We start from the raw sequence: 63326 nt of genomic DNA, 5'->3' as shown, positions 1-63326 counted from the left end.
TTCATTGATAAAGGTCGAGTTGCATTCACACTATCTATTGCAAAGCTTATTTATATAAAGCATTTCGAGCTAGGCTCGTAACGTGTGACGCTAAGTAGAAAACAATGACGTTTGTTTTGCCTAAAGCAGCATCGACACTTGCAGGAATTAGAGGACATAAAATGCAGGCGAGGGTCAAATAGCAGTGATGAACCAAGAAATTCGAGGTGCGGTAACAAAATACATTTCTCAATTTTTGTCTTCTCAAAAAATGGTTACAAGAAGTTTGAAACTGCATAAGACGGAGAAAGTTACGTAAAAGAAAAGTAATACCTAGCATCTTGAAAGCAAGATTCAAGCAAATACGAACGCGTTGACATAAGGAAAAACCAACGTCATCATTAATAATTATTCAGCATAAATTCTAAAAAGTTCTTAAGCACGATATTTATAACAACAGTGAGAGCGCTATCATCGTTGCACTGAGCCACGATCTCATTTACAATATCTAGCTTCTTTTACAATCCTAAATGATTGGACGGCATGGAATTGTATTTCGTCCTGTTTGAATATGAGGACACGAATAGCTCTCCATTCTACTAGAGTACTAAAGTAGAGGTAAACAATGCAAAAAAACAGGCAGAAGTTCTAGATATTTCCTAAATATGCTCGGTTGCAAAACAGTACTCCCTCCCGAAAACACTAGTCTTTAAAATAAATTCAAGTTCTCGTCAAAACTTGTTTAAAACCTACGGGATATTTGAAACAGAAATTACACAAACTTCTCACAATTTTACGTAACACATAATCGGTCATGAAGGAATTATTTGTGCTGTACTTGAAAAAAATAAAAATAAAAAATATACAACGAGAAGTTCAACACAGCCCGGACGTCGTGCGATAGTAAATGCTTTGCTTGCGCTCATAAATGAAGAGGCACATTTTCGACTCGCATATATATAGGAAAACAAACTTGATAATTTTACGAAGTTTTTTTCATGGGCAAAACGATATTATATTGACGATGGAATAGATAAACGTTCATCGAATGACAGGCATAATCGGATGATAATATCGATGGTATTAAAAACTTATTCGTTCCGTCACAGTAAAAGGTTTAAATTTCAAGCGAGAATTATCAACTGACTTCATACTTTGCACAATGAAACGATACACTATAAAAAGTGAGGAATAAGATTTCTTACTGTAAAGGGGGTATCATTAGATTAGTCAAGAGAAAAACAACAAAGAAAGTGAGAAACAAGCCGAACGCATTGCCCCGTACTGATAGCGGAGCTGTCATCTTCGACATTTCAGAGTTTCAAAAAATGAACATAAATATTCTCTTATTTGAATATTGATCGATGATCTCTTCATAACACGGATGTTATTGATGATCTCTACATAAGACTGATGTTATCACAACACAGAATGATGACGTACACGATACAATCTACTGATGAGGTTCTTACTGAAGAATCTTATCTCGGAGTCATGAAGATAAATTTGTTTTTGACGTAGAAGAGTTGACGTATAACTTCTAGCGGGATCATAGTAAAATGTTACGTGAATATTCATGAAAAAGTCTTGAAAAAATCAACAGTGAAGATAAAATTTGAGAGACTAATTAATAGTCATTCAGCGTCGCATGAGGTTCAGTTCTCGGAAAAGAATTTTCGCTCACAATTGTGCGTCATGATTATTTAATTCTCTGTCTCATTAAATGAAAATTCAAAATAGCTTCACCTAAATGCAAAAAGTCTACAGACATTAAAGCAACACAACCTTCACAGAAAATGCACAGTTTCTCATGGCTAATCTAAATTCCGCAGAGCTGCGTGAGTTTGGTCGAGTATCAGGATAGGTTACAGGGTACATGTTAGTTTTCTCTGTCACTGTACATTAGGGAAGTAAGTCAACGGTGGGTAGGTAGTCTTGTGTTAGCAAAATAATGAGTTAGGTGTTTGCAAAACTACTCATTTAACGCAAGTCAAAGTTTGAGCGGCAGCAAAATCAAGTATTATAGTCGCGCAGTATGTTGCAAATGCCCGTGAGTGCAACCTTTTATGCGATAAAACTCAGCAATAAACACAGCAGATTTAAAAAGCATGGAAATGCATCAGTAGCCACGCTCCATAACACCATATACCTACTAAAAGCAAAAACGGATGGTCAGTTTAGCAGCCAATATCTTTTCACCATTAAAAGGAAGCCAGCCAATGGCAACAGCGAGAAGAGAATATAAAAGAATCGTAACTTCGTAGAATTTTCCTCATTACAAAGAAAATTCATGCCACAATGGACGGGCGCACGTGGCAAAGCTGAAGTTTTTACCACGAGCAATTTTTTTGAAATTTAATTGGACGGATTGAAAATAACTCTAGAGCAGGTAATTTAAGTGTAGCGATTTCCTGCACGGAAAATGCTACGAGTAATGAAAGATAAACATTGTGCATGACGATTCAAGCGATTTTTAAACGATTTTTTGTTATCTAAATATAAATAAGGGCAAAGACCGAGCTTAGCTGAGTGATGGAGTCAAGAGATTCCCCAAAAAATTAAATCTGGAGAATATGAAAGGATCAGCAGACCTATCAGGTAGATTGGTAAAATAACAATGAATTTGAGAGCGAGTTGTGAAGTCATAAAATGAGAAGTTAAATTCTTATGTACACCAACATTAACTTCTGGAGATATCTAGACTGAAGTGAGTAGATCAGAGTCGTTTCTAGTTTTGCAATTAAACTTACTAAATTTATCCCATGTAGGAAAATAAATTAGGATTTTAAAATGACTATAACGTACTCAGAACACTAGCGACCACCGTAACTGCTTCATCATTGTCAGGAAGACCAAGTGGGACGCACAGCGGTTTGCAATGCAATAAAATCGACAATGGTAACAATTGTTTAAAAGTTTTCAAGATGTAATTCACTGTCTTCCCTCATCTGCAACCACGAATAAAACAATCTTGATTAATTAACTGCGCAACAGACTATACCAGGAATGTCAGCCAAATACTTAGAACTATAAAAATAATAATACTCTAAAACCTTCATTCAACAAACTCCAACTATCACCAACAATCTAGACCTAATTATCATTTCATAAATCTAACTTGGAATGTGTAGCAAGGAATTGTATGAATCTCTTCATAGTTGACCCTCAAGAGACATTTCTATTGATATCACCACATATATTCAGTAAAACTTCGATGTAGCAAAAGAAAAAAAAGTGAAAATTTGTTGAATTCCCTTGTGGAAGAAGGAGCCAGTGAAAATTTACAGAAGTCAGCTTCTGATTTGAATTACCAGAAGCTGGGGCGACTCTAAATTTTGTTAGGGGAGGTAAATTCAGCATCTAAAACTAATCAATTTGTCCTGTTCAGCTTTCTATTTGATATGTTCGCCAGCAGCGAATGATTCACTTGAAGGAATAACAATGGAATGTGATGAATTCAGCTAAGTAAACCCTATTTCAACATGGCTACGATGCTCTTTACTTGCAGCGTCATCCTGATCAACACACCAGGCGAGCAGACTCCTAAATGGTACAAGTATTAAAATATGAATACTCTATTTTTACGCAGCGTAACCACTAGCTAGCAAAAATATTCCCGAGTCTACTTCATCATTAACAGCCCATGTAGGAAAATATCCAAATGTTACGCTTTCATATCTAATTAACATTCAGAATTGTCATCTTCAGTAACTAAAGATTGTGTATCTTTTCCCGTGTCTCTTGAGGAAGGACTGAGTTCCTTTGGCCTCAAGTTGAGACTTGGCGCCGTTTTCTGCAAGATGGCCGACGGCGACAAAATGGCCAGTTTAGACGGCGTCGGCTTGAGGGGTTTCGTCCCGGCGCCTCCGGAAGTGACCACCCCCAGAGGCTCGCCAGTCAGAGTAGCTGGTCGCTCGGGCGTCGAGTCTAAAGGAACCTCGTACAGGCCTTTGACTCCCGCGGCATCCTTTTCAGAAACAGCGGTGCCAACAGCAGAAGTTGTGTCGGATGACGCACCCATGGCTTCGTACATGGGGTTACTAAAGTTGTGGTTCTCACCTCCACTCAAGTTTATGTCACTTTCTAAGGGAATCTGTAGGAATGATTCAGACATGAGACAGTACAACGTGAAGGAAGATGGCCGCAGTACTGGAACTCGGTCGTTGCCGTTATGTTCAATGTACCTGGTATAACCATTAATCACAATTGGGATTTCTCAAATTTAAAACCGAAATAAAAACCCAACGACGTAATATTTGTCTTTGAGGATAGCTTGAATGAATTAACGACGCAAAGAATCATCTAACTAAAAATAATCGTATATAAAAATGTTTAGAGGCCAATTCACTACCAAAATATTTACGAGTGCGTTTAAGATATCAAGTATAGGATCCTCGAATAATAACGATCGATCTATTGAGAACGGAGAGTAAAGGTTTGAGGTAAATAATAACGATCGAAATATAACAAACGGAGAGTAAAGGTTCGAGGTAAATTTGAATGCCGTACCCCGTTGCCAGTGTCGCCAGCTCCCCCGAAGGAGGTGGGGCCGATTTCCACGTTTGTGCCCTGGCGGAAAACGACGCTCGAGCCCGGCAAGCCTCGGCCCTTCAGAGTACTGCAGTAAAGACAGTCAAATCTACAAGCAAATCAAAGAAATATCGATTACTAAAACATTAATTTTTATTCAAATGAATTATGTGCCTAAGAGATTCTATTCCGTACAATGAAAAAGGAGGCAATTATCACAAATTTGGCTAGTATATGAATGATTTCCACCCAGCCTCCCCGCAATAGCTCATCTGGAGCTAGTAATAGCTCAATAGCCAGTGCAACTCTTAGGTTCTCACATGTGTCGCCTGCTTAGGAACACATATAGCGCAGCTACAACGCCAAGGACGAAGAGACACAGGACGGTGGGCACGACGACCGACGTGGGCGTCCAGTTGGGGGGCGAGACGAGGCTCCTGGCGACGTATTCCTCGCAGCGCTCGCCGCTGTAACCGTCCCGACAAATGCAGCTCAAGTGATCGTCGTTGCCTTCAACGGCTTCACACACGCCGTTCAGGCAGCCGCATTCCTTGGGGTTGGCTTTGACTGCCTCGTGGGCTACAAGTACAAATCGAGATTAGGTTATTTAGCAGAAACTAAATCAGTTTTAGGCCTATAAATATTATATAGAAAGTGTTGATGAAGAATTTTCAAATGAGTTGTAGTGCTTATTCCTTTTTATGCACTGGACGAAACGGGGTGATTTCAATTCCCCAACTAAAAACAACATGCATGCTAAAGTTCTGAAACGTTAAACGATGAAATATTCTGAAAAGAATGGAAATGTGGCCAGAAATAATTATTCAGTTCACAAACTAAAACTTACGAGCATCGCAAACGACGCTGCTTGTCTTCTTCGTTTTGCCATCAGGACATGCGCACTTATATCCTTTGGGTACGATGAGACAAAGATGACTGCATGGGTTGTCCGTACGGCACACGCTTTCGATGGAAGTGTTATACCTCTTGTCGGCGAACACTTTAATGCTCGAAGGGTTTACATAAGCACCAGGTAATTTCACAGGAACGCCACGTCCAAACTTATCCAGATGATACAGCTCTCCGGAGTCCCGTGTAACCCAGTACAAGGTTGACTCGAACACATCCAGAGCCACTGGATGCATCAAATGCTTGCCACTCGCTACAAGACGTCGTCTTGTACCATCCTCTCGCATCATTTCAATCTTGTTAAGTTTCGTATCAACCCAATATATTGTGTGATACATACTGTAGTCGAGGGCTAGACCCGTTGGCTGACTGATCGCATCCGACACGATAATACGCCGCTTCGTTCCGTCCATCCAAGCGGATTCAATCTTTGGAATGGAACCAATATCTGTCCAGAACATGACGCCATGCTCGGGATCTACTAATATCGATGTCGGGTCTTCCAGACCAGTGGCAACAAGAGCATTTCGGTATCTGCCATCGAGTGTTGCCACAAGGACGGCACCTCGAGGTTTGTTGCCACTCCTGTCAGTTTCAGTCCAGTAAAGATTCATTGCTGCCCAATCAACAGCGACGCCACTTGGCTTAGCGCGGCTCTTTATGTCCAAATCTTGTGCGTAGCCTACCGTAACATTTGCTCTTTCTGGGGAGCCCGGCATGTACGATCTCTTAATGGACTTTTCGTAGGAGTCCGTCCAGTAAACAATTCCAGACCGTGGCTCGTAATCCAGGGATTCGATGCTGTCACCCCGTATGACATCGAAGCTTCTTTCGGCGGTCATGTTGAAGGCCCTAATTTCAGGTCCATTGGAATATACCAGCGTGATAGATCCTTGCGATAAGCGGCATACGCCTGTTACTTCCACATCAAAACCGTGATGGCAGTAACATCCGTAGGTTCCGTTGATGTTGATACAAAGATGAGAACAGTTGTGAGAAAACTCGGCGCACTCATCTATGTCAGCGCACACCTTTGGATTGTTTGGAACAGTTCGGAAGCCTCGAGCGCAATGACAGACGTAACCGCCATCTTTGAGGTTCGTGCAGCTCTGTTCGCAGCCTCCTGTGGTGCAATTTTGACCAGTGTGGCAACCCAGTTCATCGGACATGTCACCACAATCGTCTTTGTGATCGCAGATATTATGGTGTGGGACACACTTTTGGTTTGCACATCGATACTCGGTAAATATGCAAGGCCGGGGAGTATGAGAACAAATTGTCATGTTGTTTTCGTCTGACCCGTCACCGCAGTTATCCACGCCATCACACTTTTGATAGAGAGGAATACACTTGTGGTTGTTGCATTGGAAGCGTCGTAGTGTATTGCAGGTGTAATTGCTGCAGAGCTGTTCCCGTTCATCAGAGTTGTCGTAGCAATCATTGCTGCCATCGCATAGATCGCGCATTTCCACGCAAAGGTGATTGTCGCACTCGAATTTATCTGGTGAGCAATAACGACCATCTGGGAACCGAGGAGGACAATCCAGTTCGTCACTGAGGTCTCGACAGTCGCGATCTCCGTCGCACCTGAAATGATCTTTGATGCAATGTCCAGATGAGCATTGGAAGTGACCAGATTTACATTCGTGGTCACGGCAATCTTGTTCGTCAGACTCATCGCTGCAATCATTATCGTGATCACAGCGCCATCTGCTTGGAATACACTTCTTGTTCTTGCATTGAAACTCTGATTCTGAACATTTACGGTACTGATTTTGGCACATTTCATCTCGTTCATCTGAGTTATCCCCACAGTCGTTCTCAAAGTCGCACAGCCACCTCTTTGGGATGCATCGCTTGTTGTTGCACTGGAAGTCCCCTTTCTCGTTGCATTTCGGGCAGTTTTCAGGAAGTTCATCGCTGCCATCGCGACAATCGTCCTTGCCGTCACAATAAAGCCAGTGAGGAATACAACGGTAGTTAGCTCTCCCAGGACACCGTCTCCAGCCCTCGGTACAGTTCTTTTGACGGCACAAAAAGGCCGGCTCGTCCGAGTGATCACCACAGTCGTTATCGACATCGCAGTACCACTGCTTGCTAATGCAGTTGCCATTCTTGCAGCTGAATTCAGTTTCTTTATCGCAAGGTCTGTTTTGGCAGACGGTTGGATTTTCATCTGAACCATCGGCACAGTCAACGTCACCATCACACTTCCAGGACTTGTTAATACATTTGCCTGATGTAAGGCATTTGAACTCTAGGCTATTGCACTCTATATGGCAGTTCTTTTCATCAGAACCATCAGGACAGTCGCGATGTCCATCACAGAGTTGGGTGGACGCCGTACAACCCTCGCCACTCTCGCACTGGAACTGTCCGGCACGACACTTACGCTCGGGACAAACATCTCCGCCTGGTTCGTCGGTTCCGTCACCGCAGTCCTTTTGTCCATCGCATTTCCAGTACGATGGGATACATTTTTCATCATCACCTCCACACCGGAACTGGCCTTGCGTGCAATTGGCGGTACATGATTTCATGTTCTTGTCCAGAACGAAATGATTTGGGCAAGCGCATTTGTAGCCAACAGTCTTGTCTTTCCGTGGCGACAAGAGACACAGATGGGAACAACCGCCATTGTTATTGCCACATGGATTGTCGTAGGGCAGCTGACGCAAGGGATGGTACACATGCAGATCGTAGGGTCGATGTGTCGTGTTCCGCAGATACTCAAAGTCTTCTCCGGTATATTTGTTCGCCTTCAAGATGGCTTTGAGGTTCCAGTCAGTCCAATAGACGTAATCATCAAAAACTGTTATAGCGAAGACATGAGGAACTTTCTCGCCTCGGAGAATTTCGTGTCTGTTCATTCCATCCAAATCAGCAAACGCGATGTAATCAAGATGAGCGTCCGCCCAGAAAATTCTATCCGTAAAGTAATCTATAGTTAGGGCGTTAGGCCAGATGATCTTTTGATCAAACGTCAAGATTCTTGAGAAGTCGGAGCCATCCATGCCTACCCTGCCGATGTAGGACTGCAAGTGCCAGTCCGTGAAGTAAACATACCCAATTCCAGGATGAACTGCAATAGCCCTGGGATCATTGATACCGTCATTCTTGATCGTGAGACGGTTTCTGCCATCCATTTCAGCAACATCCAAATGTTTAGTGTGACGATCAAGCCAATAAATTTTTCGACCAATCCAATCCACAGCGAGGCCTTCTAGACCATGACTATCATGCTTGATCACTTCTTCCTTATCTGTGCTATTAATCTTGGCCTTGTATATAACTTTCGCTGAGACGTCAGCGAAGAAAATCTCTTCGTTTTTCACATCAAAATCTAAAGCTACGACGTTCCTGAGATCTTGTTGCATGAGCATGTATTGCGACCCGTCTGTTGTCAGACGTCTCACGTAATATTTATTTGAGAAGAATATCCAGGGGACCGTGTCGTCGATGCGTTTACAGCTCTTGTTATCGATCTCCCTGACGTAGTAACGGTCATCACACTTGCAACTGTACGAGCCTGGCGTGTTGAAACACTCTTGCGAACACACGCCCGGCTGTTCCGTGCACTCGTTTACATCCTCGCACGCTTTCTTATCATCCATCAGTCTAGAAATTAAAAGAGATAGTAACAAAATTACTTTAAAAATTTTCAAAACTCGGAGTCTTCATAAAAAGTTAGTGACGAGAAAGCTAATGATAGAAATGCAATATTTCAGAATCTATTACATTTAGCATTAATATTTGCTATTAATGATGCATGCATATTTGAAATAAATACTTCAAAACCCACAAAAAAGAAAGCAAGTTTGCGTTTGATTTTTTACAGTTCAAAAGTGTCGTACATTGCGAGGCAGTTTGCTTCCACATCGGATATAAAGATACCCAGAGTGTTAATGTCAACGAAAGGTGAACACCACGCGAAAAGTTGCTTACTTGTAGCCAGTGTTGCAAGCACACTCGTAGCCGATGATGGTGTTGATGCACTTGTGGCCGCACTGGTTTATCTCGACCTTGGCACACTCATCCACATTGCAGTGTAAGGGCTCGTCCGAGTCGTCCTTGCAATCGGAAACTTTATTGCACACAAGCTTCAGGTCGATGCAGTCGCCGTTCTTACATTGGAACTCTCCAGCAGCGCATTTATTCTTTGGTTCTGATGGGAGGAAGCGTACATGAAAACATCATTGATAATTTGAGCAAAATAGCTTTTTAAATAGTTTTTTTATTACATTCAACAGCCGAGCTAAATGTTGCAGTAATTGTGGATGGTTTTCAGGGGACGCTGAGATGCAATTGTCATAAAGGAAGTTTAAATTATTCAGATTTAACGATAACTGAAAAGATATGTGTTACAAGTTAGTGACTTATACCGTGATTTTGCTAAAAAAATGAATCATAACGTACCGCAATTAGTTTCATCGGAATTGTCGCCGCAGTCGTTCTCGCCATCGCAGCGGTAGGTCTTCCTGACACACTTAACATTGGCACACTCGAACTCTTCTTCAGTGCAGGTGCGGTATTTCTTGCTGCACTCGATACCCTCGTCAGAACCGTCCCCGCAGTCGTTGTCGAAGTCACACACCCAATCCTGCACGCAAACAGCAAGTTTGCTGAATAGGAAACATTTTTGGTATCCTAACACATGTTCCATTCCAAAGGCTCGGCTGACTGAGAGTTTCCCATGATGATCCTGAAGGTCTACGCAATCAATCAGCGATGTAAATACTACTAAATGTACTGTAATACTGTAAAATATACTGTAAATGTATGTAAAATACTGTAAATTCAAATTGATGTGTAATTCAGTTGAAAAGTAACGAATATATCCGACTGATCTATGCAGTTGATCAGCAGACACATTCGGAAGTAGGTATCAATAATGCTGATCAATGATCAGAAGAAGATCCAGATGCTTTGCCATAGTTAGATCCCACAATTAGGATGCATGGAAGTAAAAATTAATAAAAATACGAAAAAATGATACATAACTTGAACAACAACAATTTTGAAACCTGGTTCTGGTTAATCGGACTACTTTGTGACAAAATTATTTTGGTTCTTATATAAACAGTTGGTTCTCATGCTGTTGTTCGCCGCGTTTACATCCCTCAGACCATGAGTGGGGGCTTATTAACCGTCGAGCGGGAGAGGGCGATCAGAAGCAGAAGAAGGTGTTGTGTCAAGTGGAGGGGATTTTCACATTTTTGACAGCGCGAACGTTCCATCCTTGGATGCAAGGTGGTTACACGAGCCCTAGGGCAGCTGTGCTAGCGCATAGGGCGGTAGGGGGCGAAGGAGCTAGTGGGGGAGTCACTACACTGGCGTCCTCGGCAGTCTACTCGGTATGGGAGGAGTTCATCCTAAGTAGGGTGAAGGAGTTCACCCAAAGTAGGGTGAACTCCAGGCAAGATACCAACCACTAGGAAGGGGCAATGTGACGGCCAAAACTATATCACCGGGAGGGCTTCATATGACGGTCACCAGAACGAGTAGAAACGAGCAGGAAACAAATTGGTCCTTATAATCCGACACGATTTTCTAAATAATATAGTTTCGGTGATTTAGTATTTGCCCTAAACAAGCGGGTGGTCCGATTAATCAGAATTAATTCTACAAAAAAAATCTTTGTAATTCTTTACATAAATCTTTACAGTAAATCTTTACATACAAAAAAATTTGAAGAGTAAGATATGAACGCATTTCCCACCTTGTTGATGCAGCGGTTGTTCTTGCACTGATACTCGTTCTCGCCGCACTCTTTGGGTGGAGGGCAGTGGTTGATGGTGCTGTTCTCGTCAGCTCCATCAATACAGTCGGGGTCACCGTCACACACCCAACGCTTGGGGATGCACATCGCTCTCCCCCACTGCTTGTTCGCCGAGCAGTGGAACTCTTCCTTCTCATTGCACTCGCGGCTGTCTGCTTATGAGGTGACAATTAAGATCAATATAAGACATCAAAATCGTAAGCCTGAATCTGGTATTAAATAAAATCTTATAAAAATAGTTCCTCATTTCAAAATTTAAGGATATACGAATAAAATTAAAAATAAATTGCGGACCTTGATTAACTTAGATATATCTCTTTCTTAACGACGAAGGTTTAAGGTCCAAAATGTCCAATAAGGTCTAGCTTACACCGACTAAGACACAGGCAAAGTGCACAGGCTATTCGTGTGATCCGTAATACGCATTGTATTATACTTTTTCGGTCCATGGGATTATTGTATTATGTATGTATCAAATATTACACTATTTTAGCGTCATCATTGTTATATAGTTGTATATGTCAACGAGTATATTATATGCATTAAACGAGTATATATACATTATACTCGTTTGATGTCTTGATACGCATGACATGTTCATGTGATGGAATATTTCAGAAGAATGGACAGCTACTCACTGCACTGATGGCGGTCGTCTTCATCAGAGCCATCAAGACAGTCGTTGTCGCCATCACAGAGGTAGATGTTGGGGATGCAGTTGCCGTTGTCGCAGGTGAAGAGGTCACCGAAGCAGGTGCGTCCCTCCTGACCACAATATTCCTCAGGCTCGTCAGCGCCGTCACCGCAATCGTCGTCCCCATCACAGTGCCACGTCCCAGGGATACAACGATGGTTCGTACATCTGCAAACCACAGGGATACAACGATGGTTCGTACATCTGCAAACCACAGGGATACAACGATGGTTCGTACATCTGCAAACCTTCTGCAAACCACGCGCAATTTGTGTTAGTGATTAATGATAAAGTCTTTTTTTTAATTTAATAATAATTTTAATGATAAAGTCCCCGTCACAGTGCCACGTCCCGGGGATACAACGATGGTTCGTACATCTGCAAACCATGCGCAATTTGCGTTACATCCGACGACGACTCGGAGACGGAGGACGACGAAGGCGGCGCATCAGCGTGACCGGGGACTAGGAAGTCCCGAACTCATCATAAGGTCATAAGGTTAGTGGTTAATGATGAAGCGGTTTTCGATATTTGTTAAATGAATAATTTCGATACTTGTTAATGAATAACGATGTTGTAAATAAAAAAAAACTTTAATAACTTTGGATGCAAATTAATTCTACGCGCAGATGCGTTTAAGATAAACGACTGCAATAAGTGGAAATAGACTTGAATGAAACAATTTCCATTTTTAACAGGTAACACCGACAGAAATTTTGGACGATCAACAAACATGACTGCATGACTGCTTTACAAACATGATCAATATAAGACAGAATTTTCAGGCAAATAAGAATAATAGCATATTACGTGAATAAGAATACTAATTTTGTCATAAATATTTCAAGTAACAACAAATTTCGCGTGGGTGCTATCAGTACCATTATTTAAAACGGATTATTCTTTTGTCATAATAGTTTTCCTGTCAATAGATTGCACGCTGCATAAATAGCTTTTGCATCAATAGATTGCATGCTGCCTAAATAGCTTTCGCATCAATAGATTGCACGCTGCATAAATAGCTTTTCATCAATAGATTGCACGCTGCATAAATAGCTTTTGCATCAATAGATTGCACGCTGCATAAATAGCTTTTGCATCAATAGATTGCACACGCATAAATAGCTTGTCGCGTCAATAGATTACACGATGCGTAAATAGCTTTCGCATGAATAAATTGCACGCGGGTACAGACCTGAAGCTGTTGGGGGGACAGGATCGGTTGGAACAATGCAGTACGTCTTCGTCAGAGTTGTCACCACAGTCGTTGTCACCATCACAGAGCCAGTAGGGCTCAACACAGATGGTGGTGTTCTGGCACTTGAGGTGGTGCGTGGGACACGTCACTTCAGGGCAGCGCTCAGGCGACTCGTCCGTCGTGTTCTTATCCTTGCAGTTGTTCACGCCGTTACACACCTGGATGGGTGGTTAATTACATGATAATAATTGTTCAGGTTGATACATATGACTGATTGTTGACGAAAGGTTATTAGAAAATTAAGGTAATGGTAATTAAGGTAATTAAGGCAAAGTAATGTATATAAAATAGAAGTGGTTAATTATATAATAATCATCTGTTCAGGTTTATAAATATGACTGATTGTTGACGAAAGGTTATAAGAAATTTTAAGAAGTAAGATAATGTATACAAAATACAAGTGGTTAATTACATAATAATAATGTGTTCAGGTTGATAAATATGACTTATTGTTGATGATAGGTTATTAAAACATTCAAGAAGTAAGATAATGTATACAAAATACAAATGGTTAATTACATGATAATAATGTGTTCAGTTTGATACATATGCTGATTGTTGACGAAAGGTTATTAGAAAATTCAGGAAGTAAGATAATGTATACAAAATACAATAGAAATAACGGAACATGAGCTCCCGCACATACAAATTGAAACTTCTCAACCATAGTCCACGGATACATATACTATCATTAATTCTATTCGTAGCTAAAGGTCAAGCAACGAGAGTCAAAATACAATGAGCTTTAATAACTGAACTGATGATTGTCAATTTATATATTCAATAAAGTATACCTGGCTGATGATTATACCAATAAGGTATACCTGATGATTCCCATTTTATATAAAAGCAATAAAGTATACCTGGCTCTGAGGAATGCAGCGATGGTTGGCGCAGGTAAACTCGCCCTCAGCGCAGTCCGGGTACTCGCATCCCTCCTCGTCGCTGCGGTCGCCGCAGTCGTCTTCGTGGTCGCACTTCCACGTCGAGAAAATGCAGCGGCCGTTCGAGCACCGGAACTCGTTAGGCTTGCACGTGTGGTAAGCTACGAGATCAAGAACCATGGCAAATATGGTAAAACTTATAGACATTGGAAAAAAAACAAGGAAAGAGCTTTGTGAAATCCAGTCATTAATTTTTTCGTATCAGTTTCAATGGAGCTTAAGTAAAATAATAAAATAAGAAGATTCAACTCAACGTTATCAGTGAAATTAAGGTACAAAAAATGTTCAAACTGAACAAAAATGTAATAAAAACAACTGACAAAAGACGGGCGTTACTGACTGCAGTAGTTCTTATCCTCGTCGCTGTTGTCGCCGCAGTCGTCGGAGCCATCGCAGGCCCAGAGTCTGGAGATGCACTTGCCGTTGCCGCAGTAGAACTTGTTGCTCTGGCACGTGTGGTTAGACGGACCACACATCTTGCCTTCGTTGACCAACTTCAGGGTGTTGTTGCACTTGCACTCCACCTGCAACAACAACAACGGTTAACATCACCTGCACTCTACCTGCAGCAACAACAACGGTTAACATCACTTGCACTCTACCTGCAGCAACAACAACGGTTAACGTCACTTGCACTCCACCTGCAGCAACAACAACGGTTAACATCACGTGCACTCCACCTGCAGCAACAACAACGGTTAACATCACTTGCACTCCACCTGCAGCAACAATAACGGTTAACATTACCTGCACTCCACCTGCAACAACAATAACGGTTAACATTACCTGCACTCCACCTGCATACAACGGTTAACATCACCTGCACTCCATCTGCAGCAACAACAACGGTTAACATCACCTGCACTCCACCTGCAGCAACAACAACGGTTAACATCACTTGCACTCCACCTGTAGCAACAACAACGGTTGATACTGCATCTTTAAATACAAAAAATTGAATTTGAAGCAAGACTGAAGAATTACCCTCACAGTAACTAACCTTGTTATCAGTGCTAGGGTGACAGGACTGGGCGCAGCCGCCGTTGTTCACTTGGCAGGGGTTGAGGTTGCACTTTTGTCTTGTGCTCGAAAAGACGTGGATGTCGCGGGGAGATTCCTCCAGCCTGCGTACCATCTCTACCATGTTGCTGCCAGTATACTTGTCTGCCCTGTAGACGCCCCGTAACTGCAGGTCCGTCCAGTAGATGTAGGATCCGTGCACCGTTATGGCGAATGGGTAGATTGTTGCCGCTACCAGCAACTGCCAGTGAAATAGGTTCAGGCAATTAAAAATCCCGGTAAGTTCGCATGGGCAGTCTGGTGGCACAATATATTAGGAAGCAAGGATATCTCCTGTGTCTAAAACATTTCTCACCGTATATTCAGAAATACTAAACCTAATACCTCTATCGTTGCACGAGTAATACGGTCAAGTATGCGCAGAGCACACTTTTTTTGAAGATTTAGATGTATACATTTTCCCGTTTACATTTGTAGCGTAAAATTGGGTAGAACAACTATCTAGCGTACAACTACAACTGTAGCTTATTAACTGGGCGGCTTTAGTGACAAAATTTCAGATCATTTAATCATAACCGTAAATTTTCTTCGCCACTTTCAATTACAGAATATATTTGGAATATTTTAAGATTATGAGACAGAAGATAGCATGCTGCATAAATAGCTTTGGTCGATCTGTAGCTTTGGTCGATCGTAAAGTAAATCGTAACATGTATATATATATATATACATGTTTAATCACCTCTCGCCTGGTTCCGTTCAAGAAGCTCCGCTCAATTTTCTCCTTGACGGCATCAGTCCAGTAGAGCATCTCGTCATCGTAATCGATGGCCAGGCCGCTGGGCTGCGACAGATCCGTCGACACGATCTCTTCACGATACGATCCTGCCATCGTGGATCTGTAGATCTTGCCCGACGTGCCGAAACGACCCCAGTCCGTGAAGTACATGTGACTGTAATGACAGGTAAGGTTATTAGTTAAGCAATGAGATTATTACTTAAGCAATGTATTACTTACGTTGAATTGGGTCATGCCGTTGTAGGTAATGCTCCCTCATTGCACCGCAAATGTTAGAGCAGAATAAATGCAGTTATTTCTTCAAACTTGAAAAATATTCAATAGTTTTTATGCATAGGAACGATATGCTGGCACTTAAAATTCTCGGAATACACTATTTAACACTACATTACATTTATAAAAGTGTTACATTTTATTTTTTATTTATATTACATTAGATCATTATATTTTATAGAAGCATAGATTAACTTATTATTCGATCAGGACTAGATACAGGATCATCACCCCAAGCATGAGATCCTGAATGATTGATTTAAATTTCAGATTTCTGATTTCAGATCCTGATTTAAATAGCCACTGACTCAAAGACTCATTATAGAATAGCAAAATATGTGATCCTGGCTCCATGACGTAAACAATCCATACGTGAATTAAAGAAAAAAGCATTATGCAGATGGCGCTGGCCGGACTCACCCTCTGCACGGATCTAAGACGATGGCTCGGGGCCTGCCGACTTGTATGATCATCACGACGTCGGTGCCGTCCATGTTCATGGCGTAAATGCTGTTGTTCGCTGAGTCTGTCCAATAAATTTTCTGTGACACCCAATCGAATGCCACGCCATCAGGATTGATGCCGTGTTCAATGATGGTCTCTGCGTTCTCAATGTTCGGAGACTCACTCGACAAGATCGATATTTTGGTCTCAGGGCGAATCTGCGTGTAGACGAGTTTTTTGTCTTCGAAGTCGTAATCGATGCCCACGACGTTCATGAGACCCTCGATGGTCTTGAATGGCACAGTGGTACTCTTAGGTGTCAATGAAAGACTCCTAATTTCCGTTCTTGTTGTGAAGATGATGAATTCATCAGAGTCTTCACAATTGCGTTGATTCTCGGCGAGGACGCCTGATGCGCAGGCGCATTTAAGACGCGTGATGTTAGGCGCGTCGATGGGGAAGCTGAAGCAGAGCTGCTCGCAGCCGCCATTGCCGAGACGAGCGCAGGGACTTTCAGCCTGCACATCAATAATTATTGTAGAAAACTCATGGGAAACATGGGAAGTTTGGGGGAAAAGGACTGCAAGCAGATCTAAAACTTTCGCCTAACATGTCGCTTTGGTTTTGAAACGTACAGAACTAACTAGTGAATATAAGTAAGAAGGAATGGGAGCATGGCTGATGAGGAAAATACATAACGCCAACTTGAGATTTGTTCTTAATTAATGACAAACGACAGCCAGAGTTCACCGTAAGTAAGAGCTAGAGCAATATTTATACTCATTCAATGTCATTCGTCAAACTTGAAAAGCCGATCTCGACTTATGAAATAATTTCCATAAGAGTACTCACTTTGGAAGGCTGGTTTCCAGCGTCGTATATGGCGATGTCTCTGAGACTTCTGAGGTTGCTCTTGAAGCGCTCGGCCTGCGTGGTGTTGCCCACGTACTTGGATGCCTTGAAGATGGTGCCCAGGTTGCGGTCCAGCCAGAACACCGAGCCGTTGAAGAGCGCCAGGCCCATGGGGCTCGGCAGGTCTCGACGGATCACCTGGCGGTTACCGCCACTGAAGCTCACCTGTGCAAGAGAAGTGGATCGTCAGAAAATATTTGAGAATTCAACTGCCAAGAAGGCAGTTGAATGCCAATGTGGCAGTTGAATGCCAACTGCCAATGTATGACACGTAACGGGCGAATGAGGGTTGGTTTGTCTTTGCAGAGCAAAATATTCTACAGCGTTCTATTGTACATTTAGTGGCACAAAAACTACCGTTCCCAGGATCATTGATGAATGTAAACTGAGATAGAAGATAAAGCCATATAAATGTGAATAATTTGAAGTAATCTAAATAGATATAAATAATTTTCAAGCCTTAATCCTGTTGGGAAGAAATGATATCAAGATTGTCTCGGCACTGAAATTACAAAAACAATAAAATAAAATTATACAACCGTGAAACACTACTAGGATAGGAAACAGTACTTAGATAAGACGATCGAAAAAGGTTCAGAATGTTGGGCCAAACATAAGCATATATGCTAAAAAATAAATGCTGAAGTTGGGGCACAGAACAATGATGCAAGAGGGGTACAACGAGGTACGCTAAAGCTACCTTATTGATGGTGTCCAGTCTAGAGTCGACCCAGTAGACGTCGTGGGTGAACATGTCCACGGTAATGTCACGGGGGTTGCTCACGCCCGACGTCACGATGGGCTGCCACTTGGACCCGTCCAGATAAGCCTTTCCGATCACGGGGAACTGACCGTAGTCTATCCAGTACAGGTATCTGCGCGTCATGGTATGTATCAATTTACTTATGGAAATTGCTCAAGTAAATAATTATTGGAGTATTAGTGGAACCAGATATCAGAGTATCTGCGCGTCATGGTATCAATTTATTACTGGAAATTACTCAACTAAAATATTATTGGAGTATTAATGAAACCAGATATCAGAGAAACAGCAATGGTTAACGACTATAATAAAAAAGGAATACATGGAGCTCAGACCGTAGCATATCCATTCATGTTATCCTTACACAACTCAGGACGAAGGAAAGGAAAGAAGCAAAAGTTAGTGGATAAGAACGAATTTATAAACTCTTCAGTGCAGCAAAACATCTTTAGAATTTCCAACTATTATTATTATTATTAAAATATTGTGATGAAATACATCCCGTATAAAAATATTTATTCTTACTATTACTTCAAGCGTACGTAGCTATTAGTGGCTGAAAATATTATTAGAGGTTTGTTTTAAACGAACCAAAACATAAAAAATATTCATCATATATGAAGAAATATAACAAGCAATAAGATAAACAATTGAGTGGCATGTGCCGTTGGTGATCACAAGTCTATGTCGCGTTGCAAACCTAAGAAGGAAGAAATGAAATTAAACGCTCAAATATGCAAGCGCAACTAATTCCTTCTTAGCGCACATAAGATATAATCTGACTTTTCAAAACCAAAACAAAGTGTAAACTAAACTTTATCAAACAAGAATATGATGAAATCAAACAAAAGTCAATTTGATGAAGTCAAACTCAATTTGTCAAAGAAAAAGTCAATTTGATGAAGTCAAACTCAATTTGTCAAAGAAAAAGTCAATTTGATGAAGTCAAACCCAAAGAAAGTGTAAACTAAACTTTATCAAACAAGAATATGATGAAATCAAACAAAAGTCAATTTGATGAAGTCAAACAAAATTCAATTTGATGAAGTCAAACTCAATTTGTCAAAAAAAAAAGTCAATTTGATGAAGTCGACTCACCTCTTGACAGGGTTGACAGCGAGCTCCCTAGGGGCGTCTTTAGTGAGCCGTTGCAGGACCTTCCTATGGGTGCCGTCGAGCCAGGAGACCTCGACATGAGTCTCGTGAGGGAACACGTTCGTGAAGTACATGTTATTCGCGATCCAGTCGATGGCAAGGCCCCTGATGCCGTTGGACCCGATCCCGCTCGAAATTATGGGTTCTAGGCTAGACCCGTTCGGGTTAGAGCGATAAATGCCGTTCAAGCCGATCAGGTTAAACTCGATCCAGTAGATGAAGTTCTTGAGGTAGTGGAAGTCGACGTGTAGAACGTTATGGCCTGAGGAGAGTTATGATGAGAATCTTATAATAGTTGAGCTATACATCAAAAAATGTATAATGATTAATTTAATATTATTAATAAGAGAATACTTTAGGGGAACTTTCTTGGTTTGAGTTTCAGAAAACAAATACTAAAAAAACATAAGAAACACGGCTTTGTATATCAAATGAGAAGCTCGCTATCTTTGATAGAATCTATGGACCCTGCAACTGGATAATCTTCTTACCTGGTCCAGAAATGGGCGTCATGGCTTCAGCGGCTTCATCGAGACTGTATCCTCTGACGATGTCGAGCTGCGAGACGATGGCAAAGCTCTTGTAAGGCTTGCATCTCGTTTCATCGTCGGGCTTGTATCCAGTTGAGCATTTACACACTCGCTGGTTGCTGATCTTAGGTATGCAGATGTGTTCGCAGCCTCCGTTGCCCACGGTGCAGGGGTGAGAGGAGATCATCGGGCGCTTCTGGAATATCTTCAGGGTGCTCAGATCCTGGATGTTGTCCATGAGCTTCACAGGGTTCTTGCCGTCAGGAAGGTCGACGCGAACCACCTTCTCATACACCGAGTCCAGGTAGTAAAGTCCTGATGTAAGAAGAAACGACAGGGAATAAATTAAAACTGATCAAAAGAGGGTAGGCCTGAGGCTAGGATGATGATATCTTACTGAGTTATTGATCACCATAACCATAATTTTTATGATATCATAACAATCCCACGTCGGTGCAAGCAAGTTCACCTCTCGCGTTCTTACCCTTATTTGCTCAGCTACGGTCTAGAAACGGCATCACCTATATATCCCAGCAGGCAACTGACGTTGGAATAACTTTAATTGAACGTACTTCAACGAAATAAACTCGTAATCAACTTTGTTTTGTCCTACACGACCATATGCATGGCGAGGCGCTCCGTAGCCTATATGCATGGACCAATGCTACAAGTGCATAGACCCCTTCGCTTCAATAAACAACTGTTTTCCTCATTTTTTTTCTTTTAGAAGTCATCCTGTTACAATATTTCACTTCAAAGCTTGATGCCCTGATAAAGCGTTTGTCTCCTAGGCCTGCTCCTTATTTTCCCTTCAAGCTTCCTCCTCTTTCGGCTGCCCTCACAGTTAAATTGCAGATAAATTTATAAACCCCAAGATAAACTGTTTTCTGACTGAAGATGAAAATAGTAAATTATGAAGATTTTGGCCAACCATAAGTACGATTTAATAGTATTGAATGTGTCATTCTATATTTAAATAGTTAGGACATTGGAAGAGAAGTCGAGGCGCGGTTACTCATGCAAGAGGTCCTTATTGATTAATGATATCTATGTAAAAAATCAATATATAATATAAGAGATTAAGTTGTCAAAGTGCAGAAAAAATTTTGTTCTGCACAAACAATATCATTCTACACACTGCAGTGTTTTCCTACGCTGGAGCAGTTCGCAGAAAAATTTGGTTCTGCACAAAAAATTTAATTCTACACACTGCAGTATTTTTCTACGCTGGAGCAGTTCGCGATGCTCATTTGTTTGTGTACTGACGTGAGGTGTAGACGGCGAGGGCCCCAGGCTTGGCGATGTTGTCGGCCTCAGTCAGGATCTTGCGTAGGAAGTTACCGCTCAGATCGCTCGTCATGATCTGTGACATGAGAATATTGCTCATTTCAATAGGTGTTTTGCGCCATGTTCATATGTGATGCGGTTTATGTTCATAGGGGATTCGGTTGATGTTCATAGCGAATTTGATTTACGTTCATGGATTTGTTTCGGGGGATTTGTTTACTGTTCATAGGTTATTCGGTTGATATTTATGGTAGTTTCATATTCATAATCAACATCATAATCTATGTTTACAACAGGAGCGGGTAACAGGCAGCGTGTGATCCAAGATTGGACCACGACGCAGTTTAGTTTACATCCTGAATTGGCGCCAAGTGGCACACACAACGTAACTGACAAAATGATCATTAGGGCACTATATCAAAAACATCTTTTCTAAATGGGCCTCTCTAAAATTGAGTGGAAGTCTCCTGATCTAAAATACCAATACAATAAAAATGTTTTGAAGCTGTACAGAACCTTGAAAAAGATTTGAGGTAAAAAATGTAACGATTAACGGATCAAAGTAAAAAATAATTTCACAGCCATCGTCAGCGAATCGTTTACGTTGACTACTAAACTCTTTGCCAACCCATTTTTGTGGTTATTTCGTTACGAATGATAGTGTAACAAGTGATCCAGGTAGTGTTTTTTGGTCGTGAAGATGGTACCGGGATGTTGGAGGTCAGTTTTTAGTTAATTATAAAAGTTACTTAGTTAACCCACCTCAGAGCGAACATTTTCCAGCAGCTTGAAATGAGATAACGAATAGGAAGTCAATATTTATTCATCAGTACATTATCAGCTTAATAATTACCATAAAACCATACAAGATGAAAAAATGATAATATAAGTTCATATTGCAGCTTCAATCCTATAAATAATTTGCTTACAATTTTTTTTGAGGTTATTTGAGCTGAATCCAATCATTTCTATGGTTAATTTGAAACGTAAAAAAATGTGTTTTTCGATTCTTTTATTTGCTCAAGTAAAGTAAAATCAAAAAGCTTGGACCAGCTCTGTCACGTACATAGCAATAGAGTCGTGGAATATATCAAGGCATACCGAGTCCAATTATTCGTTTGGTCCAACAGACGAAACACGAAGAGATTGGAAACATTTGCATGACCGCAAATCTTGAGCCTGGATGCCTCAAATCGTGTTCGATTTTTGCCATAGGATGAAGATTTGAATGCACTTAAAATTTTGTTGTTAAATGTTAACGGTTACGTTCAGAACTAATTATGAGATAAAATAAGAATTGGGAAGAGATTTGTACATACGGAAGCCTCATTGCTGGTGGACCAGTAGAGCTGCTGCGACTCGACGTCGATGGTGATGGCTTGTGGCCGCAGCACGGACGTGAAGTTGTGCAGGATGAGGCTCTCCGTGCCGTCCATGTTGACGCGACCAACCTTTGCTGGTACACCAACTCCTCCTTCGTCAAGCCAGTACAGCCGACTGTAAGGGAATCAATATTAATACAAATTATATTATAATAAATCAATATAAATTTAATATCAATATAAATTCTTTTCACCTCCATCAGCATGACGTAGTCACTTGCCTCTACGCTCATGTCTTGCATAAACAATTAAGTATTAGGTGCCTTTATATCTAATTTTTTATCGCTGGCAGACATGGTAGGATAGGACTCACCCCATGAGGGGGTCTAGGCACAGGATGAGACTCACCCCATGAGGGGGTCTAGGTGCAGGATAAGACTCACCCCATGAGGGGGTCTAGGCACAAGATAAGACTCACCCCATGAGAGGGTCTAGGCACAGGATAAGACTCACCCCATGAGTGGGTCTAGGCACAGACTCTTCGGTCTGCTGACGCCGAGCGCCGTGCCGTCGTTGGCTAGGATGACGCTCTGGTAGCGCGTGTCTTCATCCTTCACTTTGATCACCTGAGATTAATTATAAATGAGATTAATTAAATGAGAATAATTATGCTTTATCACACAAAATTAAGCTAAAACTAATAGGTCTGCATATATAAAATTTGTATAAAAAATTTGTCACTTTGCTAAAATGCAGTGAAACTAAGACAGAAATTATGCGAGATTCTCAAACGAGTTAAAACTGTTTTTTGATGCATTGTGATAAAATATATAAATAGAACACTTGATGATAAATGAACAACTGAGCACTTGACGACAAACAATCACAATTTGTGTAGAACTAAGCATCTCCCGACAGGACTGTAAGCAAACATGTTAATGGCGCGGTTGCCGACGTACATGTTACCAAACATGCGCTAAGTGCAAGACTCGCCTGGATGTTGTTGGCAGCGCGGTTGCCGACGTACATGTTACGAAACATGCGCTAAATGCGAGACTCGCCTGGATGTTGTTGGCAGCGCGGTTGCCGACGTACATGTTCCGCGCGACCCAGTCGAAGGCGATGGCGTACGCGCGCCCCACGATGCCCGACGGACCGAGGTACTCGGTCTTGTTGCCTCCCGACAGCTTCATCGAGTAAATTGTGCCCTGCAATGACGCACCTAATTAGTCACCATGCACAAAACGCTCCACTTTACAACTGTAAAGCATCAGATATCTTGCTACTTCAAGATATTTATGTATCTGTAGACAAAGTTCCAACACATTTCTCTACAATTAATACCAAAAAATAGACCGTAAGACAACGTAACTGACATTGTCACTGTCAGGCTCGTCGAGCTCGACCCAGAAGACAGTGTCGTCCTTCCTGTCGTAGTCGAGCTGCACGCCGTTCTTGACGCCGATCACGGGCGTGAAGTAACCGATGGTTCCTTGTGCCTCGCCAGGCATGAGCTCCAGGTCCACAATCTGCTCCCCCTTGATCACCATCAGGTACGGGGTCTCCTCTGTACCAGGAAAAAAGTAGTGTCATGGTAGGGTAATTATATTGCAGAATGAGCAGAAGGGCTTCAATCTGCTCCCCCTTGATCACCATCAGGTACGGGGTCTCCTCTGTACCAGGGAACAAGTAGTGTCATGGTACGCTAATTATATTGCAGATATACTTGCTGTCGTCTTGGTATGCACGAATGATACGGGGATTACGCTCTCAAAATGATCATCGTAAATTATTTATTAATTTACTTTATGGAGCGAAGGCTATTTGATGATCTTGAAAAGGAAAAGCGACTTATTAATTCACTATAGAAGCAGTGAAAATAAAATTGCGAAATCCATTAGGACTTTGTCGTGCCTTAATTTTAATCATTATAATTAGGGTTAGTCGTAGAAATTCCAGTCACTCACCAGACTGTAAAATTATATGAGCGGACCTCTGTTTAAATTAAATTTTAACGGGCCTCTGTTGAATTTACTGTTCATTATTAATGATCAGACTCAACCTAATTGCATTAAATTCGCTCAGTCTCACACGACAGTAAACTAAATTGTCAGTAGGACCAACGGACCGGTCACTACTGCATTTGCCAGTCATTGCTATTGATCAAATTAATCAAGATTTCATTAAATTCACTCAGACCAACAACAAGCAGAACAATGAATGATGATGTCAATGAATTAGGAAAGTCCATCGAACCTCTGTTGCATTTCCCGGTTGAGGAGAGCTTGTATCCTGGCCTGCAGAGGCAGGAGTATCCTGAGGGATGCTTCAGGACGCACATGTGGCCACAGGACGCCGCCTCGCACGGGTTCTTCTCCATCGGCTGAGAAAAATTGATGACACCGCAATTAAAATGACGTCGATTTAAATAAAACACTCTGGCATACATCAAGAAATTAAATATTAGTTTAAACTCGTGTGATTATTAGCACTCATGGTTATTCTTAGATGACGGCAGAAAACTTTTTCTTACGCCATGCACACTTCATCTCAGTCGAAAGAAAATTATAAATTTGACTGGGGCCATACTTTCAAAACTCGCTGATTGAACGTAAGTACTTACGCTCTATTTTCTTGTCTATGATTGGTGGATTTTGCTTGAAAGGCCGTCAATGATTGGCTGATGAATTTACGATCTTTTAACTTTTTTTGAAAGTATAGGCCCTGGTGGCTAAAATACTTGCAATTTAAGTTCAAGACTCATAAGAAAAATTACGTACTATTTCAATTGCTACGCACCTGCAGCACGGGATGCTTGACGTGTATGCTGAGTGTCTGCTACCTGCACGTGTATGCTATGAGTGTATGCTATGACATGTATGCTACCTGCAGCACGGGATGCTTGACATGTATGCTACCTGCAGCACGGGATGCTTGACATGTATGCTACCTGCAGCACGGGATGCTTGACATGTATGCTGAGAGGCTGCGAGATGAGGTGCGACACGACGGTCTCGTTGTCGCCGCGGAACTTGTGTGCTGACAGCACGCGGTTGAGCTGACGATCTGTCCAGTACAGCACGTCCTCGAACACCGTCAGTGAGTGCGGGTGTAGCAGGTAGTGGCTCTGTGCCAGCACCTGTCAGCAGCACTTCAGTTACCTCAGTGTAACTCTAGTTACCTCATGGTAAATTTTAGTTACGTTAGTGTAACTCTAGTTACCTCAGTGCAACTCTAGTTACGTCAGTGTAACTCTAGTTACGTCAGTGTAACTCTAGTTACCTCATGGTAACTCTAACTACATCATGGTAGCTCTAGTTACATCATGGTAATTCTAGTTACCTCATGGTAACTCTAGTTACCTAATGGTAACTCTGGTTACCTCAGTGTAACTCCGAGTGGCTAATATCACCATTATTGTGCAAAGCGAGTAGTTAGGTGTGAAATTTTAAATTGAAATCGGCATTTAGTGATCCAGTACACAACGAGTTCAAAATTACGAGTAAATGGGTGCTTTGAGCACAAATGCTAAATAACAGGTAATTCCCATTCTTGAAATTACTTCATAATACAAGCATTTTGATCAGCGAATTCGCTTATCGCTACAATACAAAACATGCACACGCTGGAACCTAATTTTTCCCCTTGAAAATAAAAATGCCTCCTTCTACAACATAAAGAAAACTTCTCGTGTGTTCTTGTGAGCCAAGATAAGGCCATAGCATTCTTACGGGTCACAATAGTTATGTCTCACGATTTCTCATGAATTATCGAAGTAAACAAGACTAGTTTAAACTGACCTGCTGCCTGCCACTGCCATCGTAGTTGCAGAAGTCGAAGTAGACAAGACAAGTTTAGACTAACCTGCTGCCTGCCACTGCCATCGTAGTTGCAGAAGTCGAAGTAAACAAGAAAAGTTTAAACTAACCTGTTGCCTGCCACTGCCATCGTAGTTGCAGAAGTCGATGTAGTCGAGTTAAGAGTCATAAACAACCCGAGTTTAAACTAACCTGCTGCCTGCCACTGCCATCGTAGTTGCAGAAGTCGATGTAGTCGAGTTAAGAGTCATAAACAACCCGAGTTTAAACTAACCTGCTGCCTGCCACTGCCATCGTAGTTGCAGAAGTCGATGTAGTCGAGTTAAGAGTCATAAACAACCCGAGTTTAAACTAACCTGCTGCCTGCCACTGCCATCGTAGTTGCAGAAGTCGATGTAGTCGAGTTTAGAGTCAGCGAAGTAGATGCGTTTGGTTGGCATGTCGATGGCGAGGCCGTTGGGCCAGAAGATCTTCGAGTTGATGATCACCGAGCGGTTGCTGCCGTCCATACTGGCGCGCTCAATGCGAGGGTTGTCGCCCCAGTCCGTCCAGAACAACCAGCGCGAACTTCACACAAAGAAAGCCATAGTTTAACGGCAAATAAAATCAATCGACAGTTATGGAAAGTTCAGGTTCAAAAGGCCGGATCCCTTGTGGAATCAAGTCAAGAAAGTACGAGAATCGGCCGCAGGCCATGGGCCTATTTCTTCAGTGCCGACAATTCTATGTTATTCTAAATATGTCGAAGTTCTAAACAAAAAGATGAGGAGGTGGCTTGACGATATACATATCAGCAAATTAGCAAGATGTGCACGTACTTGATATTTTATAAACAAACACGTACGGTAGGATCTATAAGATGTTGCAGCGATATAATATAGGTGCGACTTGTAGTTCATAAGTCCCACTGTTATAACTCATGACTACCCAGAAGATTACTGTAATCGAAAGTTCTGACCAACATTTCGTCATTTCTCATTAGCTATTAAGTCGCCGTTGCCACTATTGATCTCAATATCAATATTATCATGTAATGCAACATCATAATAACATGATAATCACCACCTCTGATAAGCCTACTCACTCCTCGGTGGGATAGCATATGAACTGTGACAGCATGTAATAACCCTATTACAGTAATAACCCCATTATTAGTTAGACCACCCACCCCGCCCCCACATCGCAACTCACCCCTCGGTGGGGTCGACGTTGAGGCCCCTGGGTTGCGTGATGTTCTTGTTGAGGAGAACAATTCTGTTACGACCGTCCCGAGACGCGGTCTCGATGGTATTCAGGCGCGAGTCCAGCCAGTAAATGTTGCCCGTGATCCAGTCGTACGCCAAGCCCTCTACCAGGTCCAGGCCGTTCGTGATCAACTGAGAATATAACAAAAGATATCACTAAATAATAACCCAATACAGCAAAAAGTAACACTAAATATTCTAACTTTATCTATACTTTTATTGCATTCAAAATACAAAAGGAAAGCTTTCAACTTGCAGAAAGCCTCATTCAGCGTATACGCCTAACGTAGACGTTATTTATTGATTTAAGCTGCTGCATGAATAATATATCAAGTTTTTCTCTATTTATTGATACAAAAATGCAAACCATTGCAGCATAAATGAACCAAGTTCATTTCAACAGCAGTTTGCATTTATACAGAGAATCAGTAAATAAAATCATGAACTGATCCACCTCATCCAGCGCCATCAACTGTTCAGCAACAGCGAGCGTCCATACCACTTGGTAATAAAAGGGTAAATCGGTCATACTATCTCCACATTAAAATTGAAAGCTTTTAAAACTGACCAACTTATTTCAATTAATTCTTATAAACACCAATTAATCACCATAATGACCATACAAATACCATGATAATGCATTAATTTCCTTAAAAATACCACAACATTGCAGCAATTACCTTATAAACACCTTAATATTGTCTTATTCACATTATACAAACACCATTCTATCACCATAACGACTCTAAAAAATACAATCAAAATAACTTAATAACCATCCGAATATTTCGACAATAACGCAATTAACACAACTCCACTAGGACTCACATCAACGGGATCCTGTCCCTCATCGATCATCATGATCTTCTTAAGCTTCATGTCGGACCAGAAGAGCGTGTTAACACAACAACGCTACTACAACGCAATTAACACAACAACGCTGCTACAACGCTACTACAACGCAATTAACACAACAACGCTATTAACACAACAACGCTACTAGGACTCACGTCAACAGGATCCTGTCCCTCGTCGATCATCATGATCTTCTTGAGCTTCATGTCGGACCAGAAGAGCGTGTTAACACAACAACGCTACTACAAAGCTATTGATACAACAACGCTACTACAACGCTATTGATACAACAACGCTACTACAACGCTATTAACACAACAAGGCTACTAGGACCCACATCAACGGGATCCTGTCCCTCGTCGATCATCATGATCTTCTTGAGCTTCATGTCGGACCAGAAGAGCGTGTTAACGCAACCACGCTACTACAACGCTACTAACACAACAACGCTACTACAACGCTACTACAACGCTACTACAACGCTATTAACACAACAACGCTACTACAACGCTATTAACACAACAACGCTACTACAACGCTACTAGGACTCACGTCAACGGGGTCCTGTCCCTCGTCGATCATCATGATCTTCTTGAGCTTCATGTCGGACCAGAAGAGCGTGTTGTTGTGCATGTCTGACGCCGTAGCCACGACGTTCTCGAAGCTCACGGGCACGCGCTCCAGGCTGCGCTGCTGCAGGTCTGCCAGCAGGATACTGCGACGGTTGCTGATAACCAGTTTAGCTTCAGAGTGATCTGTAATGATGGGGTTGATATAGAGTGACCTGCAATGATAGGGTTAATACAGAGTGATTGTAATGATGGGGTTAATACGGAGTGATTGTAATGATGGGGTTGATTCAGAGTGATTTTATTGATAAGGCTACTTCAGAGTGATCTGCAATGATAGGGTTTATACAGAGTTATCTGCAATGAGGGTTAATACAGACTAATCTGGAAACAACAGGCTACTTCAGAACGATCTGCTATACGATCAGTGAACTTGTCCTGGGTTCAAAACACGCGGGACCAATTAACGCGTCTGCAATAAACAATAGTAACGTAACCTTGAATGATATGACGAATCGAGACGATTAGCGAGCTTTATTATTTCGATCAAACCTGGACGTAACATCTGCTTCTTGATTCACGGATTTTAGTAGAGGCTAAGCGAGATAAGGGAGCAAGTGTTGCGCATCTTATGTGATCTTACCTTCTCCAATAATCATATGAGTTGATATGCGGACACCGTGCTCTTAGCGAAGCAACGAATGAACTAACGAAAAAAATAGTGATAATAAAATAAAATATTTACAAAGTTCGGGAATGAATTTAAAAAATATTAAACCTAAGACTAAAGTGGAGTAATTTAAATTCCGTACACACCTTAAAGGAAGGAGGTAAATAAATCAAAATGTATCAATTATTAGCATCAAAATTACTTATTTTCATTGATGACAACATCAAAATCAATAGTGAGAGTTAGTCACCGAAGTAGACAAAATCATATAATTCGCTGGTAACTCATGGTAACTCTAATTATTTATCTAATGGTAACTCATGGTAAAATTATTTATCTAATGGTAACTCATGGTAACTCCAATTATTTATCTAATGGTAACTCATGGTAATTCGCTGATTAATTAGATTACATCACCGTAAAGCGTTATTAAAACAAGCAAGGAACTGACTGAATGTCTTGCATGTTGTCTTGTCGGCGTCGAGCAGGTATCCTTCAACGCAGGAGCAGACGAAGGATCCCTTGTTGTTGGTGCAGGACTGTGAGCAGGAGCCTGGGGGCTCGCACTCGTTGATGTCTTCACACACGTGCTCGCTGCCCTCCATCAGGCGCTCCCCTAGAGCACATGTGCACACGGCGCCCTGCCGACACATCATATGTCCGTGTTATCAGTATCAACGTATGAAACAAGCACATCAACACATCATATGTCCGTGTTATCAGTATTAACGTATAAAAATAAGCTTATTAATACATCATATGTCCGTGTTATCAGTATTAACGTATAAAAACAAGCTTATTAATACATCATATGTCCGTGTTATCAGTATCAACATATATCAACATGTCCGTGTCATCAATGTCAACGTAAAAAACAAGCGCATTAACACATCATATGTCCGTGTTATCAATATCAACGTATGAAACAAGCGCATTAACACATCATATGTCCGTGTTATCAATATCAACATACAAAAACAATCGTACTAACACTTCATATGCCCGTCTTATCAATCTTAATCAATATCAACGTATAAAAACAAGCGCATTAACATTCTGAGAATACACGCAGTCGCATTAGCAGGAAACATATCAAGATTCGTGCGCCTCGCACTCTAAGACCTGCAAACTTTGATTTGAATCTTGATAAGGCGATCGTGACTTTCCCTTGAGACTTGAATGGAGGCCACTGCTACCATCAATATCCTTATCACAATAATCAAGTGGTAGAGGAAGGTACTCAAATTACTAATGTCGTTTATAACATTCATATACAAATTTAAAGGTAGTAGAGGAAGGGCCAATGCGGCACTCAAAGTACTAATGTCATAAAAAAAACATTCACAACATGTACAAATAAAGGTAGTAGAGGAAGGGCTAATGCATCATCAACATTCATACAAAAATCAACATCACACTGGAAAATAACTAAATATGGGAGAAGCACTTCATAAACATCATAAATCCTAACCGACAAAATGAGAATGTATGCGAATTCCTGAATTAAAATTAGTAATATTTATAATTGTTCGCGACACTAACATTTGGGGTCTGGATGCATCCAACAGAGCAGATGTTGCCCTTGCAGTCATCCACGTTACATCCGAGCCCCTCATCCATGCCGTTGGGGCAGTCCTTTTTGCCGTCGCACACGGACGTCTCGTTCACGCACGACCGGTCCAAGTTCGGGCACTTCCATTGACCGCTGGGGCAACTGCATGCGTGAAGAAAATAAATTATGTTATTTTCTTGGCGTGAGAGACGTCTTTTGTTGATGGAATTGGAGCACTTGCATTGCTTGGGTATTTGGTGTAACAGGATCAGAGATTAAGTAGTTCGAAACCTGACGGAAAAATGGGCCAAAGTAGACAGAAGGGGGCAACAATATGAAATGAAATTAAGCTACGTTCATTACAAACTTATCTTGAAAGAAATATCACGATTTGCGCCTTTTTTCATTTCCATAGAGTGCTTAGCCCTTCGTTACTTTTGTTACGACAATAAAAACAGTTAATATAGAGAACAGTTATGAATTTTCAGTGCTATATATCTCGTAATTTGATGAAATCAACGTATTATCGAGAACATATTTGCCATAAGTCATAATCCTTTCATGCATCGGCGATTATTCCAACGGACATGAAAACGACTCCACGGAACGCAGTATATTGTAATACTATTACTAATACTAATACTATACTATACTATTACGTATACTATACTAATACTATACTATACTAATACGTATACTATAATACTATACTAATACGTATAGTATACTAATACTATACTATACTAATACGCGGCTCACCGGAACGCAGGTTTGCCGCAGATCTCAGCGTTGGATTCATCAGAGCCATCGCCGCAGTCGTCTTCTCCATCGCACAGCCACGAGTGGAAGACGCAGCGCGAGTTGTTGCAGCGGTAGTCAGAGCTCGGACACTTCACCTATTTAATGTAACATATTTAATATATCATACTTGAAAGAACCTATTTTATTTAACATTAAATTAACATTCAGCGAACACCTATTCAATGTGGCACACTTAATATATCATACTTGAAAGACTCTATTATGTTTTACATTAAATTAACATTCGACGAATTGATGATGCCTCTGTTACATGTGATGAAAATGTAACAGCCGAGCACTCATCGGAGCACAATCCGAGTGTTACATTGCTGTCCGTGAGGTGCGATTTTTGACAAATTTAGAGGGCTAAGAAAATCAATTTAGGAAAAGATTATCCGATGAAATCACATTGCGCACGCCACAGCTAATGGGATACCATGATTTGAAAAATTAAATTAAAGTAAAAAATGTATAAAAAGTTTACAGTTCGCATGAATAACTCAATAAATCGTTCGTACTGTAACTAAAACTTTGAAATTAGGTTCAATACATTTTATTTTAGATATTTCCATGATGATGATTAGACTACTGACCTCACCACAGGCCTCTGACTCATTAGACCCGTCTACTCATCAGACCCGTCCACTGTCAGACCCGTCTACTGTCAGACCCGTCTACTGTCAGACCCGTCTACTCACCAGACCCGTCTACTGTCAGACCCGTCTACTGTCAGACCCGTCCACTCATCAGACCCGTCTACTCATCAGACCCGTCCACTCATCAGACCCGTCTACTCACCAGACCCGTCTACTGTCAGACCCGTCTACTGTCAGACCCGTCCACTCATCAGACCCGTCTACTCATCAGACCCGTCCACTCATCAGACCCGTCTACTCATCAGACCCGTCTAAGCATCAGACCCGTCCACTCATCAGACCCGTCCACTCATCAGACCCGTCTACTGTCAGACCCGTCTACTGTCAGACCCGTCTACTGTCACACCCGTCTACTGTCAGACCCGTCTACTCATCAGACCCGTCTACTACTGACCTCGCCACAGGCCTCCGACTCATCAGACCCGTCTACTACTGACCTCGCCACAGGCCTCCGACTCATCGGACCCGTCTTCGCAGTCCTGAGTGCCGTCGCAGCGCCAGTTGATGGGCAGACACACTCCGCTCTTCTCGCACCGGAACTGCATTTCTTTGTTGCAAGTATCGGTGCCGACTTTTTCGCATCCGAGCTCATCTGACGAGTCATCGCAGTCGGAAATACCATCACATTTATAAGACTCATGGATGCACTGGACTTGGTTATTGCACTTGAACTGAGCCGCGGTGCAAGCTATCGGAGGACAGCCTTCTTCATCCTTGTTGTCGTAGCAGTCGTTGTCACCGTCGCACACCCAAGACTGGGGGATGCAGGTGCCGGTGCTGGGGCACGTGAACTGGAAATATGAACACGTTTTGTTTGCACACAAAGGACCCTCGTCGGAACTGTCCCCGCAATCGTTTTCGGAGTCACATTTCCAGTTCTGCGGGATACAGCGGCCGTTAGCGCACTGGAAGTAGGAGCTTTCACATGTGAAGTTCCCACATCCTGTTTCATCGGAGAAATCACTGCAGTCGTTGTCGGAATCGCATTTGAATATCGCTGGGATGCATTTACCAGACTCGCACCTGAACTCTTCCTCAGTACACGTCACTTTCGTGCAATTTTGCTCCTCGTCGGAATTGTCGAAGCAATCGTCAGCGCCGTCACACTTCCACGTCTTCTGGATACATCTTCCATTTGCGCACGTGAAGTCCCAAGGTGCGCACGATGGATCGTTCTTCTCGGCCTCAGGATCAACGGAACAAGTCTTGCCGTTTGCGTCTAATTTTTCTCCTTGCGAACACCCGCACTGAGCTATGAGGAAACCTGTGGAATTATCAGGGATTGGGTAGCAGAATTTATGGCACGAATGTTTGCCCTCGATGCACGGGTGGGACGGGTCGGTGGTCTGGGCACGGGTACTGTACACGCGGATGCCGTACAGTCTGTTGCTCTCCTCGATCTCGGCGACGACTGTCTCGTCCGCACCGTCGAGTTTGTTCATGCGGAAGATGGAATCGTGGCGCCACTCCGTGACGTACAGCCAGTCTGGGGCGAGCAAGATCATGTTACGCTGCGATGGTAGTAAGAGAAATGCGAGCAATGTGTCAGCAGCGAATGATGGAAACTATATTGAATGATGAACTATATACCAATGTGAATAAAGCTATTAATCAAATGTAGGAAGATGCGAAAGCTGTGCTTAACTAACGCGAGTAAGCAATACTACAGAGCAACGAATAAACATTTAAAAATATTTTTGGCACTTTATATGCATCTGTTTCCATATTGTGCGACGTACTCAAAAAGCAGAAATCTTTTTTACCGTCGAATAAAACGAGAAAGAAATACTACCTGAAATAAGAATTCCTTACAATCGAATATACTCACCATCGAATATAATCACCCTAGAAAATATACTCACCATGGGATATACTCACCCTAGAAAATATACTCACCATCGAATATGCTCACCCTAGAAAATATACCCACCATGGAATATAGTCACCCTAGAAAATATACCCACCATGTAATATACCCGCCATGGAATATACTCACCCTAGAAAATATACCCACCATCGAATATACTCACCATCGAATATACTCACCCTAGAAAATATACTCACCATCGAATATACTCACCCTAGAAAATATACCCACCATGTAATATACCCGCCATGGAATATACTCACCCTAGAAAATATACCCACCATCGAATATACTCACCATCGAATATACTCACCCTAGAAAATATACTCACCATCGAATATAACGAGGGAGAAGGGATGCCTGATGCTGGGACTGGATATCATCTTGACGTCGGAGCCGTCGAGGTTGGCGTACTGGATGTGGTCGAGCAGCGCGTCGCACCAGTAGATCTTGTCGGTCTGGTAGTCGATGGAGAGACCGTTGGGCCAGCCAAGGAGGACGTTCCTGAACACCATCACGTTGGAGCCGTCCAGATACGCGCGGCTGATGTTAGCGGGACGGTCCCATTCAGAGAAGAACACGTACCTGTTGTGAAGAAATAGCAATGATTTGTAGCTTACGAAGAAAGACGGAAATCTACGGGGTGAAATTTTTTGAAAGAATAAAGTAATTTTGTAGTTGAAAATATTAATGAAAAATAAGATCAAACTTGCCAGGGGTCGCGAAAATACACAGGATTTTAGTAATCGCAAGCATACGAAGATCAGTGTATATAGTTAAGCAAAACAGGTGAAATATGGCGGAGCAGCAAAATACTTGGAAGCTCTTACTGAATCAAAAGGTGTAACAGAATAATGCAAAGCATGAATTGGATAAGTGAACAATTAATTTGAAAAACTTCAGTATAAATTGGAATCAGAAAGTTTGATTACATAAAGCAATTTACACATAATTTTGCACATGAAATTTTATAATACTTACAGCTGCCTACAGAATTGTCTCCTGCTTTAACCCACAATCATATTCTCGGAAAAAGACTGCCTATATTTAAATTAAATATACCCTACTGAAAATTAGCATACAAGTAAAATATTTTTGTTGTGAAAGAGTTCTAACAACCGCAGTTAGAACACGTAACCCAGACAAGAACTGACCCCTTGTTAGGATGCACGACAATAGCGCGAGGTCTGTTGAGGTTCTTAAGTAACACCCTGCGCGCGTTGGGGTTCTCAACGCTGATGACGTTGAGGGTTCCTTTTCTGCTGTCGATGTAGTACAAGTTCTGCGACACCCAGTCCAGCGACAGCCCCTCCACACCTTCGTTCTGTGAGGCCAGCAGCGTCTGACGACCTGCGGGCACACACCCAGTGAAAATTTACAGTCGCGTCAGCTTCTGATTTGGATTACCAGAAGCTGGGGCGACTCTGAATTTTGTTAGGGATGCATAAGCTTCATTCGGGGCCACAAGCCAGATGTACAGAGATAATAATTTTAGAAACATAGTAAAAATGAATTCATCGAAAGAATAACAATATTTGGCTTTTCTTTCTAACCATCTCCTGAAAATAAGGTTCTTTCTTCTCTCGGAATGCTGCTACGCGTTCCTTAACTTCCTGCAAATCCTTCTTCCCCGTCGATAATCTATTTTAAAATTGCATCTCTTTCAATAAGCGAAGCTAAAGCCATTTTTAAAAATATATTCCTCAACAAAATTTGTTTCGGATCCCAGATACCAAATGTTTGGACAAATTAGGTCCAAATTAGGTTTGGACCTAATTAGTTAGGTCCAAATTAGGTTTGGACCTAATTAGCTAGGTCCAAATTAGGTTAATTAAACTAATTAGTTAGAAATTAGGTTTGGATCCACAAATTAGGTGCTCATTAGGTACAACGTACCTCCTCCCTTCCTCTTGGTGCGGTAGATGACGTCGAGGCTGACGTCCGAGTAATAAATCCATTCCTTGTTGGCATCGAAGTCGAGTCCCACGAACCTGGCGTCTTTAGACACGATGGGATTCATGGCGTGCTTGAAATTCTCAGAGACAGGGTCCAGGACCTGACCCATGATGAACTTTTGCTGGGAATACATCAGGAATTCGACGACCACTGCGGATAACATCAATTGATATGTCATTAGGTGCGATGGAGATTGGAATAATAGGATAATGGGGAATATATCTAGTCCCATTATATATATATACATAATGAATGAAGACTCAATCTTAATTCACAAGCCGTGATACAATCAATCTGCCTGACGATAGTCAACATGTGTATTTTATTGTAAGCATGAGATAAATACTTCAAGGATCTAGGAAAGAATTCGGCAAACATAATGTTCAACTGAAGAGTACGGTATTCTTTCTGTATTAAAAAAATAAACTTCCTTCATCACCCAACTATGCAGAACTCATTTATAAGTCAATGTTCAATCAGGTCCATGAACTCATGCCCAGTATTTTCTATAATAATTTAGATAACTGACGTGAGCATCGTCGCAGGTCGTCGTTGAGCTGGTAGCCGATGTCGCAGGCACAGCGGTAGCCGATGCCGTTGGACGCGTGGGTGATGATGCAGAGGTGCTCGCAGCCACCGTTGTTGTTGCCGCACGGATTAGGTACTGAAGAGATACAATGGGGTGAAGTGATTAGGTTCTGAGGATGAGATACAATGGGGTGAACTGATTCGGTACTGAGGATGATATACAATGGGGTGAACTGATTCGGTACTGAGGATGACATGCAATGGGGTGAACTGATTAGGTACTGAGGAGATACAATGTGGTGAACTGATTAGGTACAGAGGAGATCCAAGGGGGTGAAGTGATTCGGTACTGAGGAGGAGATACAATGGGGTGAACTGATTCGGTACTGAGGAGATACAATGTGGTGAACTGATTAGGTACTGAGAATGACATACAATGGAGCGAACTGATTCGGTACTGAGGATGAGATACAATGGGGTGAACAAGAGATATTATACGGCATGCACGAGTGCAAGGGAAATGATAGTTGCGTATCCTACAGGAATGGCAGTCCAATAGAATCAGCAATGATGCCAGAGAGTGACTGATAAATTGTTGCTGAACGTAAAAATATGCGCAGAGAAAATAGGGTACACGAACAATCTATATTATTCTCGGCGACAATTGTGTGCAATGAAATACACCATAAATAATACAAAAGAAATAATTGGATTGAATCATTAATCTACTGCAGAAGACCTAACCAAATACTGCAGATTATCCTCTGTACACGTGCTACAAACACAACCTCACGGACCAGTTTCGTGAGACCACCACGAGTGGCCCATAACAAAAACAAATCATAAATTCACCAAAATTACGAAAACTTTACGAATAAAGAAAGCTTTGCAAGAACACACCTTTTGGCTGCATGAGCTCGTGCACAGCGCGGATGGCCTTAGGACTCTTGGTGCCGCTGGTGTTGTTGTAGACGCTGGACATGGAGTCTGTGCCGTTGAACTTGTCGATGCGGATGACGCCTTGCCGGGTGCTGTCCGTCCAGTAGACCTGGCGCTCGAACACCGTCAGGCGGTTGGGGGCCGGCACGTTCGTAGAGCCTGCGCACCCACAGACGAGTAGGGATACGTCAATGCAAATTATTTAGTATTTCAGTATTTAGAAAATTTTAGTAAAACAGACTGAATTCAGTTACTTTATTGTAAACAAATTTCAACGGCACGAGATAAAAACTAACTAGTCGAGATCCAATGTGCGTGATTCAGACCAAATCAAACCAATTTTCCAAATTGTTTACAAACTCTGCTGTTGAATTTGAGAAATGTTTTCCCCATTCACGATAAAATCATCGAGGTGACAGTGAATGACACATTTGAAGTTTATTAATCACACCAGCAAGAGCAGCCTATCTGCAACACATTACAATAAATGTCTTGCTGAGTCTTCAACATTCGTCACCGTACATATTAACTGCTTCAATCGTCAGTGCGGGAGGTGGGCTTATTGACGAGGCAGCATCCAAAAGAACCTCAAAATTCCGACTTTACGCCAAAAAACAACAGAGTTAATCAGAATTTAAACAACAGAGTTGATGAGAATTTAAACAACAAAGTTGATGAGAATTTAAACAACAGAGTTTATGAGAATTTAAACAACAGAGTTGATGAGAATCTAAACAACAGAGTTGATGAGAACTTAAACAACAGAGTTAATTGCAACAATACTACTGATAAAATGTACTACTACTGATAGAAGCAACAATACTACTGATAAAATGTACTATTACTGATAGAAGCTATATAAACAGTTGTTAAGAAGGTTCTAAAGGTCATATCAAACACCTAGGAAGAATACCGTAATTATGATTTATGTTTATTAATGCACCCTCGAATCACAAATGGTAGCACAAATTTGTCATAAATCAGCAAAATTTTGGGCGCTTCAATTCAAAAACTCAGGCGCTCACGACTAAAATAATTGCATAATTAATTAATATCAATTAAAATTAATATAATAGACCCCTGACCCTCTGGTGGGGTCCAGCCCGATGTCCTGCGGCTCAGTGATGTTGTTGGAGAGCACGATGGTGTGGTAGCTTTTGTTCAGGTCAAAAATATCAACTTTCTGCCCCAGGATATCGACGACGTAAAGCTTCTCTCCCACCCAGTCGAGGGCGATGGCTCCAGGCGTCAGGGACCCTGGCATGCTGATGGTGGTGTCGCCGGAGCTCGAGGAGCTGTTACGGGACATCTTCACCGAGTGCACCTGCTCGATATACACGTGGAGATCAGGAAAAATGATGAAATTTCGGTGATTCAATATCTTTGGCCATTATTGCAAAAAATGAGAAGATCAGGACTGTGACGTTTAAATACATATATATATATATATATATATATTCTTTCAAGCAGGTTTCATTGAAGACCAGAGAATTTGTTTTATGTTTTTATAATTATTATGGTCTTCAATGAAACCTGCTTGAAAGAAGAAATTCTGCCAGCCTATACTAATATATATATATATATATATATATATATATTAAATCTTGTGACAGTGACATCTTCACCGAGTGCACCTGCTCGATATACACGCGGAGATCAGGAAAAATGATGAAATTTCGGTGATTCAATATCTTTGGCCATTATTCCAAAAAATGAGAAGATCAGGACTGTGACGTTTAAATATTATTAAAATATTAAATGAGAAGATCAGAACTGTGACGTTATATTAAATCTTGTGACAGTGACATCTTCACCGAGTGCACCTGCTCGATACATAAGGAGAAATAGCAGGAGCGCGGACATAAGGAGATATGCTGAAATTTCTGTGATTACATTGCTCTTGCCATTATTACAAAAATGAGAAGATCAGGACTGTGACATTTAAATATATATTAAATCTTGTGGCAGTAAACGTTGCTGTATTGTGCATCGACAAATTTTCATTCATATTAATGACTTATATTTTTGATGTCATTTTCAGTTTCCCTTTAATAATTATTTATATGGTATCGATCTCGTCATCGGTTATGCTAAGACTAGAACCACTGTCTATTTAAACTTACTTGAAAATAACGAGTCTATAAAAAAACATTATAATGTAAATTCCAAACAACAGAAAAATAACAGAATCACATTTCCTATACCGTTTTACCATCAGTGAAATCAAAAGACTATATATGGCTCTCATATATATTGATGGTACCTAAATACCATAATAGTACTCATGGTGATGGTACTCAACTCATAAATATATCTCAAGATAGCTTGCATATTGCAGACCGACCTTCCGGGTCTCGGTGTCGGACCAGTACAGCGTGTCTTTACGGTAGTGGAAGTCCAGCCCCCAGGCTGAGGTGGTGTTCATCACAACCTCTGCTCTGCCGTTACTTTCATCTACGATCTGTGCGGTAAGTAAAAGCTTATACATGTAGCTTAATTCTACTTTAAAATTTATTATATGTTTATTAAAATATCATTGCATTAAGTTAAGATAATTTTTTGATATGAGCGGTAAATAAATGCTTATAGCTTACTTATACTTTACAAATTTATTATATGTTAATTGAAATATCATTGCATTATTTCAAGATAATTTTTTAGACATTTGAAGAGAAAACCTTCTTTGATTATAACGAAACTTTAGGCACAAAAAACAGTCCAGTAAAGTTTGAATAGCACTGTGAAGTTATAAATTTTAGAGCTTAAGCAACGTGAACTTTCTTTACACTCTTAAAACAAAATTGAGTGACAATAAGTTGAATAATTCAGATTTAATCCAGCCAGCTATCTAGACAGTTGTGTGATAGATTTGTTACTATAGCTACCACCTACACGGCAACATACCTTGTATATTCTATCGTGGTAAGTGAAGTAGATCCTCATAGGCTTGGTGAAGCGGTTTGCTCGACACGTGTTGCTTTTGTCGTCTCTTTCAAAGCCCACGACGCAGACGCACTTGTAGGAGCCGTTCGTGTTGAAACAAACCTGGTCACAAAAGCCCCACTCTTGGCACTCGTCCTTGTCTGCGGCCATAAGAACAAATGTTTAAAAAATATAACTCAGTAGTACTCACTGCAGTGAGTGACAGAGAGCGCATTTTCTCGTCGACGAAAACTTGAGGTCACGGACAGACGGACGGACGGACATACAGACAGACAGACGGACATGGCGAGCACAATAATGCATTTTTTCCATAAATGAGAAAATGCGCTAAAAATGCGTCAGGCAAAAAATATGAGTGTAAAAATGACAAACATTTAAAAAATCGCAATTAATTAAAAACAAAAGGAAAAAATACACAGTAACTGGAATTCCTGAATTAAATAATTGCAAGAGGCAACATAAAATGAGCGTATTATTTAAAAAACTGCTTTCTCAAATCACAATTAATAAAAGAAATAAATCCAGTTCAGTTCAGTTCGGTGGACATTATTGCTGGCGCTTCAGGTGGAGCTATCGGCACTGAATGTTGTGCGTCGCGAATTAAGGATCAGAAAGTATCACATGTATTATATGTTGAACAGATCATACGCTGAGGAATATATCTATCGCTTTCAGGTACTCTATGATGCGGTCTACGTTATGCGCTCCATGCTCTGGTGGGGCCAGGAAATTTTTTAGGTGAGCGTCGGGGTCAACTCGGGGTAAGTGAGGAAAAAATTGTCGTGGGGCACCTCCAAAAAATGGGCATCAGAAAGAAGGTGGATCTCTGTCTGTGGCATTTGGCAGTCCATGCAATAAGTAGCAGGCGTGCGTTCCATAGGAAAAAATAAGACAAGAACGCAGAGTAACTGAAATTTTGAAGTATCGTGATCCATAAGGTTTCGTGATATAGCTTCATTATATAGAAAAATGGAATATATAGATGCGTGGAAATGGAAAATACGTAGTTTTGTGTTGGGTAATAAATAATAATTTCGGGATTCGGTGCTGAGAAAAAAAATGTTCTCACTTCGCCTGTCGATTGAGAAATTGTAATCAGCTTATATTATGAATAAATAAAGACCGAGAACCAAATTTATCGAAAAATTATGTGACTTTGTATTCTTCAAATGACTTCAGTGTTATCTGTCCAAGTGATAGAATAACGATCATACGACACGATTAGTGAAAAACTGGCCAAGGGTAGTTGTAGTCACGCAAATAAATTTTAAAAAATCGCCTTTGGCAAGCCACCGCAGCTCAGATCAAAGCAAAAAATTATATAAGATCACAAAAGAAAGGCCTCTAAGGTTACCAACAAAGATTTGGTCTTTAATTCATTACGAACTAAATTATTAGCTCACCAACACAGGTCCTGGAGTCGTTGGCGACCTGCTTGCCACTGCCACAGTAGCACTCGCCGCCCACCATCGACGAGCGGCACGCGTATTCGCAGCTCAGACTGGGGCACAGCTCCGCGGCTGTGCCACAACAACACGCATTAGGCAATATTATTCAGTACGTGCGCTCCCGTTGTAATATATGGGTGAAAAAGTGAGAGTTGCTTTAAAAATATATATTAGATAAGTGTTTAAGCTTCAAAATAAATGAGAAAAGATGAGAGTTCGTTGTGCAGCTGCGCCACAACAACACGCATTAGGTAACTTTATTTAGTAGTACGTGCGCTATCATTGTAAAATATAGAAGAAAGAGTGAGAGTTGCTTTAAAAATAAATATTAATCTAGTGTTCAAACTTCAAAATACATGAGAGAAGGTGAGACTTCGTTGAGCAGCTGCGCCACAACAACACGCATTAGGCAACTTTATTCAGTACGTGCGTTCCAGTTGTAATATATGGTGAAAAAGTGAGAGTTGCTTTAAAAAAAATATTAATCAAGTGCTTAAGCTTCAAAATACATGAGAAAAGATTAGAGTTCGTTGAGCAGCTGCGCCACAACAACAAACATTAGGCAACTTTATTTTGTACGTGCGTTCCCGTTGTAATATATGGGTGAAAGAGTGAGAGTTGCTTTAAAAATATATATTAGATAAGTGTTCAAGCTTCAAAATACATGAGAAAAGGTGAGAGTTCGTTGAACGATCCATATTAGATACATTTTTCCTGCAAATACGCGAGATAGGGCGTGAGTTACTTAAAAAATCTACATTAGATACATTTTAAAGTTTCCAAGAAGAGTTGAGAATAAAAGAGCTCTCTGAGAAATCTCTTTCTAGAACGTTCTTCAGTTGCATGTTCGCTTTAGTAGCAGTTGGCAGGAAGCAAGCTCAGCATCCGTGCGCAGTACTGGCTTTACTGACAACCGATCCAAAAGGAAAAGACTCAATGCGAGCAGAAAAAATTGGGGATTGGGGAGCAAGATAAATATTGCACGGTAATTGGTCCGACACGAAAAAAATTGGGGAGCAAGATAAATAAACGGTAATTGGTCCGACATAGCAGTGATAGCACATTCACTCACAGCAAGCTGTCCGTTCATCAGAACCATCCTCGCAGTCCCGATTGTTGTCGCAGAGCTTCTCCTTGTCTATACACTTGTGTTCCTCGACACACAGGAACTTAGAGTCCGGACACAGGATGGCTTTACAGTGGAGCTCGTCGGAGCCATCGGGACAGTCGTTGTGACCATCGCAGCGCCAGCGACGCGGGATGCACAGCGAGTTAGCGCACCGGAACTGATCTTCGTGACACGCCGGGAACTCTGAGTGTTGGGTACAGGGCTTATACTTTCAAAAAAAGTTAAGAGATCGTAAGTTCATCAGCCAATCATTGACGGCCTTTCAAGCAAAATCCACCAATCATGGATAAGAAAATAGAGCGTAAGTACTTACGTTCACTTAGCGAGTTTTGAAAGTATGGCCCCAGGTCATTATAGTATGTGGAATGTATGTTGGAATTTGTAGGGACATGAAAGTGAGAGAGAAGCATGTGCTAATTTATTGGTCAATGAGAGTATTAGAGAAGAATGGGGTATTTATATGTTCATGAGATATGACAGAAGTGTGTTCTTATAATTAGCTTAATAAAAGTATGACGGATGAATGTTTCAGTTTATATTTTCATGAAAGAATATAGAAGCCTGCTTTAATTTTTAGGCTGATGAAAGCATTTGGTATTGAAGTATTTCATCAGTAGAGGACGAAAGCTATAAAAAGTGATTTTTTAGCACAGCTGCACCTAATAATTGAACTTTCGGCAATGATGAAATGATACGAAGACCTTCCCGAAGTTAATAAAATAACATATGATTTTCCCCAAAACATCACTCGCAGATAAGATATTCTCCCCAAAACATCACTCGCGATATGATATTTCCCCAAAACATCTCTCGCAGATAAGATATTTCCTCAAAACATCACTCGCAGATAAGATATTTCCCCAAAACATCACTCGCGATAAGTTATTTCCCCAAAACATCACTCGCAGATAAGATATTTCCCCAAAACATGACTCGCAATCAATACGGCGCAGCAGCGCACGCTGACACTCACGGCAATTCTTCTCGTCGCTGTTGTCCTCGCAGTCCTTACGGTAGTCGCACTTCTGGCTTTTCTTGATGCATTTCTCCCGGCAGCGAAACTTATCGTGGGCACAGGCAGTTTTATTACAGCCCAGCTCGTCGCTCTCATCGCGACAATCGAAGTATCCGTCGCATTTCTTGTTCGGCGGAATGCATAGGCCAGTGTCGGCACATTTGTGGTCGTCCGGTAAGCATTTGCGGTACGCTGCGGCAACACAAAGCAAGACAGCCCGTCAATCAGGAGTAAGCAATAGGGGCTTATACTAAAGCCTACATGTGCTACATGATATCAAGGTAATGGGGGAGACGTATCACTGCGACGGCAGCCACGAATAGAACGGGAGGGCAATCTTATAGAGGCGAGCCCAAAAGAATGTCGCAGCAAATTGAGGAAATCCGTCGTAAGATGCTAATAAAACTGCAGCAAATATTAAGCTCGGAAGTCGCCATCATCACATAAAATTTTCAACGGATATAACGAACAATTGACCAGCAATCAATATGGATTCAAATTCATAATATAACCATTGTGAAATAAAATCTATATCAATACTTAAATACGCGTATTAAACTAATAGTGTTTACAACAATGAAAAACCTGGGAATAAATAATAAAAAAAAATAGTATCACTGTATCTAGTAAAAGTGTACCTCATTTAACAAATTATTGATTACATGTTAGGCGACACTATGTCAATCAGAACGTGAAGTGTAGGTGGTTGGGGACATGCCAGGTGAATTTATGCCCATCTAAAGGTGAACTTCAACTTGTTGGGGACATATTAGGTTACGTTATGCCCACTTAAATGTGAGATGTAAGTGATTTGGGTCATATTAGATGAATTTATACCCATCTAAATGTGAAGTTCAACTTGTTGGGGATAAATTAGGTTACGTTATGCCTAATTGGATGTGAAGTGTAAGTGGACTACCATTCATATGGTATGAGAGGGAGGCAGCAACTCACAGCATCCCTGTTCGTCGGACTTATCCTTGCAGTCGTCGACTTTATCACAGCGATGGTACTGAGGTATGCAGAATGACTCATTCCATACGTATTTCTCGCACGTAAACTGCTCGGCTTCACACTCCGGAGGCGCTGTAAAATCACGCTATTAATTTACCTGGTAAACATTTATTGCCACGAAATTAGAAGTCAGAGCAAAAATTAGGATTTAGCCCCACGTTATCGATGGATGATTAGAAAGAAATTTGGCTACTGAGAGTCAAAATGACGGTCAAGTTCTCCTACGTTAAACTTAATGTTTTGGACACGTTACTACTGCATAAATATTGGATATTTAATAAGTCCAACATGGTGATTTGGAAATTTGAGTTTTACACCAAGAAAATAGAACTAGAATTATTTCGATTAAAACTTGAGTAACATTTGGATTCATCAAAGTGATTGATTTTTCAGACTCATCCAAAAGATAACTAGCGTTAAAGCAGCACTGGTTCATCGTGAAAATAATATTTTATTAAAGTAGAGCCGCCGTATCTGAGTGAAGCTGATTGGACAAATTAAAGTTCTTCCCAAAACTTTTCTTATCAAAGTATATTAGAATATTTTGCACGATAAAAAATTGCCTAATAAACATATTCACTTTATACAAAATAAAAGAAGTTGGATTAGCATAAAACTACAACGTACGTTACTAAAAGTAGATGAATCGATAAAAAGTAACAAAAAATTGCAATTTAACCCATTTAAAATAATAAGTGAAACACATTCAACTTTTTAGAAGTATCAAAATCATTTAAACTATAAATAATGCGCAAAACTTCGAAAATGAAAATATTTTTCTAAATTCTACAATTGCATGTAAGTATAATTCCACTGAATAATTAGAAAATCCAAAAGAACCACGACGCGTCCCCAAGCAGGGTCATGATTGAGAACGTAAGTAGCGTGACTGACGGCACTGCTGCTGCTCGTCCTCTGCGTTCTCGCAGTCCTTCTGGTAGTCGCAGACCCAGCGGCGGGGGATACAGTGGCCTGAGTCGCACGTGAACTCGCTCGATGAACAGGTCCGACCTGCCACTGCACAGAAAAAAACAACAGGTTAATAATAATAACTCAAATTGGATAATTCGTACGACGAGCAGGTCCGACCTGCCACTGCACAAAAACAGGTTAATATTAATAACTCAAATTGGATAATTCGTACGACGAGCAGGTCCGACCTGCCACTGCACAGAAAAAAAAACAACAGGTTAATAATAATAACTCGAATGGATAACTCGCACGACGAGCAGGTTCGACATTGTGCAGTGCACCTAACAGGTTAATAATAATAATAATAATAATAATAGCTCAAATTGGATAATTCGCACAACCAGTAGGTCTAACCTGCCACTGCACAAAAAAAGGTTAATAATAATAATTCAAATTCTATAATTCGTACGACGAGCAGGTTCGATATTGTGCAGTGTACAAAAACAGGTTAATGATAAGAACTAAAACTGGATAACTCGCACGACGAGCAGGTCCTACCTGCCACTGCACAAAAACAGGTCATAACTTGTACTTTAAACCAACGAGAAAAGTTTAATTTATCAAGTGCTTATTGCTTATACGTCTTACAGGAGCGCAAAGACCAGGGTTTCTCACCAGAGTGTTACTCATGCCAGCAACACTAGTATTCATTGGCATTTATCCGTATTTATTCATGCTCGCAACTTTTATTGTATTTTAAAGTTTTTCTATAACGAGTCAGCGCTACGGTAACAGATATCAATAATATAAAATAAATTGCAACTAATAATCAAATTTCAAAACGAATAATTTAAGGCATATTTTTCCATTGGTAATTTCATTGCTTGATATTCTCTATTGCTTCGTACGCTCAAGATAAATGTCAAAGTAAGTTGTACAATCAGCAAAAAATATTTGTTAACTTAAAAGTATAGAATAATCTTGCACGTAAATTCTACGCGCAAAAAATGCGAATAAGACATATCAGCTTCTCTCATGAAGATATATTCTACATGTGCGCGTGAGTGCAAGCCTGAATGCAAGAGTAAATATGCGTTTAAAATTATTTTTTAGAGACAACACTTCTAAATAATCCAGTGTCTCCGATGTTACACATGTACAATGAATTTCTAATTTTATTTCGATATATTAAAAAAATAATTTTCATAATTACAAAAATTAAATGTTCAAAGTTAATTATTCTGCCAATTGATTCATGCATTGTTTCCGACTTTACGCAAATGTGTAAAATTTCAGATCGATTGGACAGGTTGATTTGTAGCAGACAAACCACAAGAACTGAAGTTAAAGAGAAGTATTGTAAAACTAGAGGAGCATTTTATTTTCACATAAAAATATAAAATAACTATTAGGTTTCATAAAAGGATGACCATCATCAGAAAAGTTTTAAAATAATAATTTCACAACAAAGACTGGAAAAATAAGCGTCTAAAGTAAAAAAAATTAGGAGAGAGTTTGAAAGTTTCAATCAGCCCGCGTTTAGCAGCGTGACGATGCGATCACAATCAACGAAGGCGAGTCTATATATATGGGCACAGACAAGCCACAATATTATGCTTCAGGGTTTCGTTCAAATTTAATACATTAACGACAATATTAAAGCGAGGCGACCGAAATGTCCGATATGACACTGTCAGCCGGTCGGTATATATTGACCTGTGTAGCCGGGCGAACAGTTGTGCAACGACTGCACTTCAATGTAAAAAATAATGATGAGGAGGAAGGATTTGAGGTGAGTTGAATAATGGCGATGGATAAAAATTTTTTTCGTCTTGCTTGTATACGTTTATAGTTTGAGAAGGCAGAACAAAAACAATTTTCGAGGACGCGTAATGATCGCTTATCGACAAGGAGAGTTGTGGTGTATACAACAATATGATGTTACATGAGAACAAAACACTTGCACCTATACTGAGATGAAGAATAATCTAAATGTCACAACAGTTTTCACCCATTTAAATTCAGAGCCGGCGCGTGTAAAAACGATCACCAATATTGAGCTCTGATGAAGTTAGTGAAAACTTTCTTTCATCAATTTGCAAATAAGATAGCGAGTTTCCATAAGCCGAAAAGACCAAATAGCTAATTACGCATTCTTTTTAAAAAAATTGGATCTGAAACACATCTCAATTACGCGCCGTCGCGACACCAAAAATAGCTATAACCGCTGCAACTCAAACGCGCTTTCAAACACGTCTGCCTCGCACGTCACGCTCCGACACTCGTGCATCTTAGGTACGTGACGCCGTCCATCACACGTCGCACTCTGTTACGTGATAGCACAGCACGCGAGTTCCCTGGCTTCTTTAGCCAGCGTTGCTGTAAACCAACGTCTTGACGATGGGTCATTGCTGTACTACTTAACTTCATCGTGTATCATAAGTGATACAAGCCAAAGTTTTTTGTCTGCAAGGTAATCAGGCTACTTAATTGCCTGTAGGACTCCTTGTATCAAGTACGATTACACGAGTCAAACGAGAATAAAACGTGTTAACAAAACGGTAAACATGAACGCCAGTGAGCGACTAGGCGTGGTCTCTACAAGGAGGGCACTTATAGGGGTTAAAATTTAAAAATAATATACGTGGATTTTCTTCCGTCAAATAAATCGTAGAAGCACAGAAAGAAGGTTGATTGCGCACTGCAGTCTACGAAGATTCAGCAAAAAATATAAACTCATCACTACTCATGTCATGTCACTCATCGGTCACTCCTGCTTTAAAAGCGTCTCTTAAGCTTCTCTTTAGCAACGAACAACTTTCTTGAACTTTTATTAAATACCATTGAGCTTCGGCTCACTTCCTTTTACGCTTGGTATTGAAATTAAAAATTATTTAAAAATTTATTTTAAATTTAATAAATTTAATTTAATTAAAGTGATTTAAATTATTTCATGAATTATACGAGAGAACGAGAGCACATTATACTGACCAGCTATCAAGTAGATTGCGGTCTCAGATCAGGTATTTTTTCATTCGGCTGTGCAAACATGCATTCGAGTCCACGCTAGCCCAGTAATTGTCTTCGCTCGGTTGGCAGAATTACAGGAGCTAATACTGCACACTTATTGCATTATGTGGATGTTTAGAGTGGGGTTAGTCACGTGCATGGGGAAGTTTAGAGTGGGGTAGTCACGTGTATGGGGAAGTTTAGAGTGGGGGTAGTCACGTGCATGGGGATGTTTAGAGTGGGGGTAGCCACGTGCATGGGGATGTTCAGAGTGGGGGTAGCCACGTGGATGGGGATGTTCAGAGTGATGTAGTCACGTGCATGGGGATGTTCAGAGTGATGGTAGTCACGTGCATGGGGATGTTCAGAGTGGGGGTAGTCACGTGCATGGGGATGTTCAGAGTGATGTAGTCACGTGCATGGGGATGTTCAGAGTGATGTAGTCACGTGCATGGGGATGTTCAGAGTGATGTAGTCACGTGGAGACCAAAAGCCCCTCCAATTACCCCCTCCATCTGCCGTCCCGCTGGAGCGCGGCTGCTAGAGCACCACCGCATGTACATTCGAGGCTCCGCCCTTCCGCTAGTCTGATTCTTCTCTAGCGCCATAATCCCATTGCAGTATTTTTGGTTTTATATTGACGACAAATGCGGTTTGTTGAGAAAATTGAGATTACAGCAAAAAATGAAAAGATGCTCCAGCTAGTATCACGATATTTCCCTCAGACGATGTGATGTGATTTAATTCCGTGGTCACGTTATTTTTAAAGGGAGAAAACGCTCTTTGAATTTGTGTTTTCCGTCTCAGTCCTTTAAACTTCAGAATATGACATAATAATGAATATAATGTAAATAAATCGTTAAAATAATTATCTCGAATATTCAAAATCATATAAATTAAAAGTAGTTTGGATTCAGCTTATTTGAACGTCAGATGAAATGCTAACAAAATTGAAAACGTCCACGGCTTCGATGCGACAATAAAGTTTCATTTTGTGGTATACAGTAATTCCACCGCTGCAACCTAAGTTTTCTTAAAGCCCCTCAAGTCATTTTACCTATACTGAAAAAAAAAATTATTTTGATCATCAATTCGAATATGTTTCCCACTTACCACTCATAAGTAAACCAGCCGTAAAATGCGGCCGTTTTGTGAAAATTATTAATTGAAACATAATTATGATAAATTTTGATAACAAGACAGATAATCAACTTATTACAATTCCTTTTTAAATAAAATAACGATCATCGAACGCTATGAGTTTCTTTTGAAATATCGATCGTGATGTGTATGCCTGTTTGGCAGCCGTGCAAAACTTGCAGAGCTAAATAAAAAAATGTCACAAAAATCTCATTTGCAGATGAGGATATCGATTCAAAAGAGATATTCAAGGTTACTAAAATATTCTAACGGATGGATATAGCGCGAGATATTCGCGCTCGTGCAAGTAAAGTCTCCAGGCAGTGTACGCTGAGCAGAAGCAAAGTACAATGCATATAGCAAAATCCTGGTGCTAGGTCTTATAGCGGTATCGTAACATGGATGTTTAATGCAGCAACCTTGTAAAAATGACGGACCATGGCTGTCGAACACATTCAGCACAGTAAATGTGCGGCATTATCGTCAAAATTACATTTTTTATTGAAAAATTTTTTTTTCACTACCGTAAAGGAAATATAGTTTTCTAATTTCCAGTATTAAAAATCATACAAATATTTCGGAGAATTGAAGAACTATCAAGAAATATTCGACTAGACTAGGGTAGCGAGTCTCGTTTAGATGCACGTATACACACCACGAACAATTTGTTATACACAAAGCGAATGATAGCATAGCAACGTCGGCCGCAGGAGTGTGCTCGCTGCTGACTCTGAGGGACCAATTAACTGGGCAGCAAGACCATCTTCAAAACACAATCAATTTCCTCTTCAAAAACGTGATTTATTTAAAAATTATAAGGAATAAATTTATAAAGAATGAATACCGCAATTCTTGAAATAGTAAAGAAAAACAAATTTAAAAGGAATGAATCTCCTAAGTCAATGAATATTTTTTTTCGAAACAAAGAATCAGGTAACATCCTTCCAGCAATGTGAGTAGCAGCAACTTCTCGCTGAAAATGACAAGGCTTTACAATTTCTCTACTCGACATCCGGGTGTAGCTACGCTCATGGGTATTTCTTGTTTCAATATCTTTCGAGCAAGCAGGCATGAAATACCAAAGGCTTTAGCTCCTACTAAATGAACTTCCTAAGCCTTGTTTAGACTGGAGTATGACGCTTATTGTGCAACTGCATAAAAATGACCAGCCAGCGATTGCGATCAACCGGAGAAGAGACGGCGACGTTGACAACGAAGATGATGTTTGCAAAAATTTTACAATATCAAGGTGAACTTGAATGAAGTTTATCTTATCGGCGTTGGCTTTGTTAGCAGTTTCACAGGCTTCTTTGGCGTCGTCAGAGAGCTCTAAAGTCGAGCAAAAAACGGCCATCATTTTTAGCAGCGAAGATAGGCAGTTCCACTTTATAATGATATCAAGTCAATTCACACTTGAGTATGATTATCTCCGAACAGCTCAGTTTAATGAATTCAGCACTTGTAAAAGCCAGGCACTTTAATGGATCTTCTTGATATTTGCGTTCCGTCACTTACATCTGCATGGGGAACACACGCTCAAGATACAATTGCGAACATCATATTCAAGTAACGTTCATTTTAAAAGCATTACCATTATTCATTTCGGATTCCTCCCAGGTTTCCAGAATATAAATAATAGAATAAATTTCATAATCTGGAAGGGTGTCAAATGAATCAAGTTTGAAAAAAATACAGAGTTGTCGATACATTGTTTTACACCTCGCTGATAAATCCCGATGAGATTTGGCACCGCAAAAATTTTGCAACGTGAACACTGAACATATGACACATTTATCATGTGTTCTAAATAAATGTAGGAAGCAGGTTTTCCACACACACGAACCTACCGGTGTGCGGGAACAGAAGGCAAGTGGACGAATATAAAATACAGTTCCAGGCACTAACACACAGAGACAAACATACACACGAGTACACATCCTTGTACGCATAAACATGTGATCGGTCCCTGTATGAATTCTGCAAGCAAGCGCGGGTATACACTGTACACAAGCCGTGTACACTGTACAGAAACCTATACAAGCTGCAGAACCGCACGTACACAAGCAGCAGAAGAGCACGTACACAAGCAGCGGTTTATACAGGCGGCAACGCACGCACACACAAACGAGTCCTGCTAAGAAGCGTGTCCTTCGCGCGTCCTTAGGATCCAGCGACGCACGCACCAGCAACAGCCAGCAGCCTGCCCCAGGATGTAGCTGGCACCGGCCATCAGTCAGCAGCCTGCAGCCTACTGCAGGCACAGGCAGCCAACCACCAGCCTGCTGCAGGAAGAGGCAGCCAACCACCAGCCTGCCTCAGCCTACTGCAGGAAGAGGCAGCCAACCACCAGCCTGCTACAGCCTGCTGCAGGAAGAGGCAGCCAACCACCAGCCTGCTACAGCCTGCTGCAGGAAGAGGCAGCCAACCACCAGCCTGCTACAGCCTACTGCAGGCACAGGCAGCCAACCACCAGCCTGCCACAGCCTACTGCAGGCACAGCAGCCAACCACCAGCCTGCTACAGCCTACTGCAGGCACAGGCAGCCAGCCAGCCAGCAGCCTGCTTCAGGATGTAGGTGACACCGGCCATCAGTCAGCAGCCTGCTGCAGCCTACTACAGGCAGCGGCTACTAGCCAGTAACCTGCTGCAGGCTACTGGCTAGTAGCCTGCCTCAGCCTACTACTGGCACCGGTTACTAGATAGTAGCCTGCCCCAGCCTACTACTGGCACCGGCTACTAGCCACCAGCCAGCCACCAGCCTACTACTGGCACCGGCAACTAGCCAGTAGCCTGCTCCAGCCTACAACAGTTCTGCTCCAGCCTACAACAGGTCTGAGGCGTATATGCTTCACTCTGTAGCAATGGTTCCCAAAATCGGAGCAAATCTTGCCTTGTTAATTATCGCCGCTGCGTTAAATTAGTCACCAAAGCTTCTAAGCTTCTTCTACAGTTTTGGCTTGGAATGAAATGAAGGTTTTATTCTAAGAATAAATTTAAAGAAAAATCAATAAGAATTTTTTTAAACAGCTTTTAGCGTAGATATGTCGAATTATAAGGTTCGTGGAGAAGGGTGAACGGTTTGGTCAGGGTGCATGAAATTGTATAGTTCAGTATATAGTCCCGTGGTGTGGCTCATATTGCTTCTGCATGGCACATGCCATTGTATGAGAATTCTACAGAAGTGATTGGCCTTCTTGTCCTATTTTTAGAGCATTTTCTCACACATGGAAAAAATGCCCTATTGTGCTCGTCATGTCTGTCTGTCCGTCACTTCAAGTTTTCGTCGACGAGAAAATGCGCTCTCTGTCACTCACTGCAGTGAGTACTGAGTTATATTTTTTACACTTCGACTAATATGTAAATAGTTCAGTGATTTCCAAACTTCTTCACGAGGCTGTCTGCATCTCAAATGTATTGTTAATACTGCATAATTTGAGTGTGTTACCTTGTTTGAAGCATCATTCTGTATAACTACCGATTATAAATTTTTATGATTGGAAATAACAAATAGAAATGTGTACTGAAGCAATCCAGTTAATAATTTTCAGGAGTTTAATGCAATGTAGTCGCCTGAAGATTAAAAAAAGTAATTAAAATTTTAGCGATAGTGTTTCCACACCCATGGCTTCATAAAAATTTCACTACTGGAATTAAATTGTAACGAAAGTCTACAAAGGCTGGGCTAATTGATGAGAAATATTATTCCCTTATATTTTAAATGTGAAGAAGCAAAGAGTAAACATGAACACAATTTTTCAAATAAACAGCGTTGGAATGATAACAGTCATGCAGAGTCAAATTTACATGCATATCTGCTGCCGCAAAATAAAAAATCTGCGCGTTGTTGTGGCAGCTGCACTGCGCCGGTAATTCTCACGCCTTCGCATTAATTCAATGCTTGCACATGCTGATCACATGAATAGCCTCAACTATAATGATGTTATGACTCATGAAACGTTCATTCAATGAGATATTTGTCACACTTATGTACTTAAAAAATGAAACCACTTCAAACTAAAAATATTGTTCGATATATTGAAAAAACTAATAAGAAAATTGCGAATAAAACAAATTCTCTGGTCTTCAATGAAACCTGCTTGAAAGAAGAAATTCTGCCAACCTATACTAATTAAAAAATGAATTACACAAATTTGAACCTGTACAAATTGGCTAACCACATACATGCAATATATAGCCCGCGTTAACAGCCACAGTTTCACATGCAGCAGCCTTGCCTCCATATTAATGAAAGGATCTTACGAAGCAATAAAGCAGTGAACAAAATTATGGAGTTGTGCAAGACAAGCTACGCTCGTTACGTTTGTTTAGAATCACGGCACAAATGACTTCGCATGCTCTATGTTTATTTAATGCACATGAAAATATTCGACAGGAAAATTAGCTCATGACTGAATTTTTGCTGTTATTAAAACTTTTTAGACCATCTGGTGCTAGATTACATTTCAGTCAAAGTTTTAAGTTAAATATGCATGAGAATATTATAATTTATTTTAGGATGTAATCTATTTTTTAGAGAAAAGCCAGGAATAAAATACATTAATGAGCTCGAATATCTAGTAGAAAAAAATGTAATTTGGTTATAGCTACGATGAAGTATACGTTGTCATGGGAACCTACGCAACTCAGCTACGTCGTAACAAGCCTGGCTCGGAGGCTACGTCGGGAATTGACAAAAAAGCCTTTACTAAATTTTCCACAAGAAGTCCGATAAGTGCGAGCGATTTTATTATTATTTAATATAACACACTTGTGCGAATGATTTTGGTGAGATTTTTTAACGGAAACTTTGCAAATGTTAAATTTTGTGTGATAAATACGTCACCAGAATTTAAAAGAAGAAATATACATACACAGCTAACCTTAATTGCTTATGTTAACTTCGCATGATGTTGCGATGCAAGTCAACATCGAGATGTTTAAACCCTTGCAAGGCTTCGGACATCATCCCTGAGCCTTTATTGAGGAGTTCACATAGCGAATCGAAATGCATACTAGCGAATAATTTCCAAAATATTTAAGAATTTAAATAATATACCGCGTGAAATTAGCAGATGATGATTAACAGACCTTTACTATCTCGCGTAGGTAATTATTTATGACGAGGACTATTGACCTTTTATACCGCATCATAAATGTCAATTCAACGAATATCTTATTGGAAACATCGAATTATCTCAAGATCATTTTTCAAAATCATTTTATTTAATTCTCATCCAATCAATCAAACTGCGAGAGTGGATTGCATTTAACCAAGAACCGATGAGGCAGCATGAGGAGGCTGCAGCTGAGGCAGCATGAGGAGGCTGCAGCATGAGGCAGCATGAGGAGGCTGCTGCATGAGGCAGCATGAGGAGGCTGCAGCATGAGGCAGCATGAGGAGGCTGCTGCATGAGGCAGCATGAGGAGGCTGCAGCATGAGGCAGCATGAGGCTGCAGCATGAAACAATGTTGCGCATCATCGTCGCACAAAACAAGCTCAATGCAAGCAAGGTCAACGAGACAGGCAGGGGAAATCCCACCCAAATGATGGCGGAAAATTACAGTACAGACAATTCTAAAATATCATGAACCGATGTATTATTGCTTCAGCCAGATACTTAATACTTTGCAGAAACGAAACCATCTGATGGCAATCACACAATTAACTTTCGATACTCAAGAATGTGTTAAACACTCTCTGGACAGCCAATTGCTTCTCTATAGCTTACTGACGACCTAAAAGACAATAAAATAAAATATTTGCCTGGCTGTCAAATAAATTTGACGGCGAAAATCCCGCAGACGGCAACCGCGACACAATTTGCCACAAAACCTCATCGCGATCCGGCAAATCTCGCGGCTTCCGGCACATCATTTGGGCGAATATTCACTGCGGATTTTATGCAGAAACGCCGGAAATTTGGTGACGTCTACGAGCGCATTAGACCGGTCATCAGAGGGCCTTTTCTGGGCCGTTGAACGGGTTAATTTGGTGGAATATTGCGCGGGTATATTGAGGCGGCCTAGCAGCGCCGGCCATGCCCATGAAACGGCATATGGACATCTGATAAAATCAGCGCTAGGATTGAACTGGGAAAAGATTCAGATGAGAATACTTGTGTCCTTTATTCCCTGCATTCAAATCCGAAGCCCACGGAATTTATATAAATGTATCGGCCAATTGTTTTAGCCTACGAAACAGGAAAGAATTTCATAATTTTTTTTTGGTTTTTGGCACAGTAACGTCAAAACAAGTGTTTAACCGCTGCGCTTACATTTTCTTACGAAAAAATTCGTACGAATTTATAATTCAATAATCCACGGGTAAAGTGAAGAGTAAAGAAGTACCTGACTGGCAGCTCACACAATATAGAATACGTACTCGCAAACACTTCGAAGTAAACAAGTTTGAAAATAAAGGTGCTGGAAAACTAAGACCGGAGGAATCTGTCATAAAAAAAGCATTGAACCAACTAAGTCAGCGAAGATAACCCTCATTGATTAGCATCTTTGCTAAATAGCAAATTAGGCATAATAATTTAGAGTTATTAAAACGACCGTTATTTATTTCAGTGTCAGCAAGTATTCGGCATATCATACACACCCAGCGTGATGAGTTGCACAGAATAAGCCAACCATAAGAATTGGCCTAGCAACAAGTGTAGGTTGATATGCGGTATATTCCTGTAGGTATATTTTCAGGACAGGGATGATAAATTCCCCCGCCCGACCGCTCCATCTCGGCATTGACTATCGAGCGGCTGACTCTGAATGCGGCCGTTATCATGAAAGGCTCCAGACTATTCGTATTCAAAATGCACGCGTCCGATCAGAAAGCATGAATATTCTAATTAATTCCAACAAAAAATGTGAATTCTGAATTCCGGAACTTGACTTCACACTGAGAATTCAGGTCGCGTTTGATATCGACGAGACTCCGAAAACATCGACACCAACACAACAAAGTTTTTACATTGTGTTAATATCACACTGGGTTTACCCCTGTATGTCATTAAGGAGTTGTAATCAACTTTACAAATCTCATTCCATGTGAAACTTTAGGGTTTCATTGATCGAATTTGTAGGAAAATCAGCGATTCCAAGCGAGACGAAAAAAGCTTATTCTCCCCGCGGTTCAGACAATAGAGGTAACCAGCGGCTGGCGCCGGAGAACAAAGCTCTACGTCTTACAGGATAAAAAGTTCTCGCAATAACAGTATAGAGATAAGTGAATCAGGGGGAGACTGACAAATTAAACACAAGAGAAATAAATCAGGGAACAGAGAGTTGAGATGTGGGGAACTAAAATACAGGTAATCACAACAAGTAAACATAGAACACACAATAATATATTATTGACTTCTTTGCAAAGTATTTAGACTTCACATACGTTTGTACGGGTCTTCTTTGAAATGTGACTTTAGTGATACAAAATGATACTCGTTTTCATAAAGGATATTTAAAATTGGTACCATCAATACTTCTTCGTAGAAGTAATTTGAGCCTGGCAAACCCGGAAAAATGTCCTGTTTTGAAAGTGCTTGAAGTCTGTAGTGAAAAAAAGAGACAGTCAAAATTACTGTACACCAATACCGAAAAGTAGGAATTATTGAATTCATATTACCGAAAAACACAGTCAAAACCAATCCACACTCAAAAAAACTACATGAACAAGCAATGCAAAATCAATTAATACGATATTGCATTATTCTTATACGTAAAAGTTACATTTAGGCGGACACAGTATCATCAGGAGCTGTAACTTCTACGACAATTAATTCTAAACTTGCAGCGAGAACCACTGTCAACGTTTCTATTATAAAAGCTTGACTGCGACTGAGAATGAGTGAGTTATGTCGTATGGAACAGTTGTCTGAAATGTCGTATGGAACAGTTGTCTGAAATTAGCCATGCAAAATACTTCGCACTAGCATAGGACATGAGGCAAACATGCGACTCATAACATACCTATACGAGAAAATACACGACAATAAGCAATTTATATACAAGACGCGCAGGCATGCAGGAAAATATCAACGAAAAGCTTCCAAGAAACAATTCAAGGAAATTCTGAGAAGAAACAACAGAAGTTGGCCAAGTCCGGCAAACGTTTCCTCCTATGTGGTTTGTATACACATACAGTGGGGGGAAATAAATATTCGTACACTTGAAAAATCGTATTTTAATGTATGTAAGTACACAAACTTAACAGGAAAAGTGATTTAAATTATGTATAGAGACGCATAGTATTCAAAAATACTATCAAAAGAAATTAAATCTCAATGCAACAAAAAACAATGCAACATGTTCACTTCTTCGGGTGAAAAAAATATTCGTACAAAACAATAAATCCGCATTATTTTAATTTAATACTTGGTTGAATACCCTTTATTCAGCTCAACAGATACCACTCTATTTCTATACGTCTCGACCAATGATTTGCAGATGCTGACTGGTATTTTATACCATTCTTCTTGGCACACCACCTTAAGATTCTCAATGTTTGTATTGTTTTTTGTTGCATTGAGATTTAATTTCTTTTGATAGTATTGTTGAATACTATGCGTCTCTATACATAATTTAAATCACTTTTCCTGTTAAGTTTGTGTACTTACATACATTAAAATACGATTTTTCAAGTGTACGAATATTTATTTCCCCCCACTGTATATATATAGGTACTTGTGTACCAGGATATACCCTAACATTCCTTGGTAGCACAGGTGACTTCAGGCATGCACGATCGATGTAACATGTCGTGATTGGCGTATAAATATCTGGTATTTTCTTCATTATTTTTTGATGGTCGCCACCATAGCTTCATGATAAAATAATATTAATTATTATGTTTTATGGGTATTGTATCGTAACTTATACTAGGTATTAATAAAAATTGGTTAATAATTTAGGATAACTCCACATAACATGTAAGGCGAACACATAATTGAAATTTATGAAAAAAATTGTAAAAAAAACTCGGTTAAGAATAAAAGGCAACGAAATGCTTGTAAATTCAAGTCACTCGAAATTGCACGCTCCACTCAATATCTACCACACATTCTTCATCACCAGTGACAACTTTTACTCTTTGGGTCATAATTTGCCTGCTGCACGGTGCTGTGAGGGGTCAACGTATGGAGGAGCGTCAATTACCGCCCACATGAAAAACAAGTCATAGCGGGGCCGTCTTTTTGAGGCAGCGGCTCCTACCCAGTGAAAATTTACAGACGCGGCAGCTTCTGATTTGGGTTACCAGAAGCTGGGGCGACTCTAAATTTTGTTAGGGTAGGAGTTCTTCCCAGTGAAAATTTACAGACGCGGCAGCTTCTGATTTGGGTTACCAGAAGCTGGGGCGACTCTAAATTTTGTTATAGGACACGATCTCTGTGTTTGCTGGCGGTGAACCCATCATAATTGAAAGCTGCCAGAGACAAAACAATTTCGCATGCGGATTCTTTCGAGTATGGAAAGCGCATATATTTATTTCAGAACACACAAGTGGCAGGCTGAGGAATTATCAGCGGTAATATACAGGTGAATAAAAAGTTAAAAATAAATTTCGCTGTTCTTGGGTCAAGTTTGATCAAAAAGAAGGCATGTAATCTCAGCGGATTTATTTTAGTTAGCATAAAGTTAATCATTTGAAGTAGATCAATCGGAAATCATGACTTGATTAGAGGTATTATATAATTGAACCACCGGGCTTTAATCTCTAATTAAGTAGCGAAAAATTAACCACAGCTATTAAGTTTTCGATAATCGTCAGAATCGAGTGGAAAGATCAATCAATATGCTATACGCTGTAATGAAAATAGAAGAAAACACACTAAGCGAAAACTTTGAGTTGATTGTTCCAGGTAATCTAATGATTAGTTCGTGCTACAGACTGAGATTGTCACACGGACCGAGATTGCACGGTCGGTAAAAATAGTTATGTGGCCAAAAATAGACACATTTCGCGACCGTAGTAATTATGAAAATTTTCGTTGTTAATCAGAGAGATTTATTAACATATTCGTTTATATTCAGGCAGTAGATAAAGTCTTCAATTTTTTTAGGTTAAACCCGAAAATTTAGCTAGGTATTAGCACTGAGAAAAGAAAAAAAAAACAATGAAATCTCTCGAGACTTTAGCACATTTTCCGCTTTCAAAAAAACATATGAATGTTAAACAACGAAATCTCACTCAACCCTACGCATGCATTTCAGGCGAAATTTGACGACACAAGCTAAGACTTGTGAGAGGAACGCAAAAGCACCCAAGACAAACGAGATTTTGCTAATCTCATAAGCGATGAGATCAAGGCAGAAAAGGCCGACATTTTTGCAAGAAAATTGCAATTTCTGTCCCTTGATCAGTGTAATACACTTACGGTAGACACTCGAAAAGTCGCTTGTAAAATGCACTTCTAATCTCACGAATCTTATGAGAGAGATTGAAATCATCGATCGCAGACAGCGAATTGCCCAAGTTGAGCATTTGGAATCCCAGGCGGTTCCTTTTAATGAATAATAATAAAATATAAAAGGAAGTTAGGATCTATTTCAGGGATGTCTTTTTGACCGCTGGTTTAAACACATGAAAAATTATCTAAAAACCAGTTGCAGTGTTGGCGGGCGTTATTCCACGAGACCTGCAATGACACAATTCAAGAGGCGAAAAAAATCATCATATACGGTGTCAACGCATGTAGCGGCGAAATTTTCTTACTTTTTAGATTCAGAATTAAATTTGAATTGGCAGGAATGTGTTCTTATCGCAACAGCAGCAATATGATGAGCTGTTAATTTTGTATTATCATAAAGAGCTGGACTTCACACATCACGATCCTTGCAGTTGATTCCTGCTCGCAGGAACTGTTTTAGATCACTCCGCTTACAAAATAGTTTAATAGTTTACGTTTTCAGTGATAACACAAATATTTGTCCTGCAAAACTTACGTTTGAAAGTTTCCTGAGCGATACAGAAATAATTCATGTAATAATAATAGAATTGCATGAAGTGTGTTCATAGAACTTAAGTTTTAGAAGACGAACGTGAGCCCCATTGCCTTTAAATAATCGAATCAATTACAATTAGATAGTAATTTTAGCAGCGGGCATATGCAGTGCAGACTCACACGTACTTAAACCTGCAACGTAAATGATAAAAACACGCTCTAAATTTTAATTTAAAATAATCCTACTTCATGTTTGAAACACGCACTGCCATTAACTAGTGCATCCAAGAATCCCAGGCTCTCGGACGGCCTTCCTCGCTCACGTAAGTAAACAATGAACATGCGCGGCAGATGTGTGCAGGTTGGGGGTTTGAATGTAGCGGTCTCGCAGGATTTTGAATTGATGTAATAAAATATTTAGAAATTTAGAATTAGATTTAAATTGTAATAAGATTTTCTTTATTTATGAACGTCACCTCGATGAATATAACAGCCGTAGTTAACTTAATTCCAACTTTTAGTATTTAGATTCATTTCACCGGAAACTTTTATTAGAGTAAGTACCAAGTGTTGCCTCTGTAATCGCATAGTAATTACTCTGTTAAATAGATGAACTGATTTATAATGATTATAATCTTTTTCTATGTACTTATATTTGTGTAACATGAGATTATCTGTTATTCATACAGGGATCTATACCGAGACCAAAAAAGTGTCTTTATTTGTCCCCAAATCAACGTGAGACGCTTTATGAAAATGCACTCGCAATTTCGTAGGCATGTTGAAGATGGCGCTGAATATGAGAGTGAATGATGGCCATAGAGCCGAGCTCCACGATGGCATTATAATGTTCAATAAAGAGAGTGTCGGCACTTGCTTTCGCGCGTCAATGCTGAACAGGATGCCAGGGCTTCACATCCTCGAGGATGGTAGGACACTGTACGCAGGTGGAGTTGCGTATACAACTTACAATACCATGTATAGTACAAAATCTGGATGTGTTAGAGATGATAATATTCAACGACCTCTGCATGGTAGCATCGGAAATAACTTCAGGTATTAAAAGAACTGAAAATCTTTGAACGATATTTGAGAAAATTTGGATTAGTATAGAGTAAATTGACGCGCATTTTGTCGAGTACTGCACGGTTATATAGGAGCGTATATATAGAGTGGGAATGAGGTTGTAGTGTTCTGTATAGGCAGGATATGCAGCGCGTATGTAGGGAGATGCCGCCTGTGTTGTGGATCACGCTGACTGCAATATTGTGAGTGATACGGTGACAGTGATACAAATGATGTCTTACGTAACTTATGAACTTACCTTTTATTATAATTATTATAACTGTGAATTGAATAGGTGTTATAGGTCAAAATTGAGATTGAAAAGAGAGATTGAAAGATGATTTTTAGCAGCGTACAATAATTTGAACGGGTCGTTGACAGTGATACAAATGATGTCTTACGTAACTTATGAACTTACCTCTTATTATAATTATTTTAACTGTGACTTGAATAGGTCAAAATTCACCCTAAGAGAGATTCAAAGATTATTTTCAGCAGTGTTCCTTAATTTGAACGGGACGTTGACAGTGATGCATATGATTTTAATCGTAACTTATGAACTTCTTATCAAAGCTATAAACTGAATAGGTTAGCACAAGCTCTAAGGGAGAATCAAAGATAAGTTTCTGCGGAGTACAATAATTTGAATAGGTTTTTG

The 63326-nt window shown here is 40.5% G+C and overlaps 1 protein-coding gene across 1 annotated transcript; it reads right to left on the bottom strand.

Moving 5' to 3' along the window:
* Positions 1–3276: 3276 nt before the first annotated feature.
* Positions 3277–47204, bottom strand: LOC108682640 (low-density lipoprotein receptor-related protein 2). The gene is made up of 47 exons (XM_047882518.1): positions 47156–47204; positions 46497–46619; positions 45543–45674; positions 44547–44780; positions 43517–43756; positions 42400–42516; positions 40958–41136; positions 40398–40514; positions 39139–39377; positions 38571–38653; positions 38015–38212; positions 37116–37250; positions 36527–36736; positions 35785–35980; positions 34962–35215; positions 33201–34249; positions 32066–32202; positions 31297–31468; positions 30206–30395; positions 29068–29270; positions 27608–27792; positions 26773–26983; positions 25549–25737; positions 24855–24981; positions 23975–24165; positions 23660–23806; positions 23112–23224; positions 22596–22773; positions 21256–21352; positions 19951–20304; positions 19403–19721; positions 18242–18416; positions 17482–17706; positions 16606–17147; positions 15856–16066; positions 15094–15354; positions 14434–14617; positions 14013–14194; positions 13087–13307; positions 11836–12059; positions 11138–11349; positions 9835–10018; positions 9364–9583; positions 5357–9036; positions 4830–5088; positions 4489–4597; positions 3277–4072 (listed from the first exon to the last, which is right to left on the bottom strand). The coding sequence occupies exons 1-47, from the start codon at positions 47202–47204 to the stop codon at positions 3662–3664; spliced, it is 13668 nt and encodes a 4555-aa protein (XP_047738474.1). The 3' UTR covers positions 3277–3661.
* Between the last annotated feature and the right edge of the window lie 16122 nt (positions 47205–63326).

The sequence above is a fragment of the Hyalella azteca genome, unplaced genomic scaffold (assembly GCF_000764305.2).
Source record: "Hyalella azteca isolate HAZT.00-mixed unplaced genomic scaffold, Hazt_2.0.2 contig10644, whole genome shotgun sequence".
NCBI lineage: Eukaryota > Metazoa > Arthropoda > Malacostraca > Amphipoda > Hyalellidae > Hyalella > Hyalella azteca.
Note: the sequence above shows the minus strand (reverse complement) of the source record. Positions and strands in the feature narration are given on the sequence as shown.

Excerpts from the sequence above, each read along its gene's own strand:
- LOC108682640 (XM_047882518.1), bottom strand. The coding sequence starts at position 47,204 with ATGAGTAACACTCTGGTGAGAAACCCTGGTCTTTGCGCTCCTGTAAGA. Across the intron at positions 35,981-36,526 it reads CACCAAGAGGAAGGGAGGAG|GTCGTCAGACGCTGCTGGCC; the intron begins GTACGTTGTACC and ends GTGTGCCCGCAG. Across the intron at positions 5,089-5,356 it reads CAGCGTCGTTTGCGATGCTC|CCCACGAGGCAGTCAAAGCC; the intron begins GTAAGTTTTAGT and ends TTGTACTTGTAG.